This window comes from Ruditapes philippinarum, unplaced genomic scaffold (assembly GCF_026571515.1).
Source record: "Ruditapes philippinarum isolate M1 unplaced genomic scaffold, ASM2657151v2 ctg2297_1_1_1_1, whole genome shotgun sequence".
NCBI lineage: Eukaryota > Metazoa > Mollusca > Bivalvia > Venerida > Veneridae > Ruditapes > Ruditapes philippinarum.
In genome coordinates, this window is record NW_026860714.1 from 57,965 (window position 1) to 120,880 (window position 62,916).

The 62,916-nt window shown below is 32.6% G+C and overlaps 4 protein-coding genes across 5 annotated transcripts in view; 1 reads left to right on the forward strand and 3 right to left on the reverse strand.

Moving 5' to 3' along the window:
* Positions 1-6,422, reverse strand: part of LOC132713151 (DNA damage-binding protein 2-like) — a gene marked incomplete at its 5' end in the record, with an annotated part of 13,690 nt that extends 7,268 nt beyond the window's left edge. The window contains 5 exons of the mRNA XM_060695623.1: positions 1,305-1,482; positions 2,439-2,538; positions 5,098-5,246; positions 5,902-6,093; positions 6,264-6,422. Of these exons, the coding sequence (XP_060551606.1) occupies positions 1,305-1,482; positions 2,439-2,538; positions 5,098-5,246; positions 5,902-6,093; positions 6,264-6,422 (778 nt within the window). The remainder of the gene's footprint in view (positions 1-1,304; positions 1,483-2,438; positions 2,539-5,097; positions 5,247-5,901; positions 6,094-6,263) is intronic.
* A 3,116-nt stretch (positions 6,423-9,538) lies between these two features.
* On the forward strand, positions 9,539-18,887 carry LOC132713143 (triosephosphate isomerase-like). The gene is made up of 6 exons (XM_060695617.1): positions 9,539-9,682; positions 10,788-10,911; positions 11,817-11,901; positions 13,642-13,774; positions 16,820-16,993; positions 18,284-18,887. Exons 1-6 carry the CDS (start codon positions 9,568-9,570, stop codon positions 18,400-18,402), a joined length of 750 nt encoding a protein of 249 aa, XP_060551600.1. The 5' UTR covers positions 9,539-9,567; the 3' UTR covers positions 18,403-18,887.
* A 13,091-nt stretch (positions 18,888-31,978) lies between these two features.
* Positions 31,979-42,616, reverse strand: LOC132713144 (uncharacterized). The gene is made up of 2 exons (XM_060695618.1): positions 40,923-42,616; positions 31,979-35,529 (listed from the first exon to the last, which is right to left on the reverse strand). The coding sequence occupies exons 1-2, from the start codon at positions 42,145-42,147 to the stop codon at positions 35,327-35,329; spliced, it is 1,428 nt and encodes a 475-aa protein (XP_060551601.1). The 5' UTR covers positions 42,148-42,616; the 3' UTR covers positions 31,979-35,326.
* A 7,357-nt stretch (positions 42,617-49,973) lies between these two features.
* On the reverse strand, positions 49,974-59,645 carry LOC132713145 (high affinity cationic amino acid transporter 1-like). Of its 2 annotated transcripts, XM_060695619.1 has the most exons (7): positions 59,562-59,640; positions 57,298-57,517; positions 56,575-56,768; positions 55,271-55,441; positions 53,533-54,710; positions 52,686-52,797; positions 49,974-50,657 (listed from the first exon to the last, which is right to left on the reverse strand). In XM_060695619.1, exons 3-7 carry the CDS (start codon positions 56,762-56,764, stop codon positions 50,530-50,532), a joined length of 1,779 nt encoding a protein of 592 aa, XP_060551602.1. In that variant the 5' UTR covers positions 56,765-56,768; positions 57,298-57,517; positions 59,562-59,640; the 3' UTR covers positions 49,974-50,529. The 2 variants fall into 2 exon arrangements, with proteins under 2 accessions (XP_060551602.1, XP_060551603.1); XM_060695620.1 differs by lacking the exon at positions 57,298-57,517 and having other exon boundaries at positions 49,976-50,657; positions 59,562-59,645.
* Between the last annotated feature and the right edge of the window lie 3,271 nt (positions 59,646-62,916).

A 62,916-nucleotide genomic window follows, 5' to 3' on the forward strand; every position in this document is an offset into this window, starting at 1 on the left:
AATACATTATATATATATTTATTATTATGGTTGTAGAAACCGGAAGTACAAACAAGAGCTGTCCGTAAGACAGCGTGCTCGACTTTTTTATTGCTTGCCAATAAAAAAAGTTTTTGCAGTAAAAGGCAATACAAGAATCTCTGTATTTTTAAAGTGAACTAGTTGTTTGATACCCTTGAATATTACAGCAATGTTTATATGACATAATTTATGGTAAAGTGAACAAGTGGATAGGAATGAATTTTTTTAGATTTTTTAAGTTTTTTAGTGCTTGCCTATAATACAAAACATTGACAGTTAAGGGCCATAATTCAAATAAAATCTTTGACAGAATTACCTTCTCCTGGACATGTTTGGGAATCATGATTGTAAACAAGTATTCCAACTTTCAAATTAATATCTCAAACAGTTCAGTCAAAAAGTGGACTGGTACTAAAAACTTAACCAAGATTCTAAGTCGATAAAAGGCCTTAATTTTTAAAACAAATCCTTGACAGAGTTACCTTCTCTTGCGTACAGATGGGGGTAATGATGTGAAATAGCATTAAAAGTTTCAAAGCAATATCTCAAAGGGTTAAGGCAATAAGTGGATTTTACCCATATTCAATGTATTTTCTAAGTCAAAAAGGGGCATAATTCTGTCAAAAAACCTTGACAGAGTTATGTCCTCTTGTCTGTTGATGAAGGTCGTGATGGTAAACAAGTATGGTCAGTTTCAAAGCAATACCTCCAATGGTTTTGAAATAAAGTGAGGTGGTACAAAAACTTAACCAAGCTCAATACACTTTCTAAGTCAAAAAAGGGCCATAATTCTGTCAAAAACCTTGACAGAGTTATGTACTCTTGTCTGTAGATGGAGGTTATGATGGTGAACAAGTATGGTAAGTTTCAAAGCCATACTTGTAATACTTCTGAAATAAAGTGGGGTGGTACGAAAAACTTAACCAAGGTGTGACGCCAACGCCGACGCCGGGGCGAGTAGGATAGCTCCCCTTTTCATAGAAAAGTCGAGCTAAAAACCAACCTGTTGACATTTAGTCGGATTTGTTTGAAGTTGAACATCAGTGGGCATATTTAAATTACAAATTGTTGTCAGACATATTTTCAAGCATAAGAGTACCGGAACATACATTAGATGTCAAATATATACATTCGTTTTACATTATCTCTGTTTCTGATTATATCTGAAACCACGTGGTAGAATACTTTCAATCTGTATTGTTTCCGAGGTTATTATAGATAATAGTTCTATGAGGTTCCGAATGAGGTTTATCATGATGTAGTATGTGAAAGAAGCTATTCACCAGAATTGACAGGTTTATCATGATGTAGTATCTGTAGAGAGCTCTTCCTGTCCTTCATGTACCTCACGTCCCACATCTGTACTGTCTGATCTGTTGAAGCTGTACACAGCAGCCATTCTTCTCGTGGAGAAAACTCTACATGTGTAATCTTGTTCTTGTGTAGACGGTATTCAAACACCTGTTTTCATAAATATAATAAAACATTTCATTTTATATAAATTAATAAAAGTTTCAGGCAATCTATGTTCCAGGGGAGACTAATGTTATTAACTAAACAAGAAATCTTTGTGAAATATATGGCAATAAATTATTCATATAAACAACAAAAAACAAATCTAAAGAATGTAGGCGAACTTTTATGGTGAAGATCAAACTGACCATAGTAACAAGACCTGGTCAACAGACAGTGTCCCGTCATTAAAGATTCACAAAACAATTTATCCCTGTTTCTTCAAAGATGCAGGGAAGGGCCCTGATTAAGACAATCATTCACCAAAAAAAAATTAGTTTTATCACCTTTTTATCTTATTAACATAGGTTCTAATTATGTTAAATTTATTTCTTTAATGTAGCTTGTTTTTGTTGAGGTAAAATGTAGCACATTACACATGTAATAAGTTAAAGCAGCATGCCTCCAGATTCAGGCTACTTTCCATAAAAAAATTGGAATGTATTTAACAGTAAAATACTGTAAAATGGACAAAGAAAATAATTTAATAATTGCAAACAGCATTTAAGATTCAAGTAAATTACCCCAAAAAAGTCAAAATATGCCAAAATATCCCTTACTGAGGGAGAGCGTTCCTCACTCAGTAGAAATAATCAAATATGGTGATAAAATACTACTAAATCAGTCAGTATGTAAATCTTGTATGTTTGTACTTTTCTTAAAATGTAAGAACTTTTTTTATTATATTTTGCCTCATATTTTGCCTCATATGGAGACATGCAGTTTTAAAGCAAACAATCTTTACTGGCCTTACTCTTTTCTGTAAATTTTACCTTGATAAGGTTACTTTCTGTAGCTTAAATTCTTTCTGGCTGGTACTTATTGAACAAATGACTGTACATCTTTCAAACATAACAAAATGGCTTGACAAAAATGTCACGATATTAGAGATAAAGATAACATACCTTTCTACCTTCAGTGGACATCATATGTAATATACCTCCATTTCTGCCAGCAACAACAAGGTATCTCTCTCGATTCACATCTAGACTACAGTACCAGTGACTAGAAAATTAATGTCATATAAATAATAACATCATTGCTTGCTTTGCAATACAATTCTAAAGCACAAGAGGATTTCTCTCCACTGAATAAAGTAAGTTTTTTGTAAATGTTTTGCTTTATATCAAATATTAAGTATAAAGACATCATTTGTATAAAAAGTATAACTAGTAAAGTTGTATAATGTAAAAGAACAGTGCAATCTATTATCACATTGTTTCTACAGACTTAGTGTTTTCCTTGCACTGAGTTTTTATGACTTTGTAAAAATTGGTGCAGCACAGAAGTGCATTTTTTTATATGATGTCATTTGCTTTATACACACAAAGTCAAAAAGTGGGCTAAATGTTACCGTTAAACTATAAAGGTATGTCAACATCTTTTTTTTTTTGGTATGTGATAAAAAGAGTATTATATTCACATATGTTCATTACTAAATTTATTGAACATTTTAAATACAACAGGGCCATGATGGACCTGAGGTCACTCACCTGTATATTTGTTTATTTGAACAATCTTTGTAGACACTTACTAGAAGATGTTTAATGCTTAATATCTAAACTCTAGCTATTTGGGTTTTTTAAAAGAAGATTTTTAAGTTTTTGCGATACACATATAAGGAAAATCAATGACCCCCGGGGCGGGCCAATTTTAACCCCAGGGCTTTTATTTGAACAAAGTTTGTAGACACTCACTAGAAGATGTTTCACGCTTAATATCTAAACTCTAGCTATTTGGGTTTTTTAAAAGAAGGTTTTTTAAGTTTTTGCTATACACATATAAGGAAAATCAATGACCCCTGGGGCGGGGCCAATTTTGACCCCAGGGCTTTTATTTGAACAAACTTGGTAGACACCCATTAGAACATGTTTCATGCTAAATATCTTAGCTCTAGCTCTTTGGGTTCTTTAAAAGAAGGTTTTTTAAGTTTTTACTATATGCATGAAGGGAAAATCAATGACCCCCTGGGGCAGGGCCAATTTTGACCCCAGGGCTTTTATTTGAACAAACTTGGTAGACACCTATTAGAACATGTTTGATGCTCAATATCTTAGCCATAGCTCTTTGAGTTCTTTAAAAGAAGATTTTTTAAGAAGATGTTTCATGCCAATTATCTAAGCTCTAGCTCTTTGGGTTCTTTAACCCTTTCGCTGTCAGAGGGTTATTGTTTTATTGTTCACCTATTTGCCAGAGGATTTTCTAAGAAATTACTAAATTATTAATTAATATAATTATTATTATTTGTTATTAGTATTATAATAATTATATACGTTTTAAATCTGTTAGTATAATAATAATTATTGTCGATGGTATAATTTTCTTTATATTTATTATTATTTTTATTATTATTATTATTTATTTATTATTATTACTATTATTATTATAGAAACGGCTAAAGCCGTCCATATGGCAAATACGCCGAAAATAACAGGGACGGCTTGAGCGGTCCCTATGGCAGTGAAAGGTTACCCCTTTCGCTGCCAGAGGGTTGTTGTTTTAATGATCACCTACATGCCAGAGGGTTTTCTAAGAAATTACTATATTATTAATTTATATAATTATTATTATTTGTTATTAGTATTATAATAATCAACATGTTTCCAAATCTGTGAGTAAAATAATAATTATTGTCGATGGTATTATTTTCTTTATATCTATTATTATTTTCATTATTATTAACTTATTATCATACTATTATTATTATAGAAACGGCTAAAGCCGTCCATATGGCAAATACGCCGAAAATAACCGGGACGGCATAAGCCGTCCCTTGCAGTGAAAGGGTTAAAAGAAGATTTTTTAAGTTTTTACTATATGCATACAGGGAAAATCAATGACCCCCTGGGGCGGGGCCAATTTTGACTCCAGGGCTTTTATTTGAACAAACTTGGTAGACACTTACTAGAAGATGTTTCATGCCAATTATCTAAGCTCTAGCTCTTAGGGTTTTTTAAAAGAAGATATTTAAAGTTTTTTCTTTCGATTGCCATGGCAACCAGAGTTCTGCATGGAATTAAATTCTTTGAACAATTTTTAAAGGTGACTACCAAAGGAACATTTCTGTGAAGTTTGGCTGAAATTGGCTTAGTGGTTTATGAGGAGATGTCATTTAAAGTAAAAGTTTACTGATGGACGGACGCCGGACGAAAAGCGATCACAAAAGCTCATCCTGTCACTTTGTGACAGGTGAGCTAAAAATAATATCATCCTCACCAGAGGCTAGCATAATAAATGATTTTATTCCTCATTATTCAATAAATTGAATATTAAACCTACACTAATTTATTATCTTATATTACTCTTTTATTGGTGGTTCAAATTAGCTACATGCTTTGTTTTTACAGTCAAGTTTCAATAAAGAATTAAAACTAAACCGTTCTTATGATTTAAAAGGAAGACTTGCGGAACATAAAAAACACAGATCACTGTCAAGTTTTATAAATTTTCTCCACATTTGCAGATCAGGTAGAGAAATATATAACATCATAGATTATTATGAGTAACCTACAATCACAGCATTTCATTTGTAAATAGTCATGTATTAGCAAGTAATATACTCACTCATAAGAATCCATCGTATCAGCCAATACAGTGCCTTGTTTTGTTTCAAAATCATGTAGAGTAACTGTCCCATTGATAGATGCACTCACCACCTTGTTCATATCCCATGGCCAGAATTTCATAGCTTGACATGAGCCTGCAGCTCCAATCTATGTACAGTACAAGAAAACATTAATAAACCTGAACACGTGTCGGAATGTAAACATTGTACAGTTTCTGTGAGTAACGTGAATAAAGTCTATAGTTTATTTCTTTAAATACTCATATTATTGTCGAAATCAATTAAATATCTGTTATACTGACAAGTTGACAACAGGGCTACACTAAAACAGTATAGGTTATTTCATTAGTGGCCAGATCAAGTGTATGATAACTGTATAATTTCTATGTATAACAATGTTAGTAAACTTTATTCAAATGTATTCAAATGAATAACCTGTAACTGCTTTAGCTCATCTAGTATATCAAACTCAAAGGCCTTTCTCAACAAAAATTTTGGAAAATAACCCAAGTACATTGGTAATGGGAATTCTCGATGGGTTAACGCAACACATCAGACTAGTAACCAATTGGACTGCTGGCAGAGTGGGTTCAAACCAAAGAAACATAACAATCATTACTTTAAGTACTGGTTGGTTTCAGAAACTGATTCTTGAATGTTTCAATAAGCTTATAGCTTCCACACAATCAAACTAAACTAAATTTTCGTACTAACTAATGAGTATTTCTTCATTTGAATCAACATAATTATTATCAAGAAATTGCAATGCAAATGTGTAAGAAATTATTTTTTAAGATACGTACACCCTGGACAAACTTGTCTTTGTGAACACTGTCTGTATCCCATAAAATAATATCACCACCTTTAGATCCAACAGCTAAAATGTTTGTTTTTGTTGGATGCCACTCCATTGCTGTCACCCTTCTATCAAAAGGGCTTGCAGTTCTGTAAAGCTCAAAGTCTTTAATAACATCTACTACTGGACTTTTTACTGCCTGAAATAAAATCTCAATATTTGTAGTAATATCAGTAATATTTGTACAGACTACGGTATATGCAGCCTTTTATTGCTTTTACTGGCAAGTAAAACGTATCAGTTAACAACAAAACCAGAAATAAAATTAAAACTATATGTACATGTATAACTAAATGGGAAAATGATTACCTCTTGCACTTGAACTCTACACTTTAACCCATAACTAAAGTTCTGTAGCACATGTATTAGATTTCTACTGGTATCTGCCTTTGGTTTGTAGTATTCCTTTTCTATTGGCTGTAATCTTTTCTGAAGTCCACATTGTGATAATTCTTTCAAAAACTTATCACAATCTAACAACTGTCTTGTCTTACAACTTTGAACTTCCGGTCCCTCACACGGAGTTCCTTTTTTATCCATTTCATCGCCTGAATCTTGGAAGCAACCATTTTTCATATCACATGTATTAAACTTCTCTTTTGAAACCAGTCTACTGTTTCTGACACTGTTTTTATTTCCCGAGGTAACATGTCTTTTTGTGCTGCTGTCAGTCTGCTTCTTTTCAGTACTTTTTATGTCATCTGCTGTTTTAGCAGAATTATTTGCTCTGGTTCTAGCTCGTTTAGCTAATAAACCTGTTTTCTCATTTTCAGCTGAATTTTCTACACAATTTCTGTTACGTAGCTGTCTTTTCCCCACCATTTTTCCTGTAAAAATAACAATTGTATGAAGAGTTGCAGCCAGAATTCCTAATTTTTTTATTCATGCCTGCATTATCTGTCAATATCAGAACACTCTTGCAAATATCATTTAAAAAAATACTTAAAGCAACATGCCTCAAGATTAACTACTATCTTTCATGAAAATTTTGAAAATGAATTTAAATGTAAAGTATTGTGAAATCAACAAAGAAATTAATTTAAACATTGCAAACGGCACTAACAATGCATGTATTTAAAATCACCAGAAAGAAGTAAAAATAACAGCATGCCCAGTCACTCACAAATGTGTGTTTTTCAAGCAGAAAATGCAACAAGAAGGCAAATTTTTCAAACGCCATGGGTGCAAGTAGGCACATTTAAATTTTAATGCTGATAAGAAATGAATGAATTGGCAAAAATATAAATATAAATCTTGTGTATTATTATAGACGTTGAAATAGGAATTTTTTTCCAAAATATACACAAATATTGTCCAAATATACTAAAAATTAATGTTTTATACAAAACTAGAAATGTGTCCATAGGACACGGGTGCCCCCACCGCGCCACTGTTCTGTCAATCTTATGACTCTATGTCAAATATTTTTTGAAAACTAAAAATCTTTTACCAAGTAAAGGGCAAGAACTTTACAAATACTGAATAAATCCACAAGCAAACCCCAAGGTGCATACAAGTGAAATACTTTTTGAGCTATGCATGAACAAGTTAAAAATTGCAAATTTATACTACCGTAAGTCAAGGGCAATAACTCTAACAAAACTGAAAAAAATCCACATGCAAAGTCCCAGGTGCATAGCTTCACAGTGATGTGAATCATTATTCCTGTAATTTAGTGATGTTGATCATTATTTCTATAAAGTTGCTTGATTTTAACTCAAGCACTCAAGGAACAAATAACAAAATAATGAAACGGTTTTTACAAAGTCAAGGGAGATAACTCTACAAATACTGGATAATCCACAAGCGAAACCCCAGGTGCAAAACTAAATATGCTGATCAACATTCCTGAAAGGTTTAATGACTATGTCAAATCCTTTTTGAGTTACATGCGACACAAGTTGAAAATTGTAAAAAAAAATTCTAAGTCAAGGGTAATAACTCTTAAAATACTAAATAAATCCAAACGAAAATACTGAGGTGCACAACTACACATGCTGATCAACATTCCTGTACAGTTTCATGACTCTAGGTCAAATACTTTTTGAGTTACATGCGACACAAGTTGAAAATTGCAAAATTTTACTAAGTCAAGGGCAATAACTCTAAAAATTCTAAAAATATCCAGACGAAAATACCCAGGTCACAACTACACATGCTGATCAAAATTCCTGTAAAGTTTCATGACTCTAGTTCAAATACTTTTTGAGTTACATGCGACACAAAAGAGAACAGACTGACGGACGTTCCAACATTTTGGCTAAGGGGCTATTTTCTTTGTTATTTTCTTTGTTTTCTTAAGGGCTACTAGCCCCTAAACCCTTTGATCACGGAATGAACCTATTGTTCTCTTTTGTTCTCTTTACAGTTATATAGCCCCTAACCCCAAAATGTTTGCTCGGACGGACGGACAAGGGTAAATCTAAATGCCCGCAAGTTTATTTTCTTACAACACTTGAACTGCCCATTTCAAGGGAATGAATGAAAGTTATAGCCACCTAAGTCATACTATGTTATAAATGTTAATTCATTTTCTCATTATAATCTGTATTTTATATAAACAAAAATCAGTCAATGCGAAAGTCAAAATTTTTTTCCAGCCACAAGGACTGGGATCCTTAGATTTATTTCCGGCCCTGATGATTTTTTTGCGGCCCGGACTCTGAAAGATATTTTTTGTAGGGGTGGGTGAGGGATTATTGCCATAATTAACAAAAATATTCAGCAAATATGAATTATCAGACTCAACTATAAGATACTATGAAGAAAAAAAATACAGAAACATAATAAATAAAACAGTTTTGCATATTTTAGGCCAAAAATTGTTTCAAACTGGCTGAAATTTTATTCGGACATGAGGACTGACTGTATCGAAATTTATCTCGGCCCTCCTGATTTTTAGTTGGCGAGGTCCGAGGACTGACAGACTTTCGCACAGACTGCAAAAATGAATATTGCTATATTTGGGTATATTTGGGCAATAATTGGGTATCTTATGCCGCCGTTGAGGCTTTGCCTTTTTCATATTAATATACAAAAATACAAACGATTTAAAAATATCCACGGTATAAAGAGTGGATCAAGAAGGGGGGACCATTAACATTACCCCAAGTGTCTGTGAGAGTCCTACTTTCATTTTCGACCCACTTACTGTATGTAAAAATTTTGGGTCCGAGTGAAACTCAAAAATGACAGAGATCAACAAGCGACTAAACAATAACTTACTCCAACAGGTTCAATACTGTAGTAAATAAATGCAAAGTTGTTTTCGTTTATAATCGTGTACAGTATAGGACAACAACCTGAAATAAATGCATGTGGGACCGTGTCTTGTTATGTAAACAGCATTTCGCGGGAATTTTGATGCATGGTGGGATATTTCATTTAGATATTAGTTTCGAATTAGCCCATATTTATTATATGTAAGCATCGTATTGATTTATATGATTATTCATACCACTATTGGTAGTCAATTTGGTACTAGTCAAACGAAATACTATTTTTACATCTGTTAGGTTATTGTGAATTCGAAACTTTTGGCCAATCTTTTCCGACCTTGACCTGTCAAAATTCTGTGGAGGTCGAACCGGCATAGCTCAGATCCAGCATCATCATGGCAAGTCAACGCAAATTTTTTGTAGGAGGTAATTGGAAAATGAATGGAACGAAGAGCAGCATAGACGGAATTGTAAAGTTTTTGAATGAAAGCTGTGTTGATGACAAAGTCGGTAAGATTGCTAGTTAAGAGTATTCGTACCAGTGATATTTCGTACTCATTTTTGGACCGATAATTTTTTTTAGATCTAATATATGTAGTGAAATTTAGATGTTTAATGAATGGCAATGGTATTCATTAATTAGTATAAATCAGAAAAAAATAGAATCTTTTTAGACAAGTAAGTACTATCATAATTATTTGAAGCCTTTGAACGGGGAAGTCGTTAAAAAAATCCTTTCATTTTTCCGTTTCAAAGGTGTCATTCGGTATTTCATGCACCGCTTCTGTTTTCACTTGGAATGCTCGACAATTATTATGTATCAGTAAAGTTGAGATTTGTTCTGTTATCAGAAAACCCTGCCTATTTTAATTGAGTTACATTGAGTAAATACAAATCAAGTTTTAGTTTCTTTAACGTCTTTATTTGATCTTTAAACTCATTTATATTATTATTGTGATTTACATGTCATTTAACATGACCCTTGATTTGAAATAAAAGTTATACTTTTCTTTGTAAATGGCGGTCAACTAGAATTGACACTGAAAATTTCATTGATAGGTATAGAATTCTATATATTTTTTAATTGTTTTTTATTTAATTTTCTTTTAAATATACACATGTAGTCTATAGCCGGGCAAGCCAAAACCCGGGCCCCTTTGCAGCCCAGACTTTGACTTCCCCCTATAATCATTCTTAATTATCTAAAACATGATTTAAATGATCAAAATTAAGAAATGATAAGATTAAAATGGATGTTTTGGTAAAAATATTCTCTATTATCTTTAAGAACAGAAATTGGTTGGGCTATAAACGATTCTCCTCAGTTCAGTGACTTTTCAGTCAAAATATATTGACGTGCCAAAGCTAGATTCTGAAATGTTTGTTGTGGGTCAGAATCTTTCTCCTATTTAATCAGGGTTGGACTGTAGTCTACAAAACCCTCTTTCAATCGTTATACATTTTACAAGCTTTTTGTAAAGTGACTGATACAAGGTTATTTGCTACCAGGATTTTCTCCTAATAATCTCTTAATTAATAGTTTCGTATGCCAGAATTTTGATGTTTTGCATTGTGTTAATTTTTTTTTTGAATTTTTTTTTTTGTGTGTGTACAGAGGTAGTTGTCGCGCCTCCAGCGATTTACCTGGACTACACCAGACAAGCTGTAAACAAGAAAATAGGAGTTGCAGCCCAGAATTGTTACAAGGTAGCATCAGGAGCCTTTACTGGAGATAACAGGTGCCTAGTTTATGATTGTTTACTGCAATTACAATCAGCAATTTTCTCACTTAATTGGAAAGAGGCCTTAGCCTCTTGATTTTGGGAAAAATTATCACTAAAATTGCTAATTTGGGAAGTAAAAAAGCAGGTTTAAAGTCCGGATTTTTGGGAAAGCTGCATGATTTAAAAGAAAACTTCAATTGGGAAGAGGCCTTTTATCAGAGAATGTTAAATAAGCAGGAAAATCACTGACGATTGATTTAATTAATTTATCAGTGTGAATAACGTTTAAGTTAGATTAACCTTGATATTAAACCAATGATGATCTGATACATGTATTTAATTTATTTAAGATAATCAAACTTCAGATAGTTTCATCAAAGTCTCTTAAGCTTCCTGGAACCAAAAGTACAAAGTAGCAGCTACATATAGGGACCACATCTATTCTGTCTGTTTGTCCATCCATCACAATACTTATGCAGACTACTTCTCAAAAACTACTGGTGCAATTTTGTTCAAACTTTACAGTAATGATCAGTACCAAAGTCTAGTTGTGCATATTATTGACATTTTTTATTATTTGTCAGAGTTATAGCCCTTCATTCAATAAAGGATAAAATTGTGATTTATATCAAAAGTATAAACAATTTCATATCTGGTAAGAAGAAAATGTTTTGACTTCTGGAATGTTTGATGATACTGGAGAATAATATGAATAAGGGCATGTGGAGTCTCATAACACATACAAAAGTCCTCACACAGCTTCATGCATTGAGAAAAACAAAAACTTGAGTCAGTTTTATCAGCAGTAACTTACAATGTGACAACTGAATGTTCACAAAGTAAAATGTCATTTATTTATTAGTTTGATTATTATAACCAAAATTATCTCTCATGTCATTTTTCAATCTTTCTTTTTTCAGTACAGCCATGATTAAAGATGTTGGATGTGAGTGGGTAATTCTTGGACACTCTGAGAGACGTAATGTGTTCGGTGAATCTGATGAGGTACATGAATATTCTATTAAGTATATTTGAGCCGCGTCACGACAAAACCAACATAGTGCGTTTGTGACCAGCATGGACCCAGACCAGCTTGCGCATCCGCGCAGTATGATCAGGATCCATGCTGTTCGCTTACCAACCCTATTACAAGTAGAGAAACTGATAGCAAACAGTAGGGCTGGGGCGAGTATCCGAGTACTCGGATAATCACGAATCAAAGTGAAAAATCGAGTTTGAATATTCGTAAGCCCAGAGATCGTAGATCGCGATTTAATCTTTTTATATACATTCACTGTTTCTCACACTCTTAAAATCGAGAAAAATACGATTTGAGTATAAATTATATGAAGTTTACCTAAAAACAATTTGCCGGTTAAAGACCATGTACCATGATGCTGAGCTAGGAAGTAATTGGTTTCAAAAAACAAAACAAAAATACTCATCCAAAGAATAAAATCATAAACCTAGTTTATATTTTATATGTTTAATGTTTAGTATATTGTTGTTGTTTTTTTTTTGTTGTTTTTTAAATAAACATGTTTTATAACTAATGTACATGTTTTTATGGGTGTCTTGATAACAAAAGATTTGTGGTTCGATTTGTGAATCGTATGTGCTGAATCGTGGTTCGGATCGGATCGTCACTTATCTGACGATCCACACCCCTAGCAAACAGCATGGACCTGATCAGGTCTGGATCCATGCTGGTCGCAAACGCACTATGTTGGTATTGTCATGACGCGGCTCATGTCTATTTGTTTCATGTTTTGACTTTGTTTGGTATATCATGTATATTTTTTTTGTCTTGAACATAATATTTTGCAAGATATTGCTGTTATGAGGTAAATGACATTAAATTATAACTTCTTACTTTAAAGTGAATTGGTCAACCATAGAAGGTCTGTTATACAATCAATTATAGCATTGATAGAATTTAGTAAATAAGACCATAAAATAATTATATTAGGATGTTATCAAATATTGTCAAGTATGAGATACATGATCCAATACTACGTACATTCATATAGCAGATTATAAAACATTCCAGAACAAAATATTGTTATTCACTATATAAAAGTTCATACCAAGTCAGTTTATGAACCTTTTTTTTCAAGCAATATTTTGCAATAATATCCAAATGACACTTTTCTATCATTTTTATCAATATTTGAAATACTTGTGGAAAATTTGCCCATTGTAGACTAATCAACTTTAAAAGATATTGTAGTAGATCTATGACAAAGTATAGTTTATACCCCCAAGTGAGATGCTTGGTTAATATTATGATTGACATGCACATACTATAACAAACAAACTAGCACAGGTAGATGTAGATGATAAAATGTGTGCCAGTTATTTTGCCTCTAACTCTCTATGCATTAACACAATGTAAAACTCTGTAACAGTAACTGTATAGATGTAAGGGATGTCTGCGGGAATTGATTTACCTTCAAGATTGATAAATATTTAATTATCTTAAACTGAGAAATGATAATTTTTGTTTCTGGTGAAAAAACAACAACAATGGATGAGGATATATCTTGATTGAAGACCTGTAAACCTCCTACTAATAATCTTCCAAGGATTTTCTAAAAACATTTTTTTTTTGTATACACTGTTGTTTCATTTTTAAGTTTAAGTGAAAGATTATTTTCAAGTTCATTGCACTTAATATTACTTAAAAGTACATGCTACAAAAAAACTACAAAAACGCCTAAAGCTTATTTATTTGTACATTTCTAGTTAGTAGGTGAGAAAGTAAAGCATGCCCTTGAAGCTGGTTTGCAGGTTATACCATGTATTGGTGAAAAATTAGAAGAGAGAGAGGCAGGAAAAACTGAAGAAGTTGTTTACAGACAAATGAAAGCGATTATAGGTATAAATTAATACATAATAGTAATTTTCTTCAGAAATAGATATGCTGTTTCTGAGAACAAAAAAAGGAATAAACAACACTATATCTGTTGTATTCATTTAGTGTTAATATAATTGATTATTTTGATGCAGTTTTGGGCATTTTTAGACAAACATTGCCAATTTAAAATGTAACGCCACACCACATTGCTCATGTTAAACCATCTGCACATTTTTAATCTTCACATGTCTTACATCATGAATAGGGGAGTCTGTGGCTGAGTGGTTCAAGGTTGTTGACTTCAAACCACTTGCCCTTCATCTCTGGGTTCGGGGGCGTCCATGGCCGAGTGGTTAGGGTCGTTGACTTCAAACTACTTGCCCCTCACCGCTGTGGGTTCGAATCCCGACAGGGACTTAGGATTCTTTCATGTGAGGAAGCTATCCAGCTAGCTTACGGACCGTCGGTGGTTCTACTCGGGTGCCCGTTCGTGCCTGAAATAATGCACGGAAGGGCACCTGAGGTCTTCCTCCACCAGTAAAGCTGGAACGTCGCGATATGACCTATACTGTGTCGATGTGACGTAAAACCAAACAAACAAAACAAAATCTCTGGGTTCGAATCCTGACAGGGACTTTGGGTTCTTACATGTGAGCAAGCTATCCAGCTAGCTTGCCGAATGACATTGGTTCTACTCAGGTGCTCGTTTGTGCCTGAAATAATGCACAGATGGACACCTGAGGTCTTCCTCCACCAGTAAAGCTGGAACATTGCCATATGACTGTACATATGCCTATACTGTGTTGAATGCACAGATGGACACCTGAGGTCTTCCTCCACCAGTAAAGCTGGAACATTGCCATATGACTGTACATATGCCTATACTGTGTTGAGTGTGATGTGATGTAAAAGCCAATCAAAGAAACATCAATGACTACATAAGTAAAAATGTAATGTTGTTTACTTTTATGCAAAAATGAAGAAAATTCTTTCTTACTATTTTATTGGACTTAAACAGTAAACAGGAAATGATTATTTTGCACTTGTATTAACATCTGTAAACTTCAAAAATTAGCCATACTATATTGTCATATTATCCAGGAATAATTGTAAGGTAACTGTCTATTGGTGAAGGGATGAAACTCTGGTGTAGTGCCGCTTAAATTTAGGAAAAATGAGCATTTCTGTGATCTGAATGGGCACGGTTAATGACTTTAATAGGTGATTGTTCTCTTGGGTTTCAAATCATACCACAGATGTTATCTTTAAACCAGCAGGTTACATGTGAGGCACTTGTGAAAGGTTGAAGGTTGTTATGAAGTACATGTACCTTACATTTACCTGAAATATTTTAACAAGTTTCATCTTTGACCTTCTTCACCATTATTTAAAATTCACAATATGATCTTGAAAGTGTTGGTTGGCGTGATTAAAAAAGAGTTTAAAAATAGGGCTTAGGGACCAACAAATAGTTTATGCCTAAGCTTTATGTCTATGATTTAATGCAAATGCTGAATAACAACAACACTTTTGTTACTTGTTTGTAAAAAATGTTCAGAAATGATTCCATGTTTCAAAGTTCATTTAGATGCTCTATTAAGAATTATGCAATAGTTTTGGTTTAGGTATCTAACATTATTTAGCAATGTAGGTGTAACAGTTTAGATAATGTAATTAGCGAACAAATATGATTACTCTGACTAAAAATAAAGAAATATAATATTTTAGTGTTTTGCTCATAAATATGTGTATGATGTTATATCAAAATGGTTTGACACAAAAGAACACTGGAGTCTTGTTTACTTGTTGGGTTTTTTGTTTGTTTCTTTCTTTTTTATTGCAAAAAGACCCAACCAAAACAATGTCATTAGGTTTTAAGTCAAAAGTCTAAAAAACACCAGGTTAAATGTCAATGTTTAAGGTCAAGGACTACAAAACAAATTTTTCCCGGCATATTATGGGTGAAGCTCTACAAAAATAGTGCTACCATGTTTAAGGGATACATCTTAATAATGTTAGATCAGGGTGTATAGATATATTGTGAAAAGAATAAAGTTTGAGGCAATGTCACAATGATGACTGTCATAGTGATTAGTCTACAAAAATAATTTAATAAGGTTGAAGGTCAAGGTCTATAAAGACATTTTCACTGGGTTAAAATTCTACAAAAGCAATGCCACAAGGTGTAAGGTCAAGGAGTACAAATTAATTTTCACCAAGTTAAAGGTCAAGGTTTAAGAAAACAATGTTGCAAGGGCTAGGTCTACAAAAAACAATGACACAAGGGCTAGGTCTTCAAATATAAGGTTAAAGGTCAAGGTGTTCAAAGACATTGATACAAGGTTGAAGGTCAAGTTTAAAAACAATGGTACAAGGTTGAAGGTCAAGGTCTTCAAATACATGGCCATCAGGTTGAATGTCAACCTTTACAACAAATTATTCACATCTTACTACAAACAAAGTTAATTGTTAGAAGTACACCATGCTTGTTGTAATGTTGTACATGTAATATAACTACAGCTAAAATGTATTATGATGTGCTCAATTACCAAAAGGTAGGTGAAGGATACGGTGTGATAATCTTAAACTTGCATTGACAAAGTTCCCTTATGCATTTCCTTATTATATATATCATATAACCTTTTCAGTAACATGTCTGTGAAACATGAAAATCTTATTTCCATGTTCTTTCACATGTGTTATGAGGTGTGGGCAAGCATGTTCTCTTACAGTAATAGTTTACTAATTTGTCTATTTATCTAAGATTATTTGGTAAAAGTACAGAAGGTCTATAATTCGACTAAGGTGCTTGCTTGTGCCTTAAAAATAATGCACAGAGGGGCACTTGAGATTTTCTTCAACAAGACAGCTGGTAAGACACCAAACAAGAAAATAATATATGGCAAAGTAATTATCAAATGAAGATCATGAAGTAATTCACATGTTAACTTGATTCAGTTTTGACTGATATGGTTAAGCTATACTTGTACTGATAATGATAATAGTTGTCTATGACCATTATACATATATATAGTACATGTTAATGTGTTGGGTTTATATTTTCAGGTAATGTAACAGATTGGAGCAGGGTAGTTATAGCTTATGAACCAGTGTGGGCAATAGGTACTGGTAAAACAGCCACCCCGGAACAAGCCCAAGAGGTGCATGACAAACTTAGAAAATGGCTGTCAGCTAATGTAACAGCCGATGTAGCTAATAGTGTTAGAATTATATACGGAGGTAGGTTTATTCCAGAGATATAAAAACTCTTTATTTTTGTAATTTATTTCCTTTAGTAATACAGTTAAGTTTAAAGTAGGTCAAGTTAATTGTACAAAATAACGGGAGAAAACGTATTCTATACACAGTTCAGAAAGGTTCTGAGTGATTTTTGTTCTCTTTTTTTTTCTTTATAAACTTTTGGAAAGGATTTTGGTGCCATGTGAATGTGGAAGAAATCTCAAGTGTGATGGCAAAATTAGGATATCTTTAAAAATAACACATCATGCTTTGGTTTTATTATTGGGTCCTGGCTTGAAATAAATTTACTGTGGCTGTAAAAAAATTTTTTTAGCTTGATATTTGAAGGAAACAGGGAGCTCTCGTTCTTGATAAATTTCAGAATTTGTACAACACTTAAAGATTTTGCATGCAACCTCTTGTCTTTTGAATGAGCTAAGATATTCATATGAAAACAAATGTTTTGTAATTTTTGGGTAATTGATAAAGATATATAATAGTTAACCCTTACAAAAATTGTTGCGATCATTTGCTTTACAATTTCAACTCAGCAACCATTGAAGATACTTGTATTAAGTTTACAATTGTGTTTGAAGGCACTAACTAAGACTCTGTAACGCTAGCATATATATTTTCTGAATTATTGTAACTTGTATGCAAAAAAAAAAAAGAATTTTTGTTCAAAATGAAGGATTGGGCATCTTAAATTTGTAGAATGTACAATTATATTCTACATTCTGTCATTCTACATTCGGGTAAGGTGAGCAACAGTTTCAAATTCGAAATTCCTTTCACAAAAAACTACATTTTGTTTCGAAAATAAATAAGCCGAAATGTAAATGAACGAAAAAAATTCTGTTTTCGAAACTTCCAAAAAAGACTAGAACGTGATCTCGACTACAAAATAAGTAACAGAATGGCGAGCAAAGGCAAAATAACCTATATATAGGTAATTAAACAACCTATCAAAATCAATAACAGAAATTTGAATTAATCCAATCAGAAATCTAAAAAATAAACCGTTGACCAACGAGATAAGCTGATATAACCAGAGGTCAACTCGAATCAAATAAAAACTTTTATCATTCACAAGAATTAATCGATTTTAACAGGTGTATTAAAATACTATTAAATTTGTAGAATGTACAATTATATTCTACATTCTGTCATTGTAATAACTTACTGAAGTATAGGCACATCTTATTATATGATATTTCACTTGACTATTTACATCTTCAGGGCATAATATTATGCACTTTAATGATTAAACTATTTTATTTGTTTTTTCAGGATCTGTGAGTGCTGGTAATTGTAAAGACCTTGGAACAAAGCCTGACATTGATGGTTTCTTAGTGGGCGGAGCCTCATTGAAACCAGACTTTATTACAATTGTTAAAGCTAGGTCATGAATGAACATTGCAATGAAATTGTAGACATTTTAAAATTTTAGTTTACACACATAGTAGAAAAGAAGGCAATCAACACCTTACACCTATACATCAGATTCTAGGAAGTTTTGTAAACCAGTCTTGACATGCATGTATGCCATTGGTTTATTTTAAATTTGTTATTCTGACGGCCAATCAGATTCTGTTGTTTTAGACTGGTTTACAATTAACACTTTTGACAGTAGTCAGTGTGATATGTAAAAGATCTTGTTGTAAAAATTTCACAAATATAAAAAATAAACGCCAACATGATAATATTTAAGATATAACAGTAAGGTGTTTTTGTTTAATTTTTGGATTTGTGTTTTATGCTAGAAGAACATTTATCTGGGACTTCTCTAGAATAGTGTGGTCATTTAGACAAAATCAGCAGTGATATCAATATGCTGAATCTCAGTCATCTCCCTGTGCTTCTGTTTTTATTTCAATAAAAACATATTTATTCATACCTTAGTTGTAGTTTTTCCCTCGCCAGGGACTTTGGGTTCTTTCATGTGAGGAAGCTATCCAGCAAGCTTACGGACCTCCTTAAAGAGGCACAAATTAATTCGTTTCTGAGGCATAATGTGCCTTTAAACAACATTTCGGAAAATACTTCATAAATAAATATATGACCAAACTTCACAGGAATGATCCTTAGGTGTCCCTCTACAAAAGAGATATAAATGGTTCCACTCTAATGCATTAATAAGTCAGGGGAGCTAAAGATATACTTTGAAAATAAAATCTTTTAAGAAACTACAATCACCAGAAATTTAAAATTTTGCATGCAGCATCACTTTGTGGTCTTTTACAAAAATTAAATTAATTATGCACCAAATGTCAAGATTGCCTGTACCTTTGGGCTACTTAGTTTATACAATCTTAATAGAAAATCTTTGTATGGAATTATAATGTCCAGAATTTGGCATATGCTTTGTGGTCCTTTACAAAAAAGGCATAAATCATGCCCTGGGCCAAAAAATTTCCAGTATTGGTGTCTTTTAGTCACTTAGTATGTTTAAATGGACATGCATTGTGAAACACATAAAGTCTTGCGTTAATGACAATGCCCTGAGACTTGATATATGTCAGGCTGTATTTCCTACGGGCATCGGCAAATGTTTTAAAAAATCACGCAGTTAAGTTCAACAGAAGCCACTTACTGGCAGGTGCCACGCTCGACTTTTTCTTATTTCTAAAATCAAACGCATCACAGGAAGAATATCATAGTAAAGAGAATGAACTGCAGCAAAGATTCAATACAAAATAATCATTTAGTTTTGATCGCAATGTTATGTTACACCAGTACAGATACACAGCTATGTTTTCCAAGCTGAGCCTATGATTTCGGCAGTTTTTAACTTGACTCCCTTTAAAACTAGAATGGACTGTCACAATTGTTCCTCATTCAAGATACGTTGGTTCTATGAGACATTTAAGTCAACACACTTAAATGTCATGACCAAAAAGGAAATAAGAATCTGTGTTCGAAATAATCGGATATAAATTTCAAGTGTTCAAATAATGATATACATGTACATACGACCGATAAAAGAATGGAGACATAAATACTGAAGTATACTTTTATTATATTTTTCTTTAAATTTCATAGTACTGAGTATATAATAATTGTATAAAGATATCAGGTTAACAAATGCTTAAGGCGCCCTATGTCAAATTTAAATTAAAGTAAATAACAATTACAGCTTATCAAGACCAGCTTGAAATGCATTTTTTTTTTCAATATAAACAAATATTTCAATAAAACAAACACAATGTAAATATAACAATGATATACAAAAGATACACCTCCCGTATTTTTTACTCAAATACAATTTATGTACAATTATGACCGTATAGTGCACTGTAAATAATGACCTTTGAAATTCAAAGACTTCTGCAATAATTTAATTTTGCGATAAAAATATACGTAACTTTGCTTAGTCCAAAATCACATTTATATAAGCTTAATAAGAAAATTTCAACGTAATTTTTTTTCAGTTTATTATTATTGCTAATACAAATCAAGTTTTATTTTCCTAAACATCTCATTATTATTGTGATTTATATGCTATTTTACATGACCCTTGATTGTTCTATTCTATTCAATATACGTAATATGAAAAAGTAAATTGTAACATATATACAGGTAGTACGTATACAAGTAAAGATATTATTTGAACTCGTGTGAATATATATGTCACAGTGAAGCATGCACTTTGTATGATCCACATCTCTCTCACTAGAGCATCTGTCTAAAATGTATCTGCAAACAACATTTGCACATAACTCTGTACGTTACTTTGTACAAACCGAAGGGTAATGTTATATAGGTTATTCAGACATGTGCTTTAAACAAATAGCCATAACATCTACATAGCCTACTACTACACTTAGAATTGTTACACATGTGATTCAATAAGGAAGTATATATACTATATAAAATGTGTCCTACAAACCTATTTAACAAATTAATACGCTCGTATAATACACATTACACATTACATATATATTTTGTTTTTTATTTTTGAATTGCAATTTCAAATATAAAACAGAATTTTGCTTGCAGGATTGTTTATACATGTATATAAAAACAGTAGACAAGTCACGTGACACGTAGATTGCACGAATATAAAGTACTATCATTTATAGTAGAATGTAGAATATAATTGATAATGCATCGTAATATATTGTATAATGAAGATGTGCTATGTATAAGTCATTTTTTCTCTATTCTATTCTAATATGAAGAAATGATATGTATTATTTGCTTAGTGAAGAATGAAATATTTTATAATTAGGAAATAGATATTAATTCTGAGTGCATTGTTGTAGAATAATGCACGGTTTGAGTTCAAATACGTAGCAATATAATCACGAAGGCCTTAGGCCTAAGTGATTAACTACAAAGCATTTGAACGAAAATCCATTTTTCTTTTCTTTTTTTTTTCAGAAATGACATCATGTAAAAATCAGGGAAAAATGGAATAATATGCAATTTAACACATCATAAAATTTATAAAGCTGCATTAATTAAGTGCTACAATATTGTGACCGTTTTGTACTTCTTCATATTTTCAAAGATTGTAAAAGTTGTCATAAATTAATGTTATGAAATCATTTTCCAATTCAGTGAGATTTTTTCCGAATAAAGCACGATATACTCGTATTTCCTGACCTAATCAGCGTATAATCTTGTTCTAGTAAGATAATTATAGGAGTATCTTAATCTGGAACTTGTTTATGACTCTGGTGGTAGTGCCACGTGCCCTATGTGATCCGTTCTAGTAAAATTCACGTGAGCCAAAATCTAGTAATAGATAAAATATATTCTTGTACAAGTATATATCAAAGGCCCATTATGCCATAGAAAAATAGAAATGCCCCAATTTTGATTTCTTAAAAACTTTCTATATGTGGTATCCTGTTAAAGTTTCCAAAAAATACTCATTTACCATTATACATAATCTATCTTTTGCTTTATTTTGCAAATGGTATATTAGTGAATTAGTATTTTCTATGGAAGTCAAAATACTACTTTGTATACATTGTGCTACCTGTACGACACATCACTGCATGTTCAGCGCTACTTGTTTCAGTTGTTGGGTATCTACATTCTCTTAATCCATTTTTAAAATATTTATCAAACACATGTTTTGGCATTTCTAAAGAATACACAAAAAAATATAGATTTTTGAGGCATAGTGTGTCTATACCAATTATAATTTAATTTTTACCATTTGATAAAGTGAAACACAATGCACGTATTCTCTAAGGGTAAAAGTACAGTAACTTTCTAGGTCATGGACAGTATTTATTTTCCCTTGTCATTTAATTACCAACCTCTATATTTGCAACCTCTTTGTGACAAAGCATTTTCTGTGTGAGTACATGGTCAATTAATCACTGCTGTAATTCATTACTGACCAGTACAGGTTGAAAACATAATAATTACCTAGCAATTTACTTAACAATTTTCTGTATAACTTTGTCTAAACACGGGAGACAAGTGTGAACACATATATTTTACAAACGATGTATCAGCACAACTTGCATGACTTGCAGTATAAATGGCATGTACGTTTAGGGAAAGGTATACTTTCATCAACAAATACGCAAGTGTGATAGTTATTATCAAATTAGGCAAGAGCTGCCGTGAAGGTAAATAAATTTACATAGCTATATCATATGAACAGAACTAATTTAGCATAACAAGTTAAATGTCGAAAACTGGTGAGAGGGAAGAAAAATTGGCCATGTTATAGATGTGTTACATCATTTATACAAGGTGTTTAAGCTTAAAGTATGTATATAACTCCCACGTTTTGTCTTAAAACATCTTTCATTCATCTTGAATAACACAATACCCTGTTTCACAATTAATGAGCTCCAAGTTGATATGCATTTTCCAGCACCTTTCTTCAACGTGTGTATGACGTGTCCGTTCATATTCTCTCTCTGGTAACGTAATTTAATCTCAGTTTACGGTTACAACAACTCGGGAGTCAACTGATGTTTGTTGGTTTTTTGTTGTTTTATTTTCTTTTTGTTATTTGTTTTTTAGAAGTTTCGTTAATTTTTTCGTCGTTGTTGAGGGTAGACAGAATTTTTTCAGTCAGGCAATGTTGTTGATATTGGTCCGACGTTGCTGCGGCATATTTATTGCTTGTTTAAATAAATGGTTATCAACCACCATGTTGTCGATCCAGTATATACATGTATATTGTGCCATATATGTCCGTTGGTAAAGACAACTTTTTAGAACGTATAACAGGAAATGTTCATATGTTAATAAGCACTCTAAAATAAAGTTTTTAAATTCATATGGAAAGGGTTCTTTCATCAAATATCTGTTTGGCTGTAATAACGACAGAGGGCGCTGGTGTTTCTGTTTCCGTTCTAATGAGGTCGTTGCTACAGTATCGCACTATGCATGATGAACGATTTTGTTGTGTCGACATAAATTGCACAGCATGTCCACGAGACCCAGCTCGTAAATGTGTCCAGTAGGCATTGTTTCCACCAAGTGGCTCACTCTCAATACCACCTGAAAAATAGTAGCACAATATATGATTAACTAGTGAGCTCTGCTCGGGTTTACGCTCGTTCTTAAAATAAATGCACGCAGGGGCACCACCGTCAAGGCCGGAAAGTCGCCGTAATACCGACAACCCAAAAAAAAACTGTATCAACATAAAATATGTTTTTTATAGCCCGTGTAAATTAGAATCGCATACGCCCCCATCAAAAGAAATTTCAGAGTGTAAAATGGCTGATGAATAGTTTATTCACCGAAATTTTAATGTTTGTGGTTAGAAAATCACATACTATAAATGTACCTTTAATGTAAATTAAATGTTTACATTTTACCTACTTATTAACGCACGACTTTGTGGTTTATACTTGTGTTTTAATTAAATGTCCTAATCTGAACTATATATCCTACTTATTAACGCACGAAATTGTGGTTGTGGTTTATGTCTAGTATAAAATAGTTCTTTATGTTACACAAGGTTGTTTGAATAAGATTCACGAATATTTAAGTACAAATTGACACATATTAAAATTATATTTGAACGAGGGACACATCGCTTGTAAATGAAAACACTATAGTAAATGAGCAACATCAATTATTTTGAGCTACGAAAGGTTCATCTTGGTTTGTAAGCAGATTAAATATGGAGTTCTAAATTCCATACTAACCAGCAACAGTTATATGAGCTATATGAGCCGCGTCACGACAAAACCAACGTAATGCGTTTGCGACCTGCATGGATCCATACCAGCCTGCGCATCCGCGCAGTCTGATCAGGATCCATGCTGTTCGTTATCAGTTTCTCTACTTGATATAGGGTTTATAAGCGAACAGCATGGATCCTGATCAGACTGCGCGGATGCGCAGGCTGGTCTGGATCCATGCTGGTCGCAAACCCATTATGTGGGTTTTGTCGTGACGCGGCTCATATATATTACCGTCAATTGTTTACAAAGTTATAGTTTGAATTTTGAAAAGATTACTTCCAAAATACCTTGTTGTATATTTACTTAATTAAGATCGAATGGCGTAAGAAATTATTGCCATATAAATGGTTAAAATTATGCTTAAAATATAGCAGCATAATCATAATTATGTTGTTCTGGAACATTTTATTCTGTAGTACAATATTCGTCGTGTATATTAAACAACAAAGTCATTCTTGTTAAATTTCTTGGAAGAATATGGAAATATCAAAATTAGTTTAAACAATATTTTATTTCAAACATACGCAATATAATTACAATCAAATGCAAAAAAAAGGATTGAGAAGAAAGCTACAAGCTTTTAAGAAACTCTCTCCTCATAAATGTTAATATCAAGATTGGTATGTTATCATGATGTTTGAAAGTATTTTCATTGCACTTGCGTGAGACAATAAAAAGTGATTGATAAATTACGCTCAAATCATACATAAAATCGCCAAAAAATGTGTGTCAGGAAACAAATGTTAGAGCATTAGTAACAAGATACGTTTAATTATCATTCATTATCAATCATAATATGAGCCGTGCCATGACAAAACCAACATAATGGGTTTGCGACCAGCATGGATCCAGACCAGCCTGCGCAACCGCGCAGTCTGATCAGGATCAATGCTGTTCGCTTACCAACCCTATTACAAGTAGAGAAACTTATAGCGAACAGCATGGATCCTGATCAGACTGCGTGGATGCGCAGGCTGGTCTGGATCCATGCTGGTCGCAAACCCATTTTGTTGGTTTTGTCATGACGCGGCTCAATTATTATGTTTACTTCAACATTTTATGTTTACTGAAAGATTACGACAACTCTTGCTGGAAATGAAACACAAATTGTAATCAAGTAGGTCGTCTTGCAGTAACCGAAGTACACAATGCGCCCTTAATATATCTAATGTAAATAAGGCATGCTTTCATAAATATAATAATAATAAAATTAATTAGCATCAAAAGGTGACAAAGTCTCGCTTTAACATGTGCAAATTTAATGCGAATCTCGGTGTTGGACATATTTATTAGAGCATTAATTCATGCCGAGATAACTAAAATTAGATACTCGAGAAAATAACTTGAAATACAGTTTATTTTCTGAACTATTTGAATTTGTATGCAAAAAATCAGGATTTTATTCAAAGTGAAGGACAGGGAGTCTTAAATTTGTAGGATATACAATTATATTCTACAATTTCTTGTAGCCTTATCTTATTATATGATATTAATATAAAACTATTTACATTTTTAATGCATAATGTCATGTATTTTTATAAAAGTTTGATTAAACTATCATATTTGGTGTTTTTTTCACGATCTGTGAGTGCTGGTTATTGTAAAGACCTTGGGACGAAGCCTGACATTGATGGTTTCTTAGTGGGCGGAGCCTCATTGAAACCAGACTTTATTACAATTGTTAAAGCTAGGTCATGAATTAACATTGCAATTGAATTGTAGACATTTTTAAATTTTAGTTTACACACATAGTAGAAGAGAAGGCAATCAACACCTTACACCTATACATCAAATTCTAGGAAGTTTTGTAAACCAGTCTTGACAAGCATGTGTGCCATTGGTTTATTTTGAATTTGTTATTCTGACAGCCAATCAGATTCTGTTGTTTTAGACTGGTTTACAATTTACACTTTTGACAGTAGACATTGTGATATATAAAAGATCTTGTTGTGAAAATATCACAAATATAAAAAAACATCACCATGATAATATTTAAGATTTAACAGTAAGGTGTTTTTGTTTAATTTTTCGATTTGTGTTTTATGCTAGAAGAACATTTATCTGGGACTTCTCTAGAATACTGGTCATTTAGACGAAATCAGCAGTGATATCAATATGCTGAATCTGTCATCGCCCTGTGCTTCTGTTTTTATTTCAATAAAAACATATTTATTCATACCTTAGTTGTTGTTTTGTTCTCGCCAGGGACTTTGGGTTCTTTCATGTGAGGAAGCTATCCAGCAAGCTTACGGACCTCCCTAAAGAGGCACAAATTAATTCGTTTCTGAGGCATAATGTGCCTTTAAACAACATTTCAGAAAATACTTCATAAATATCATACTATATCGACCAAACTTCCCAGGCATGATCCTTAAAGGAATAGGAATGGATGGATTGATGTCTGTCTAATATAATTATTCATCATTAAAAAAGAGGTACCATGACAGTTTTTTTGTTGACATCAACCCTTTAAGTGAGAAATTCGTATTTTAAGACACTATTTTTTACTTGAGAAATAAGTTCATGGGCGCCGCCATTTTGGCGTTCTGTCATTCTCGCGAGACAGACGAGACCGAGATTGTGACGTGTTATACCCACTTCCGGTAAAGGTGTACACGCTGGTACAACTGAAATATATCTTGACGAAGAACTAAATTAATCTTATTGCGTACATTATTTATTATTTATGAAAACATCATATGGAACTGAATTGCTTTAATTAATTAATTGAAGACGCCGCGGCATTAATTATCATTAATTTTGTCCGATTTTTCAAGCTTGCTGATGATCCCACCACATGATTTAAGCAATGACTGCTTAGTTTTCAAAGATAAACCATCAATTTAATTTGGGTACTTTGAGAACTTTCTTCAAATTGACGATATATCCTTTTATTTGGTACTTAATTTTCGCTAGACAAGCTGTCTGAATAGGGTACATCGCCGGTCATGTATCTTTTTCTCAGCGGTAAATATCAACTAAATCCAATATGCAGATATTTCCTGAGGACGCGATTTTCCGACATTGACGTTAAAAAATAAAATGGCTCAGGAAAATCGGCAGCTAGACTAATATCGTATGAAAACAAAAACTGTCCGTTCGGTTAATTAGGCACCCAGTCAAAACTGGTACCAACAGCAACAGGTTGCCCATTGGGCATAATTCCCCTATTATTACGCATATTCTCGGGTTTATCCAGTTCCCTATAGCTTTTTTCCACGTTATCTACTTACCACACAGATACGCATTTCTACTACCGTAAATTTAATCCAATAAAACAAAAAACATAAATCTACTTAATATTCAAAATGATTATTGGTAACTGAAAAATGTGTTGCTATTGTATGAAATGCTGTAATTTACAGTATAACTTGACTACCCTAAGGTCATTCAGTTCACTGATGAAGCGTAAAAAAATATGTCTATTTCGTCATTAGAATATTTGACAACTGAAGGGTGATTAACCAATCAGGGCAACATTGTGCATGATCAAAAGTTCTGTCGGCACAGAGGCATACAAGGAGCAATAAAAACCGTTAGTACACAGTGTGACAGGAACATTTGGTGCAAATTAGGAACAATTAAAATGGATAATACACAGTATTAGTCATAAGTAGTAAGAACCAGCAATTGTGTGAATAAATTATGCAAATGAGATTTTTGAGCAGCCAATAAAAATGTTTTGCATGCAGTTAATATTAGGCTACGATTACGATGTAAATAAATACCACGAAGAATCATACGTTGACAGACATGTAAACAATTTACTTTTCGAAAGAGTTGCTTCCCAGCAAACACAAAACGTCATACTGACGTCAGATTTAAGTCAGGTTCTGACGTCGGATGACGGTCGGAAAAACGGTTGGATTTGAAAGTTTTTTTGACGTAATAATCTGACGTCAGGTAGACGTCAGAATCTAACCATTATTTAACCTTTTTCTGACCAAAATCTGACCATTATCTAACCATTTTCCGACCTCAATCTGACCATTTTCTGACCTCAATCTGACCATTTTCCGACCTAAATCTAACCAGTTTCTAACCATTTTCCGACCTCAATCTGACCATTTTCCGACCTAAATATTAACCCTTTTCTGCCCTAAATCTGATCATTTTCTTACCTTCGTCTTATCATTCCCCTAATCCTTTTTCTTTCACAACGTCATAAATATTTTCTGGCTAATCCTGATTTGATCTAATTTAATGTAACTCATTCTATTAAGTAACTTTCCCTCAAATGAAATGTTTAACAGAAAACTAAAAGCAAAAATATGTTTCATGCTTTTTTAATTACAGATAAAAGTTGCAATTTTAAGCTGATACATACAATTTTAGTAAATTCTGCAAGGTTAAATAATTTTCATAAATTAAACAAAATAAAACATAAAATAAGTTAATTACAAAACAAAAAGTATTACAAAAACAATGACATAAATGAAACTAAGAAAACATGTACAAATATTAAAGAACAAAACAATGTATCCAAGTTTGCCTCATCAAATAAAACAATGAAATATTATAATTTTAAGAAAAGTTAAAAGATTCTGATAATAATGTTTCAAGAAATTTATGACAGATTTTCAGTCTACTTTAACTATATTTCTACAGCATTTCTAAAACATTTAGTGCCATTTTGCATATTTTGACCTCCTTTGATAATTGTCAGTAATGTATAATTGCTGCCTTTTAGTTACTACACAAAGTTATACTTTTAGATATCCATGAGAATAAGCACGAATTTTGAGGTGTGATGCTTTAAGATATGACCTTCTTTCAGCACCCCTCGTCTATCCGGAGGATATATAGCGTTTGTAGCTCCCAATAGCGTGTGTGACATTATTTTCACTGAAAAAAAGAAGTTTATGAAACATGTAAAAATAACAAGCAAAAATGTTTTCATGGTTATCTTAACTTAATGAACAATTTTGCCAACTTTTTATAAGAGAGCTTTAACAAAAATTAAAAGTAAACATAAATACTGGACATTTAAAAAGCCGCTTTTAAACTCCAGTTAAGTATGGATTAAAGTATGTAATAGAATTTACAAAAATCTTACTTTCATATGTTTCTTTTTACATATTCACGTGTTTCCGTCCCTCCGACCTTTGAGAGCATGTCCAACACTTTAACTACCTGAAAAGAAAATTATATTCTTACTTATGTATATATTCTACGTTTGAAATAGAACAGTTACGCAAGTCTTAAATATTTCATAGTTTTAAATTAAAGATTTAATGCCGAAATGTCTGGAACCAAAACGTTTTGCGTTATTTGGGACCGGAACGTTTTGGGTTATTTGGGACCGAAACGTCTTGGTCCGAAATCTCGAAATCGTACAAATTCATTCTCAATTCTCAGATTTTAACTGACAAAAACATCACAGTTTAAGAACTAAGCATTCTCTTTGGTAGTACTGAAAGGCATATTATAAACTCTTCACAAGCAGAGTTAAAACATGTCAATTTTGAAAAGATTTATTATTACACATTATCGCGAATTTGTGTGACATTTTACTTCAGCTGTTCAAATAATGATAATTAAATTTAAGAGTGCTTTCAATCATGCAATTATTTATCAAATACAAAGTAGAACTAAATCTAAATAAATTGAACTGACCTTTTTGTTCAAGAAAATCTATAATATTCACTTATCAATGCATCCCGATTCCTGACCGACAGCCAAAACGTAACGCCTACGAATTTGAATTTCCATCCACGTGACTTTAGATTCGAATTAAAGGTTAATTATATTTTCTTTCCCTTTTCTGTCACTATGATTAAATGTTAAAGCACTATTAAAAACTCGTAATTTTGATACATATAATGTACCAAAAATGATAATATTACAACGTTAAATGATTGGAACTTGTAAACAGATCTGTGGCTATAAATAGATTTCATAACAACAACACATGTAACTTGCGTATATACAGCGCCACCTATATATGTTTTATGTTTTAGGTTGCAGCGCCGCGATCTTGGTCTGTATTTATATAAGAACACTTCATTTGTAATCCAAATAACATTTGAAAAAAAGTTTAAATGATTACAACAGCGAATAAGGATTATTATTTTTTTTTTACCTACCGTCAGGACACCGACCATAACCTGACGTTAGTACGACGTCAAAAAGAAACGTCTATTAGACATCGGTATTTTAACGTCAGATTTACGTCGTATTTTGGTCGCCGACGTCGTGACCAAAATCTAACATAAATCCGACGTTATTTTAACGTCATGTGTTTGCTGGGTTATATTTTTGAAATGTGTACATCACTACTAACATATGTTCACACCTTTTAATTTGAAAGTCAGAATCAAACTGCAAACATTTAATTACATGTACTATTTAGAGCACGTTTTAGTAGGATTTTAATAATAATGATAATTATCGCCGTTCAATAATTAACAGCCAACTATTCGTTGGTGCGTTTGTTTATTTAATTGCATTATTTGATTGTGAAACTTTGTTAAATAATAACATGTGTATTTATTAATTACATTAAGATGAGACTTTAATGAACATAGCATTGTTTGGAGTAACGGGCATCACTGGCCTGAAGTGGTGCGACCGGTAGACGTTGATTTTTTATTTGTTTCTTTATTTTTTTATTTTTTTTATATTGTTACGTATTTTGAACAATAAAAAAATCGCCTCTACACCTCCTGTGAAAATTAAATTGTCTGGTCAATACTTTATTAATATGTAAATGTTTCGCTACGATTCAGCTAGATTTATCATAAATCTAAAGATGTGGGGAAATGACATCACGCGCACCTGTTTTTATACGGCCAATACACAAACATGGCCGCGCCTACTGATTTGTAGAAATCGGCGATTTAGCAATTTAAATTTCGTTATCATTCGTTTAATATTATTATTTGGCGGCAGAAAATTTGCAGATTTATTATTTATAGTATTCGTTTTCTGAAATCAAGCTTTTATTCTAACCTTGTTTTTCCCTTTAAGTGTCCCTCTACTAAAGAGATATAAATGGTTCCACTCTAATGCATTAATAAGTCAGGGGAGCTAAAGATATACTTTGAAAATAAAATCTTTTAAGAAACTACAATCACCAGAAATTTGAAATTTTGCATGCAGCATCACTTTGTGGTCTTTTACAAAAATTAAATTAATTATGCACCAAATGTCAAGATTGCCTGTACCTTTGGGCTACTTAGTTTATACAATCTTAATAGAAAAACTTTGTATGGAATTATAATGTCCAGAATTTGGCATATGCTTTGTGGTCCTTTACAAAAAAGGTATAAATCATGCCCTGGGCGAAAAAATGTCCAGTCTTGGTGTCTTTTAGTTACTTAGTATATTTAAATGGACATGCATTGTGAAACACATAAAGTCTTGCGTTAATGACAATGCCCTGAGACTTGATATATGTCAGGCTGTATTTCCTACGGGCATCGGCAAATGTTTTAAAAAATCACGCAGTTAAGTTCAACAGGAGCCACTTACTGGCAGGTGCCACGCTCGACTTTTTTCTTATTTCTAAAATCAAACGCATCACAGGAAGAATATCATAATAAAGAGAATGAACTGCAGCAAAGATTCAATACAAAATAATCATTTAGTTTTGATCGCAATGTTATGTTACACCAGTACAGATACACAGCTATGTTGTCCAAGCTGAGCCTATGATTTTGGCAGTTTTTAACTTGACTCCCTTTAAAACTAGAAATGGACTGTCACAATTGTTCCTCATTCAAGAAACGTTGGTTCTATGAGACATTTAAGTCAACACACTTAAATGCCATGACCAAAAAGGAAATAAGAATCTGTGTTCGAAATAATCGGATATAAATTTCAAGTGTTCAAATAATGATATACATGTACATACGACCGATAAAAGAATGGAGACATAAATACTGAAGTATACTTTTATTATATTTTTCTTTAAATTTCATAGAACTGAGTATATTATAACTGTATAAAGATATCAGGTTAACAAATGTTTAAGGCGCCCTATGTCAAATTTAAATTAAAGTAAATAACAATTACAACTTATCAAGACCAGCTTGAAATGCATTTTTTTTTCAATATAAACAAATATTTCAATAAAACGAACACAATGTAAATATAACAATGATATACAAAAGATACACCTCCCGTATTTTTTACTCAAATACAATTTATGTACAATTATGACCGTATAGTGCACTGTAAATAATGACCTTTGAAATTCAAAGACTTCTGCAATAATTTAATTTTGCGATAAAAATATACGTAACTTTGCTTAGTCCAAAATCACATTTATATAAGCTTAATAAGAAAATTTCAACGTAATTTTTTTTCAGTTTATTATTATTGCTAATACAAATCAAGTTTTATTTTCCTAAACATCTCATTATTATTGTGATTTATATGCTATTTTACATGACCCTTGATTGTTCTATTCTATTCAATATACGTAATATGAAAAAGTAAATTGTAACATATATACAGGTAGTATGTATACAAGTAAAGATATTATTTGAACTCGTGTGAATATATATGTCACAGTGAAGCACGCACTTTGTATGATCCACATCTCTCTCACTAGAGCATCTGTCTAAAATGTATCTGCAAACAACATTTGCACATAACTCTGTACGTTACTTTGTACAAAACGAAGGGTAATGTTATATAGGTTATTCAGACATGTGCTTTAAACAAATAGCGCATAACATCTACATAGCCTACTAATACACTTAGAATTGTTACACATGTGATTCAATAAGGAAGTATATATACTATATAAAATGTGTCCTACAAACCTAATTAACAAATTAATACGCTCGTATAATACACATTACACATTACATAATAGTTTGTTTTTTATTTTTGAATTGCAATTTCAAATATAAAACAGAATTTTGCTTGCAGGATTGTTTATACGTAGATTGCACGAATATAAAGTTCTCTCATTTATAGTAGAATGTAGAATATATAATTGATAATGCATCGAAAATTTTATATTGTGATGAAATGCATCATAATATATTGTATAATGAAGATGTGCTATGTACAAGTCATTTTTTTCTCTATTCTATTCTAATATGAAGAAATGATATGTATTATTTGCTTAGTGAAGAATGAAATATTTTATAATTAGGATATAGATATTAATTCTGAGTGCATTGTTGTAGAATAATGCACGGTTTGAGTTCAAATACGTAGCAATATAATCACGAAGGCCTTAGGCCTAAGTGATTAACTACAAAGCATTTGAACGAAAATCCATTTTTCTTTTCTTTTTTTTTTCAGAAATGACATCATGTAAAAATCAGGGGAAAATGGAATAATATGCAATTTAACACATCATAAAATTTATAAAGCTGCATTAATTAAGTGCTACAATATTGTGACCGTTTTGTACTTCTTCATATTTTCAAAGATTGTAAAAGTTGTCATAAATTAATGTTATGAAATCATTTTCCAATTCAGTGAGATTTTTTCCGAATAAAGCACGATATACTCGTATTTCCTGACCTAATCAGCGTATAATCTTGTTCTAGTAAGATAATTATAGGAGTATCTTAATCTGGAACTTGTTTATGACTCTGGTGGTAGTGTCCACGTGCCCTATGTGATCCGTTCTAGTAAAATTCACGTGAGCCAAAATCTAGTAATAGATAAATATATTCTTGTACAAGTATTTATCAAAGGCCCATTATGCCATAGAAAATTAGAAATGCCCCAATTTTGATTTCTCAAAAACTTTCTATATGTGGTATCCTGTTAAAGTTTCCAAAAAATACTCATTTACCATTATACATAATCTATCTTTTGCTTATTTTGCTGTTTGCAAATGGTATATTTAGTGAATTAGTATTTTCTATGGAAGTCAAAATACTACTTTGTATACATTTTGCTACCTGTACGACACATCACTGCATGTTCAGCGCTACTTGTTTCAGTTGTTGGGTATCTAACATTCTCTTAATCCATTTTTAAAATATTATCAAACGCATGTTTGGCATTTCTAAAGAATTACAAAAAAAATATAGATTTTTGAGGCATAGTGTGTCTATACCAATTATAATTTAATTTTTACCATTTGATAAAGTGAAACACAATGCACGTATTCTCTAAGGGTAAAAGTACAGTAACTTCTAGGTCATGACAGTATTATTTTCCCTTGTCATTTAATTACCAACCTCTATATTTGCAACCTCTTTGTGACAAAGCATTTTCTGTGTGAGTACATGGTCAATTAATCACTGCTGTAATTCATTACTGACCAGTACAGGTGAAAACATAATAATTACCTAGCAATTTACTTAACAATCTTCTGTATAACTTTGTCTAAACACGGGAGACAAGTGTGAACACATATATTTTACAAACGATGTATCAGCACAACATGGCCATGACTTGCAGTATAAATGGCATGTACGTTTAGGGAAAGGTATACTTTCATCAACAAATACGTAAGTGTGATAGTTATTATCAAATTAGGCAAGAGCTGCCGTGAAGGTAAATAAATTTACACAGCTATATCATATGAACAGAACTAACTTAGCATAACAAGTTAAATGTCGAAAACTGGTGAAGAGGGAAGAAAAACTGGCCATGTTATAGATGTGTTACATCATTTATACAAGGTGTCTAAGCTTAAAGTATGTATATAACTCCCACTTTTTGTCTTAAAACATCTTTCATTCATCTTGAATAACACAATACCCTGTTTCACAATGAGCTCCAAGTTGATATGCATTTTCCAGCACCTTTCTTCAACGTGTGTATGACGTGTCCGTTCATATTCTCTCTGGTAACGTACGTACGCCCACTATTTAATCAAAGGATTTTAATCTCAGTTTACGGTTACAACAACTCGGGAGTCAACTGATGTTTGTTGGTTTTTTGTTGTTTTATTTTCTTTTTGTTATTTGTTTTTTAGAAGTTTCGTTAATTTTTCGTCGTTGTTGCGGGCAACAGCATCTTTCAGTCAGCATTGTTGTTGATATTGGTCCGACGTTACTGCGGCATATTTATGCTTGTTTAAATAAATGGTTATCAACCACTATGTTGTTGATCCAGTATATACATGTATATATGTCCGTTGGTAAAGACAACTTATAGAACGTATAACGGGAAATGTTCATATGTTAATAAGCACTCTAAAATAAAGTTTTAAATTCATATGGAAAAGGGTTCTTAATCATCAGAATATCTGTTTGGCTGTAATAACGACAGAGGGCGCTGGTGTTTCTGTTTCCGTTCTAATGAGGTCGTTGCTACAGTATCGCACTATGCACGATGAACGGTTTTGTTGTCGACATAAATTACACAGCATGTCTACGAGACCAGCTCGTAAATGTGTCCAGTAGGCATTGTTTCCACCAAGTGGCTCACTCTCAATACCACCTGAAAATAGGAACACAATATGATTAACTAGAGAGCTCTGCTCGGGTTCCCGCACGTGCTTAAAATAATGCACGTAGGGGCACCACCGTCAAAGCAAGAAAGTCGCCGTAATACAGACAACCCAAAAAACCTGTATCAACTGAAATATGTTTGTTATAGCCCGTGTAAATTAGAATCACATACGCCCCCATCAAAAGAAAGTTCAGAGTGTAAAATGGCTGATGAATAGTTTAGATCTATTCACCGACACTTTAATGTTGTGGTTAGAAAATCACATACTATAAATGTACGTAAAATGTAAATTAAATGTTTACATTTTACCTACTTATTAACGCACGACTTTGTGGTTTATACTTGTGTTTTAATTAAATGTCCTAATCTGAACTATATATCCTACTTATTAACGCACGAAATTGTGGTTGTGGTTTATGTCTAGTATAAAATAGTTCTTTATGTTACACAAAGTTGTTTGAATAAGAAACACGAATATTTAAGTACAAATTGACACATATTAAAATTATATTTGAACGAGGGACACATCGCTTGTAAAGGAAAACACTTTAGTAAAAGAGCAACATCAATTTATTATTTTGAGCTATAAATCCTAGAAGTTCGTTTGTAAGCAGATTAAATATGGTATTTTACAAAGTTATAATTTGAATTCTGAAAAAGAATAATTCCAAAATACCTTGTTGTATATTTCCTTAATTAAGAGCGAATGGTGTATGTAAGAAATTATTGTTATTTAAATGGTTAAAATTCTGCTTAAAATATATCAGCATAATCATAATTATGTTGTTCTGGAACATTTTATTCTGTAGTACAATATTCGTCGTGTATATTAAACAACAATGTCAGTCTTGTTAAAACTCTTTCTTGAAAGAATCAACTGGAAGAATATGGAAATATCAAAATTAGTTTAAACAATATTTCATTTCAATCAAACATATATACGCAATATAATTACAATCAAATGCAAAACAGGAATGAGTAGAAACTAGTACAAGCTTTTTTAGAATCTCTCTCCTTGTAATATCTTACTACCAAGATTGGTATGTTATCATTTTTGAAAGTATTTTTATTGCACGTGCGTGAGACAATAAAAAGTGATTGATAAATTACGCTCAAATCATGCATAAAGTCGCCAAAAAAGGTGTGTCAGGAAACAAATGTAAGAACAATAATAACAAGGTACGTTCAATTATCATTCATTATCAATGATAATATTATGTTTACTTCAACATTTTATGTTTACTGAAAGATTACAACAACTCTTGATGGAAATGAAACACAAATTGTTATCAAGTAGGTCGTCTTGAAGTAACCGAAATTACACAATACACACTTGATATATCTAATGTAAATAATGCATGTCTCCATAAATATAATAATTAAAGTAATTAACATCAAAAGGTGACAAGAGTCTCGCTTTATCATGTGCAAATTTAATGCGAATCTCGGAGGATATTTTAGGTGTTGGACAGATTTATTAGAGCATTAATTCATGCCGGGGATAATTGTTTATACTCGATTTAAAAAAAACAATGAACATTTTGAATACTTAATTAGCACAGGGTCATTCAAATAGAAAGACCATGCTAGATTTAAACATACAAGTCATTCATCATTGATACAAATGAATGTCGCTAGGAGGCCATCAATTAATTAGGAAAACCAGCGAATTTAATATTTTACATAGAAACCTTAAGTACTAGTACATGTATATGTAATTTATGTTCGAATAATCAACTTGGTGATGAATTTCATTATCTTTTAATTGCTCTTTTTTCACGAGTTAAGAAAGAAGTTATTATAAAAAAAAACTTTGCAGTAAGGCTTTTGCTTTTTGTATAAATCTCTTTTTCTATTATCTTTCGTACAATAACGTTTGCCTCGTGAAATAATCTTATCTTACAAATTGGAACAGTTTATATCTTATACCAACTAAATTTATGATTGTTAAATATGTTTATTGTCATTACGACATTGATTTGCGATGTTGTTCAAATGTTGTAATAATGCTCACCTTGTCCTTTATTCATAATTAAACTTAGAAATTAAGAAACAATTGTTAGGTATGTATTAAAAATGTCATAATATTATATCATATAAGTAAATTAAAACATTTAACTTCGTAACAGTATAGGCCTGTACAACTGAAATGTTAACGCTACCTTTTAATGATAAAAAGATATAATTAAACAACACATCTAGACAACAGATAATTTAAAAATCAAACAAATCGTATTTGACAATAAATGTGTAGGCTGCGAAAATCAAACTCAGCTTAAACGTCCATTTTGAATGCAATGACGTCAATCCTTTCTTCAAACGTTCATTAATAACGTATTTATGTTTCAATTCTTATTCAAGTAAAACGTGTAAAAACTTATTATGTTTTTATACGTCAGACAATGTTAAAATGTTTGTTTAAATGCATTTACCTCATTTTTTATTTAATTTGTTTCGCTATAAAGGTACATGCACTTCAAATGACTTCATTTCCTATTCAAAATGTCCTATTTACTTGACTTGATAATAAGTAGTTAAACATTCATTTAAACATATTTACATCAGTTCAGATCCCCCATTTTAATTTTTTATTTAAACTTCTCCTTATATTCTTTATTCATATGTATCTATATGGCTTTATTAACGTTCGTTTAAAACGTATTTACGCAGTCCTTTTTTAAATCATTTTATATCTTGCAAATTTATTTATTTTAAACGTCACATAACTTCATTTATTATATACCAATAAAAAAGATTTCGTCTAAACTGAAAAATAAGCCTATCGGTTTCAATTAACCAAAAAAAAAATCTATAAAAAAATCAGGCATGCTTTTCTTTAGTTTTCTTTTTAATGATTTCAAAACGATACCCAAACATATATACGAGTAATATCTCTTAAATTACTTCTAAAGTTAGATCAAGATGAAGTAAAGTATACTAGTCCAATGAAAATATATTTGTTGTTCTTGTTGATTTTTTTGATTTTTTTCTTTAAACTGATATAAATATTTAACCAATATCTTCAACATTTTTTAAAACAAGATGACATACTTTTGTTATTGTTTTGTATTTGTTTAAAAGATATGACAAAGTTTTATAACGTAAAGATTTAGATGGCCTTGTCACTGTCAATAACAAAATCTGTAATACCTTAAAACGTATTTACATGTATTCCATTTCTTGTTTACTTCATTTTCTTGTTTTAATAAAAACGTTTGATATTTATGAAATTTACTTTATTTATTGATGATATTTATGTTGACATTAGGAGCTGCATCAATATAAATCATGAATTTACATTGATCATGTCTTGTAAGTTATATGTATAAAATGAATTACATACAAATAACAATGGCAATGAATCAGCACATGAAAGAAGATAAACGACAGATGGTGAGCAACCAATTAAAAACTAATTTGAGCCGTGTCATGACAAAACCAACATAGTGCGTTTGCGACCAGCATGGATCCAGACCAGCCTGCGCATCCGCGAAGTCTGATCAGGATCCATGCTGTTCGCTATCAGTTTCTCTACTTGATATAGGGTTTGTAAGCGAACAGCATGGATCCTGATCAGACTTCGCGGATGCGCAGGCTGGTCTGGATCCATGCTGGTCGCAAACCCATTATGTTGGTTTTGTCGTGACACGGCTCATTTAGTATCTGTTATGTAAATTTACAAAAAGAGAAAACAACATCGGCACTACATACATAACAACATCAAATGACTGGAAAAAATCACAACAACACCATTATTAAAGCGACACTTCATAAAGACATGGCTAAATTGACAGACAATATTGAATGTTTAGCAGTAAAAAGCCGGTTTAATCGGTGTTTTTGGTACATATGGGATTTGATAAGTTTTCTGCCTTATTTGAAACATACCTTAAAATAACAAATGCTCAACTGTATCTTTGAAAAAAATATGTCCGTTATATACTCTAAAGATACTTGGATGCCAATAACCATGGTTACACACTTTATTTTAAATTATCATGATTTTAACACTTGTCGATGGACGGTTTCATTAAGTTATCTTATGTAAGAAGGGATTATATTGGGGAAAAAACGTGCGTTTTTTCTAAAGTGTCACATTAGTTCTAAAATTGCAATATGTTGTTCTATGCATGCATGCATAGGGAGGGGTGTAAAAAAAACTGGAAGTAAAGCCAGAATAGACTGGCTGTTATGAAGAACAGACTTCAAGTATTTCAACCTGGAGCCCGTATATGGCCGACTCACAAGTGAAATCTAATTTGTAAAAAGACTTCCGTCGCTGTTGCAGAAATTTCGTGACAAAACTATTTTACGAATCGACATGTCGATCATTTTCTTTTTGTTTGTAAAGTATTTTAATTTTAACGGGTAGATTTGTTACATTATTCATTCAACAGTTTAGGTATTCCGTACGAAACTGCTATACATTCTTTTCAAATCGATATCATTTTTGACCAGGAATATAAATAATAATGCCCCTTTCTAATCAAAATAAATATCATGTGCTTAATTATAATGATTATCTATTTTTGCAACTAGATTTGAATTACTAATTTGTACAATTAGGAACACCTGTAACAAAGCTTATTTGGACATACCTAGCTCGAGCTACTTTCAAATTATTATTATTGCTGAACATTGTTGTTATCTCAGACATATGCACACCCTCTAAAAATGCAACATAATCATTATGTCAATTGTAGACTTCTTGAAAATAGATATTTTCTTCATATTTTTTATATCTAGTGAAATGTCGCTTTAATTAAATCAGAGAAAAAGATCACAACATTTTAAACTTTTACTTTTGTTATTCGTCATCTTAAATAAGATATGTTTAAACAATGCATTCGAATGCATTTCCGCTTATTTCTCTTCCTGCATAGTTTACATATCATGTCCATTAGTTGTCCGCGAATTATGTCTGAAAAACAGAAACATATTCCAAATGTTTCACTTATTTATTAAAGGATGAGTAATTATTATAAAAGTGCGTACCATGATATGATAAAAATTATACCTGCGAGCATCAAACATTGTACCTGTAGGCCAATCTGCGCCCCCCCCCCCCCTTTATATTACACCTCCCAACCCTTTAATGACACCGTCAATTCCAAAATCTGTAAATAAATCTCTCAAGTCGGTGATTGGGTCCTATTAATTTAATTTTAATTTTGATTAAAGGAGACAATATTTTCTCTGTTTCGAACAGAATGCAAAAATCAAAGATATAACCATTTGGCATTCATATTCAAAGTCCAGGCCATGACCTTAGTTACAAATAAAGGTTATTTTTTGTCTCAGGTAAAATGCATTCTAATACGACCATCACTAAAGCTTGATTTGTCCATGCATTGCTATTTCAATGTATTGTTAATACGTACCTCTCTTGTTTTCTATTGTTGTTACGGTCTCAGTAGTTACATCACCAAATATTGACATCCCCGGAACTGGCTCCGAGTTTGACCTCTGTCGGCTTTGAAACGTCCCGAGGGCTCTGTCGTTTACTTCTATTGGCGTATGCGTAACACGTGCATTATTATCGTAAATTGACAGAGCATTGAGGATCTTTTGTCTCAAACTGTGTTCCGAGTCTGTCACGTGTTCTGGAGCGATCGCACGTGCTGTGATTGTTGTTGTACTTGGACTTCTAGTCGTTAATGCAACGTTAAGCTCATTTAGGTTAAGGCCGGTTTGAGCTCCTAATAAACTCAGTGAATCAATCGCAATTTTGTGTGAGAGTTGTGTGAACTTATCTGTCACAGAGCTTATTTTATCAACGAGAGCTTTCAGCGAGTCTATGTCATGGACACTTGACACGTCCTGACTAAGAAATCCACTTTTCTCAACTATATCTTTTACAAAGATCTTCAAGACTTCACGTTGTATATCAATATCTGTTATATTTTCAATATAGTTCACCTGTTTTTCTAAAATCTGATCTTGATTTAGACCAGAACTAGAACCCAAACTATTTATCTTAATGAGATGTTTCCGAATTAAAATCAAATCGTTGTCATCACGAATTACCGATCGACGTTCTTCCAGTAAAGTAAGCAATGAGTTTTTCTCAGCCATTTTCAGCTGATCTACTCTCGGAGCATTTGTTCCCGTCACTGATGGCGGAGAATTTAACGTGTTTCTATTTCCATGCCAATCTCGTGAAGGTTTTCTTAAGTCAAACTGTCTCAATGTGGGTGACATTTGACGAAAATTTAAAGGAGGACGAAACACGAGTGGACGAGCAACTTGTTGTGATAAAATCGGCCGACTATTTTGACGGTTTTGTAATTCTTGATGATTTCGTAAAAATGTCTGAAACGACCTTGTACCAGGACGTGGATGTTGAAATATACGTCTGTCCACAAAGCGTGGCATCCATCGTGGCCGAATACCTAAATTATTTGTATGTGAAGAAGCTATGTTTGAAGTTATCCTACCACCGGTCCGCTCTCTTAACCTCGATACATCGCGATACTTCTGACCGTCTGTTGTCGATATATCGCGATACTCCCGAACGTCTCCTGATGATACACTCGAGTGAACTCCGGTAACAATATTCGTCTCAGATAACACTAACAAAATTACCGAAAGATAAAACAGTTTCATTTTAATTCAATTAAAAAAAACCACAAAACACTATTTTTTACGAAAAGTGGATAAAATCCAGCAAAATTACACGTTTTGTAAAATCCATCTAACTTAAAACTGAATAAACACCAGCCTCACAAAATTAAGGATTAAGTTTAAGTCTGAATAAGAAACGTTTTCCTATTTATTACCGTTCCACAAGAATACATATTACAACGCAAATTTCCACGTTAATTGTGATAAATGCATGCAAAAATGCAAAATCATACGTTTACGTTAGTACAAGCTCGAAAATCGAGGTCAACGTATGGTCGCGGCGTAACGTTAATATACGTTAAGCGTTGAATTGATGGATGGCCAAACATACACGTTACTCACCGCTAGCAATTAATCGTTCACCGAAGCATGTTTTGACTCTATAAATAAATAATTTATCTGTTAACGATTAGTTAGTGCATTAACGACGTTATAACATGACGTCACATTGCGTTAAAACATTCGCATGATGATATAAACAGCCGCTTACAGTCTATTAACTTGCAAACTGTATCTAAAATACTCTTTCTTTCAAGGTCTGAATATTAAAAACAAAAAAATAAGTCATTATTGAGTGTTTATTACATTACCTTTCATAATAAAAATACTCATAATGTAAACTTGAGAAAATAAAATAAATTACGATGCTGCACTATCAAGTTTTGTTTCGTTTTAATTATCACTAAATATGGCACCAATTATCACTTCCAATATAATCTGCATCACAACGTTATAAGGTATACATGTATAAATAAATTAACAATTGTTGCAATATAAAAATAATTATATCATCTCTCTAATCAAGTTAACTTGTCAATATTGACTTTAATAAAATTCTATAGAAATTTTTCAATGGTTATAATTGATAACAATAATAAAATACGCAGGTGCGTATCACATACCAAACCAAAGCAAAGACAAATACAGAAAACTGAACAATTAGATGTAAATAACTTAACGTATAAACTAAACTTTAACATAACGTGTCAATATCCTCTCTACGACAGAATTATGTTACTTAAAGTCGTAAATACTTTTGAAAATAATCATTAAGGCTGTCATATAATACACATTATTTCCGACATTTCCGGTCATATAACTATAGCATGTTTATATCACTTGTTTTCTCATATATAAATCATTTTATCAAATAAAGACCAGCATAATTTCAGAAAGTTCGTGAAAAATATACATAAATAATAAAACGTGAAACAAGAGCACTATATGCGGCGCCAACGCCCGTCTGTTAAGGACAGCGAGTAAAAATGTAATTCATTAGTCTTATTGGGTTATATAACTGTTATGTACTTCACTTCCCAATAAGTGGCATACTATTGTGATTATACATGTTTAAGAAATTGTATAAAAAAAGTTTAATATTTCTTTTTCCAGGTTAAGAAGAGGAATCACTCTAGACACACCGAGTTATGCCCCAATCTTTCAGTCCCATCATGCAGCATGTATACCAAATATAAGTACAATATATAGCTTTGAAAGTTTTCAAAATTTTCTATCAATAAAAAGAATTGAAAAGGGTCATATCTCTAAACTAGCTTTTTTAATGATACCCTTAGTCTACAACATTGCGTTGTCGTATTCAAGTTTCATACAATGTCATTATCGTCGACCCCTTAATAACGCTACGGTACAGGTAAACATTATTAAGAAGATCTAATTAAACATTAGTCAGATTGGGTTTCATGTTGTTATCTTTAATAGTTAAGTAATAATTCTCCTTTATAAGAAATTTTCACAAAAATAAAATAATAATAATAATACATGTACGATCGAAGTAATAAAAGTGGCAAAACTCTCAAAATATAGCTTTGAAAATAATGCATCTTGTCTTTCAACTGTGTCATGCTTATACCTTTCATTAAAGTGTTGGAGAAATTGACTTAACTGCGAAGATAAACTACGACGGCAACAATAAAACAGCGATCATGACAGTTCGTATTTTCTTTGATTCAAAAAAGCTTAAATAATTATAATAATTACTGATATTTGGCACATAATGGTCAAATTATCATAAAATAATCTCCCTTTGATCATCAAGACCAAAATTACTATCCAGCATCCGTTTAGCATATAATGGACGCGTTAAACAATTGGAAGACCTCGACTATCCTTGCGATTGGCGCGTTTGGTCCATCACTTACGCCATTTCATATCCATTGAGCAGACGAAAAACAATCAACATTTTTCCAGCAAAATGTTTTTGGATAAAAGTGAGGTTTCCATAAAATTGTTTGAACATACACCACAGGTAGTATTCATCAACTTCCGCCCTTCCATTCCCGCTCCTGTGTTACCTTTGTAATTATTATACCACTGGGTGCATTTAATAGAATCATAAAATGAATTCCTCTTCCCCCATCATATTGTGTCCTCTATATCGACTGGTTTGTTTAACGTCACTACAGTGATTTGTCAGGTATTTCTGGAAACATACTGATGCAAATTGGACAATTCATATCGTTCTATAAAAAAGATTAGCTCCGACATGGATAATAAAAGAAACGCATAAGGGGTTTGAAACTCCTACGGAAAATCCTAATAAGGTGTTTCAAACTTCTATGAATGACTTTACAACGAATGACTTTATAACTCCTACCTAAGAGATAAAAAAGCCTAATGAGGAGTTTATAACTCCTACGATATAAACTCCTAATTAGGCTTTTTTTATCTCCTACAATGTACTTAGGAGTTATATAGAGAGGGGGTGAGACATTTATATTTGCCCTTGTCCTCATGCGTGTGTGAGCTTGCGTGCGTACGATCCATGTTGTGTCAAATACATTGTATAGATCTAAATTAAGTGCTTGAGCTAGAGTCAACAAAGGAATGCTGATCAACATGTGAAGTTGTTCATCTGGGGTTTCATGTCTGTATTAATTCAGTTTTGAGTTATTGCTCCTGACTTCGTAAATATTTGCAATTCTCAATTTGTGTCACGTGTAGCTCAAGAAGTATTTTACCTAAAGTTATAAAACTTTACAGGAATGTTGGTCAGCATGTCTAGTTGTGCACCTGTGGATTTGCTTGTGCATTTATTCAGTTTTGTTAGTTATTGTTATTTACCAAGTCAATACTGTTCCAAAATGTCTGCCATGTATATCTCTAAACGCTAGAAGTGCTTGAGATAGAGTCAAGAAACTTTATATAAATGTTTATCAGCATAAAAAGTTGTGCACCTGGGGGTTTGCGTAAGGGTTTATTCAGTTCTATTAGAGTTATTGCCCTTGATTTAGTAAAAAATGCAAATGCAACTTGACTGTGTCTTGCGTAATCAAAATGTATTTGACATCCAGTCATGAAACTTCATAGGACTGATGGTCAGCATGTGTAGTTGTGTATCTGGAGTTTTGCTCGTTTTTATTGTTTTTGGCATATTTTAGGATATCAAATTGAGATTTCAAATTCTTGCAGATCAATATTGAGAAAAATCAAGATTTTAACATTTCCTTTTTTCTGCACCAACCACTTAGGAACAGGGGGAGTCATGTAGAATTTCCTGTCATACTGTCCTGTTTTACGTCAATAGACTGTCAAAACAGTGGAATATGTGGTCATCCGTGTCCTATGGACTTTTATCTATTCATTTTTTATAAAACATTATGAATTTATGGAAGGGATTATCCGCCACTCTAATTAATATGAATACACTGTAATTAATATGAAGACATTCTTATTATTTTGAAGACATTCTTATTAATATGAATTGGCACCAGCACGCTTCCTTAGGTATTACTAAAATTATTTAATGAAAAAATGGGGATTCATTGCCATCAAATAACATTCTATGTAATTAGCATTTCTGTGATGTTTATACTTTTCTGAATTTGCTTCATTGGTGTTTTGAAGAGGTAATTGTTTCATTTTTTTCTCACAGGTTAAAATTATGTATGGCCATTGTCATGTGCCAATCGCAAATTTACGGTCATTTCCGTCAAACTTTTGGTGGACGTCCCTATGGCTCACGTTATTCTATTCGGATATATTTAATTTTTACTGTAAAAGTTAAACTTTCACCGTCACTTATTTAACTATAATGTCGAGGTCACACGTGTCATATCGGTGAAAGAGAAAAACAAAATTTCACAGAAGCATGGAAAACATAATGCACTTAAAAAAGTTTTTGTGCACCAAATAAAAATTATGTCAAGAACAGTCATACAGATTTTTTAATTACATAAATTCTATGGAATCAACGAACGCAAAAGTTTTCTATATTACTGTAAATGATATATACTGTGAGTAACATTTATGTATAATTAAACCTTCTATTTCATTTGTTAGTATAAAATAAAACATATTTATAGTTGAAGTTGATAAGTACATGTATATATTAATAAGTTGTACAAAATTTAATGCAGAGCTATTAAATTTGCCACTCACTCCTAGCCAAGAGTTTGTTTTGAAACATTTAGTGTAGAAAAAACCCATCTAAGATGCTTACCTTATCTACCATTAAAAGGCAATTTGTGTTCAGGTGAGCTAAAATCAAAATTTAAGTACTTGTAGGAAAACTCATCTTTTGTTTCAAACTATAAAGCCTCTACCCAAGTAAAAGACATAATAAAAAAAACTATTAAAAAAGAATATCAAAAAAATATATAATATAATTGAATTCTTACAGAAAAAAATAAATAAAAAATATGAATAAAAAATACATACATGTTTTTAATAAAATTTGTAAAATTGCAATATCTAATGAGATAATAAATATATGAGTACAATGTATGTAATAATATACAACTGTGGTACTGTAAATATTTGTTAAATATAAAAATAAAATGAGCCGCGTCGCGACAAAACTAACATAGTGCGTTCGCGACAAGCATGGATCCAGACCAGCCTGTTCACTTCATGCTGTTCACTATCAGTTTCTCTACTTGTAATAGGGTTGGTTGTGCACAGCATGGATCCTGATCAGACTGCGCGGATGCACTATGTTGGTTTTGTCGTGACACGGCTCAAATATGCCTTTAAAAATATCATCCTCCTCAACATCTTCATCATCAACATCAACAAAAATATCATCATCAACATTAACAATGTCATCATCATCATCATCATTTAGATTTAAGATGATTATAACAGCAAAACAAGTTACAGGACTTGTTAAAGAACATGGTTTTCTGCCAATAATAATAGGTTAATCTCTGCAGCTATGCCAGAAGCTTTGTGCACTGAAGAATATTCCTCTATTACATATTACATACTATATTCCATAAAAATTATTAAAACCCTAAAATATGCATCAGGGCATTTAATGACAATTTTCCTGTAAAAAGATTATTGAACTTACAAAGGAAATGTAGGAAGACTTGCACACATTGAGTATTTCTTATAAAACATTCAATAATATACTAATACATGAATAATATAACAAAGAATTAAAAGAAAAATCATCACAAATACAAGAAAAAACAATGAAGAAGATAACAAACACACAAACTTACCCCCTTTGGGGTTAGACCTGCTTATCTCTTGAAAAATTTTGTCAACTGTCATTGAAAACTCCACAGTATAAAGGACTAATAATCTATTCCAAAAAATAGACAGTAATGACAGAGTATTCTCCCTTAATAAACAATAAGGATGTTGAATGAAAGCCAGGAGCATAACAATACACATCTGGGATCCTTTCCGTCACAACAGTTCTGTGAAAGTTTAGCTGAAACCCCTTGACCCCTGAGACATGAAGGAGTTGCACACAGAAGAGTATTTCTCAGAATATTACTAATTGTGAAAAAAAACTGTTATATTTAGGTAAAAAACATCAAAAAACAAAACCCCACCCAAAGGTACCACATGGCGATAATTATATGAAAGTTTGGTTGAAGTCCTTGAGAAAATATAGAAGTTGCTCACAGAAGAATAATTATCTTTATACACGCCCGTTTAACTCACAACGAATGAAAAATGTCCATCGGTAAAAATGTTGTGAGCAACTTCCGTTCCTCGTTGTGAGCACCCATCTTTGACGTGTGACACGATAAACAAGGTGAGTTTTTCATAATTTTTGAAGATTACAGACTTTTATGTAAAAATATCGAAATGCAGTTACCTAGCGATGTGTTTTCCGAGTATGCACATGTAAAGATATTGCCTGTTGGTGGACAATTTGATGGAAATACCGTGCGACGCAGTCACTCGGGGAAGCTGGAAAACTGGAGACAACTTCTCTTTGGACCTAATTTAACATTGAAAATGTCGATTCTGGTGACGTTTTGTGCATTCTAACCTAAAACAAATGCCCACAAGTCTTCAGCGTAAATTATTATCTGAAAGTCTTCATAGAAACGAAGATATACCCTTTTTTTGCTTTAATCCTCGTTGTGAGCACCATAACCTCGTTGTGAGCAAGACAAGCGCAGTGCGTGTATGGTTTTAATAGGTAATTCAGATGGTGAAAATATAATTTTCAATCTACCACAGCAATTAAAACGTTTTTGCACAGCAGCATTTCTTTGCAAGACGTTGTGCATACCCCAAAGGGAGGCATATTAGTTTTGAACTGTCCGTCTGTCAGTTCGTCAATCTGTCCGAAAACTTTAACATTGGCCATAACTTCCTTATTAGTAAACGGATTTGATTCATATTTGAACACAACATCCCTTAGCACCTTCCTACGGACCTGTATTTTTCTTACCTTGACCCCTGAATGGCCTTTACCTTAAAGGTCAAATTGTCCAAAAACATTTAAGATTGGTCATAATGTCCTGGCATAATGTTTAGGCACAACACATCTTTGGACAAGGCCTTTCAACTATCCTATATTCTTTTGACCTTGACACCTGAATGACCTTCACCTTGAAGGTCAAATTGTCCAAAAACTTAAAATTGGTCATAACTTCCTTATTAGTATACGGATTCTACTCATATTTTGAAACAACACCCCTTTAGGCAAGACCTTCAAACTGATCTGTATTTTTTTTACCTTGTACCGTGAATGACCTTCTAGAACATCCAAAAACTTTAACATTGGTCATAACTTCTTTATAAGTAAGTGGAATTAATTCATATTTGGACACAATGCCCCTTTGGACAAGACCTTCCAACTGACCTATATTTATTTCACCTTGACCTTGAATTACCTTCACATTGAAGATCTAATTGTCCAAAAACAAATAATCTATCTGGTCCATAAATCAAAGGACAAAGCACCACTTCAGGGGCATTGTCAACTTACCGTGATAGTTCTTGTTTTACATAACTTGGTCAGTCTTCAGCTCAGGATAAACACATGTATGTGTGTATCACACAGATTGTGAAATTGTTGAAATATTCATAAACACCCCTTGATGTTCACTCGTGCCACACTAGAGTATACGAAATAAAATACCTGATTTACCTCCACTGATTAGTTATGACTTGTGAATATGAAGAATAATTTTCAAAAAAAGAAAAAGAAGAACTATTGCAAAGAAAAACTATTGAACAAAAACGTTTTGATTGCTTTTGGTAGATTGAAAATTGTATTCTTGCCATTTGAATTACATATTAAAACCAGACAAGCACTGCGCTTGTCTTGCTCACAACGAGGTAATGGTGCTCACAACGAGGATTAAAGCAAAAAAGAGTATATCTTCGTTTCTACGAAGACTTTCAGATAATAATTTACGCTGAAGACTTGAGGGCATTTGTTTTAGGTTAGAATGCACAAAACGTCACCAGAATCGACGTTTTCAATGTTAAATTAGGTCCAAAGAGAATTTGTCTCCAGTTTTCCAGCTACCCCGAGTGACTGCGTCGCATGGTATTTCTATCAAATTGTCCACCAACAGGCAATATCTTTACATGTGCATACTCGGAAAACACATCGCTAGCTAACTGCATTCCGATAATTTTACATAAATGTCTGTAATCTTCAAAAATTATGAAAAACTCACCTTGTTTATCGTGTCACTCGTCATAGATGGGTGCTCACAACGAGGAACGGAAGTTGCTCACAACATTTTTACCGATGGACATTTTTCACTCGTTGTGAGTTAAACGGGCGTGTATATATAACACATGTGAATAAAAATCAACCCATACAGCCATCATAATGAATGGTAAAAAAATAATAATATCAGAAAACCCCACTAAATTTCCCCGGCATCATGACAATACTTCTATGAATGTTTGATTGAAATTCCATAAGAAATAAGGAGATACACGCAAGCCCAGCCAACCATCAACATTAACAAATCTAATAACCAAATTCCCCTGGTAAACAATGATGATTTATATAATTTCTTTTATGCCATTTACTTCTGGGTGATTAAAAAAGGCAAATGATAACTATATCATAATCATCCACTAATAGTGAAAACCATTTTCCTCTTTTTGCGCTTATCATTTCTATTGTGCCTATCATAGATCTGACTCAGTGTCATCATTCCCTTCTCCCTGTAACAGCTTCATATTATCTTCATCTGTCATGTTGTTTTTGTCGCTCATTGTTACATCATATATCACAATCACAAGGTAGACTATCATACCTGAAACATAAAGTAGACCATTATATCTGAAACATAAGGTATACCATTATACCTGAAAAATAAGGTAGACCACTATATCTGAACATAAGATAGACCATTATATCTAAAAATAAAGTAGACCATTATACCTTAACTGAACATAAGGTAGACCATTATACATGAACATTAAGTAGATCATTATACCTGAACATAAGGTAGACCATTAAACCTAAACATTAGGTAGACCATTATACCTGAACATCAGGTAGACTATCATACCTGAACATAAGCTAGACCACTATACCTGAAACATAAGGTAGACCATTATACCTGAAACATAAGGTAGACCATTATACCTGAACATAAGGTAGACCACTATACCTGAACAAAAGGTAGACCATTATATCTAAACATCAGGTAGACCATTATACCTGAAACATAAGGTAGACCACTATACCTGAACATAAGGTAGACCATTATATCTAAACATAAGGTAGACCATTATACCTGAACATAAGGTAGACCACTATACCTGAAACATAAGGTAGACCACTATACCTGAAACATAAGGTAGACCACTATAACTGAACAAAAGGTAGACCATTATATCTGAAACATAAGGTAGACCATTATACCTGTACATAAGGTAGACCATTATATCTAAACATAAGGTAGACCATTATACCTGAACATAAGGAAGACCACTATACCTGAACAAAAGGTAGACCATTATATCTTAACATAAGGTAGACCATTATACCTGAAACATACGGTAGACCACTATACCTGAACATACGGTAGACCACTATACCTGAACATAAGGTAGACCATTTTTTCCAAACATTAGTCAGACCATTATATCTAAACATTAGGTAGACCACTATACCTGAACATAAGGTAGACCACTATACCTGAAACATAAGGTAGACCATTATACATGAACATAAGGTAGACCATAATACCTGAACATAAGGTAGACCATAATACCTGAAACATAAGGTAGACCACTATACCTGAACATAAGGTAGACCATTTTTTCCAAACATTAGGTAGACCATTATATCTAAACATAAGGTAGACCATTATACCTGAAACATAAGGTAGACCACTATACCTGAACATAAGGTAGACCACTATACCTGAACATAAGGTAGACCATTTTTTCCAAACATTAGGTAGACCATTATATCTAAACATTAGGTAGACCACTATACCTGAACATAAGGAAGACCATTATACCTGAAACATAAGGTAGACCATTATACATGAACATAAGGTAGACCATAATACCTGAACATAAGGTAGACCATTTTTTCCAAACATTAGGTAGACCATTATATCTAAACATTAGGTAGACCACTATACCTAAACATAAGGAAGACCACTATACCTAAAACATAAGGTAGACCACTATACCTGAACATAAGGAAGACCATTATACCTGAAACATAAGGTAGACCACTATACCTGAACATAAGGTAGACCACTATACCTGAACATAAGGTAGACCATTTTTTCCAAACATTAGGTAGACCATTATATCTAAACATTAGGTAGACCACTATACCTAAACATAAGGAAGACCACTATACCTGAAACATAAGGTAGACCATTATACATGAACATAAGGTAGACCATAATACCTGAACATAAGGTAGACCATAATACCTGAACATAAGGTAGACCACTATACCTAAACATAACGTAAACCACTATACCTGAACATAAGGTAGACCAGTATACCTGAACATAAGGTACACCATTTTATCTAAACATAAGGTAGACCATTATATCTAAAGTTAAGGTTAACCTTTATATTTGACCAATTAAACCATAATACCAGAAACATACCAGTAGACCATTTCAACCTTAATATAAGGTAGACCAGAAGGACAACACCTACATGTAATCTATATACCTCAGCCTTGGATATGTGGGATTACAAGAATCTGTAAAGTTTAGTGCAAGAGTTGACTCTTATCTGACCTTTAGACCAGACAGGTGGCAAAATATGTAAAATTTGTACAGTGTCTTATAACATATGCTTACCTATTGCAGCTAGGACAATAGATGCCACGATTGAGCCCTTGTCAATGGCAGACACTAGCATCAACAGGTTAAAAAACATTGATAACACAGGTAGTACTGGCATACATGGAACCTGTAAAATAAAATGTGCTGTCAATGAACATTATCAATCAATAGTAGGATGACCATCAAACATAATGGCAGCAAGTGACAGCATGTGGTAAATTGAAACATAAGAATATTGTTTATCATTTAACTTTTTTCTACTGTTATTCTTAACTTCATAAACAAATGTTACAATAATATAATGATTACACATTTTGTTGTCGAATTTTATCAAGCTCATCTAACACTTTTACTCAGGCTTTTTATTTTTGACAAGTGAAAATTAAATCTTATATTATAATAAAAAAATGTTACTATAAAATAATTATTAAACATTTGTTGCCATATAACCTTGTATTCATTTTTTTTTTTTTTTTTTTGAGAATCCAAAATCCATATCAAGTCCTTATTGCAATTGAAGAAATAAAGTTGTGTCAAAATGACAAAAAATGTTGATGTGAAAGGGAGGTCATTAAATGTGGTTGAGAACAATACTGATTCTATTGGACTCATACATAGCTGCAAAACCTATATCGGACTTGGCTAACGCCTTGTCCAATATTGGTTTGACAGCTGTATACTCATCCAATAGAATTCAGTACATTTTGGTTTGACAGCTGTATACTCATCCAATAGAATTAAGTATTGTACTCTACAATGTATAATAACCTCATAATATCACACAGGGGAAACAAGCAACATTGTGTGATAAAATCTATGTTCTTATTGATCCATAAGAAATATGTCAAGAAATAATACTCACTAGATAACCTCGGCGATCTCCCTGTTGCTCCAGACGCCAGATCATAATGGTTATTACAATAACGATTGTGCTTAGTAACACAACAAACAATGTCACTACAAAATTCCCGTGTACAATTGATGGTCCTTTTATCAAAATCAGACATGACAGTATAAACACTGACAAATAGATGACAAAAACTAGCATCTTCACTGAAATGGGATTTCTTTTACAGCAATAATCATAACAACTATTTTTACTGGTTTTAAAATATACAGTTGGTTTTTCATCCCCATCATTTACCCCTTCATATGATTGTGGTGTGTAGCGTAATATGATTAAATACGCTGCAAATAACGAGTACTGGATGAATGTAAAAGTCACCATAAATCCTATGAGATTAGACAAGTCAATACTTAAAACAAGTATTACCACAATCGGTCCAAATGTAAATATCGGACCGAGTGGCACTTTGGTGTACTTGTTCACATGCGACAGAAACTTAAACAATAATCCGTCTTCGGACATTGAAAACGTTAAACGTTGAATGGTAAACATCTCCAGGGAACACATGTTGGCAAGTGCCAAAATTGGTCCAATTTCCACGATATATTTTGCCCAGTTAATAGAATTATACTCGAATGCTCCGGGAAATGGCGCACTTATAGTGACCTCATTATAAGGAATCATAAGTGTGAATGACACAGCAACACTAACATAGAGCAATGTTACTATACATAGCACTAGCACTATTGAACGAGGAATGTCTTTCTTTGGATTGACAGTCTCTTCTGCTGAAATTCCTAATATTTCGTAACCTTGAAAGGCATAAAAACAAGATGAAGATGCCTTTAAAACACCATTTAATCCATTTGGAAAGAAACCACCAGGTATTTTTGACCAGTTGTCAAAATTTGCAAAGAAAAACCCACAAACTGTTATGAACACAAGTAAACTTGCTGCCACTGCAGTCAAAAGGGAATTTACAATTGAAGCAAAATTAACACCAAGTGAGCACATAAGCATTACAACTAATATAATAAGAACCGCGGGTAGATCTGGGTAGGCTGGATATGGTGATCCATGTGACGTCCAGTTAGCAATATGAGAAATGGTAAAATTTTCTATCCTATGATTGAATAAAGAGTCAATGTATCCACTCCATCCACGGGCAGCCATAGAAAATGCACTGGTAACTCCTAGAAATGATAAGAAAATAAATATACAAGTAATTGTTTTTCAAACAACAAAAACCTTTAATGCTCTTTAAACTACTAAGTTACATGTAGTAACTTTAAAAAATTGGACAAAAATATAAATACACCTGTAATTCACTTTTTTCAGGTTACAAAAACATTGTGCTCAATAGATGATAGTCTTGTATATGACTACATGTAACTTAACTTTTTGTGCAAACTTTTTAGGATTCTTTAGTTTGGTAACCATCCACACTTTCGTTTTTGAAACAAAATCATTTCTAGTTACATTTTGCATTTCTTTAAAAAATTTTGCTTGTAACAGGTGCAGATCCTTATTTCAAGTGATGTCCACGAGTTAATAAAGCAAGAGGGCAATAATTGCCCAAGATTACTAATCAGAAATAGTTACATTAAATTATTAAAATAAAGAGAGTGTGAACTTAAACAAAATTATTCTTTCCCAATAAATATTTATGTAATGATAATAATAAAAGTTTGCTTATCCTTTGATTTTCATTAGTTTATTCAGTAAAATTTGTAAAAAAAAAGTATTGGTATACCTATGATGGAAGTCCAGCCTATGATAAATGCGAAAGCTTCGCCTATAGTTTCATACATGTAGGTATATTGAGCCCCAGTCCGTGGATTCTTTGAGGCATATTCCGCAAAACATAAACCATTGAGCAATGTCACTATAAAACTTATCACAAATGCTAGGATAACAGATGGACCTATATCAGATAAAACATATAAATAAATTAAATAAATCTAATAAAGTAACTTTTTAACTTTTCATATTAACAAGAATCTATTTCTCCATAATCTTACTGTGTACACAAAAGACAACAAGAAGGCCATAATAGTCATTGTATTGCTCACCCCAATAGTAATGCTACTTTATCTATCTTATGCATAGATTTCCAATTTAATACAGGAAGCATGTAAAACATATTTCCAGCTGCAGTGACCTTTCAATTACAACATACAGGTAGAGGTCTATGACTAAGTAAAAGAAAATAAAGTTTAACAAACCAACAACCGTAACCTCTGATGGTGACTCAAGCACCCTAATTTGATCCAATTAATGAATATTCACTACTATGTAATAATAATATGTAATAATTATAACACATAATAATTTATCAAAGTAATAGTGCATATATGTTCCTGACAAGTTGGTTTTTAATGTTGTACATTTGTATGGTGTATATATATAAAAATCAAATCATCAAGAAAGGTTCACCAAAATATGATCAGGGATTTTTTGGGCTTATTTTATAGACAATATTCAGTCATATTCCCACCTGAAATAGCATAATATTTTCCAAATCCACAGGAAAAAATTCCAATTGAAAGTTTCAAAATAAATATATTGAATAACAAATTTTAAAATCTTTGAAAATAAGGGCTTTTCCACTGTTATGGTGTTTAAATGTTTGCAGATGCCATCCTGGACAGTTATTCTTTGCTGCAAAATTTAAGTCATAGTCATGCATTTTTCCCAATTAACAAAACAGCGTAGAAATTCCCAATTTCATGGGTATGGCTCATGTTCCCTATTCCTTGGAAAAAACCCTGATGAAACATACTAATATTTTTAACAATTCATTCACTGTTCATGTCATAAAAAGTAAACTTTAATGAATTGTTTTTTTTATTGACATCATTAAAGTACTGAGTTGCTGAGGCTGGAGTATTTATCAGTGTTAGACCTTGACCCATGGATGGAGTACCAAGTCACACAGGCTGACCTATTTATCAATGTTAAAAGCTAACCGTAAACATTTGGTAATGGTAAACTAATAAAGAAATGTTCAGCTATATTAATAGTTCCTCGTGATGATTTAGATCTTTAAATATATACCTGCATCTTTAGTTGCCTCGCCAATAAGGACATAAATTCCTACTCCAACAGTTTTACCAATTCCAATAAAGATGAGTCGTTTCAAAGATAAACATCTTTGAAGTCGAGTGCTTGTATCATTCATGTCTACATGTTTTTTATGGCACATTCTCTTCCATACACTGGACCAGAAACCTCTACACTGTACCATTGTTCTTCAATGGAAAAATGTCCTTTAGTTTATAACCAAAAAAGTAGGAATAAACATTATTAGCATCTTCAAAGTCAAAGTTTAGAATTGTTTTGAGATATATAATTCCTATGAAGCATTCAGTTGAAATTTGTGACTATCTAATTACCAACAGATCAACATGTACACATACAGATTTATGCAACAACTTCTAATTTATAGTCTACTTTTTGATTTATGCCTAAAATTGTAATGATACATGTAGTTTTATATATAACAATTGTATATTTTTATTTAAAACAATAAAATCCATCCATCCACTTAGTCAAACCCTTGATGGGGACCTAGACTTTGTCACTAGTAAGAATGATAAGGTTTAAATAAGGTTTAAACAGTGTTAAAAAAGAGACAAAAGCCTTGGTATCACCGTATATGCATTTCGTTGAGAAGGCAGATGATTATAGATCCTTAAGATATCATGCTCTCTACAGATCAGAGTTAAGTATAAGGCAGCACAAGTAAATGTGTTTGAAGGTAACTGCCGGTGTCCTTACCTAAAGCCGAGGGGAGTCGCTCTACAAATGAGGTAGGGACGAGGAGGGAAGTGTTCTAGTGTGCGTGAGCCCCTAGCTCAGCAATTGACGGCTTGAAAGGCAGGCCCTTTACTGGCAAAATGTCAGCCCTTTTCAGGGCTACCTCCTTTTCATATTGTCTCAGGTCACTGTACAATAAGGTTGTCATTGGCCGCCGTACAGTAACCTAATGCTTCTCACACTTTAAAGTAAACAAAAAAAATCGAGTATGAATTATGTGACGTTTATTTAAATACAATTCGCCAATTAAAGACAGGAAGTAAACAAACATATACAATGATGCTGAGCGATGAAGTCATTAGTTTCGAAAAAGGAATCATTTCATCTCTATTGAACACTATGTTTTTACATGAAAATTAATAAATTTTTTTAGTCGCTATGTATAGATTTATATATGAACGTGACATCACTAACATGTATCGAAGACGGTTTTATTTAATACATGAGTGTGACGTCACACATCCTGTCTGCAACAATGGCTGAAATGGAGTCCCGCCAATATAAAATTCCACCACCAATGTTTGAAACGTGATAAGACAAGTTTGTTGTACCACCGGTATAAGTCAGTTCGCCTAGCATGTTTTACAAACCGCTTTTCCCTCATTTTCAATTGAAATACCAAAGTATTTCTTCAAACACTGGAAGGAAATTCTTGCTGTGGAATTTTATATTGGCGCGACTCGTTTTCAACCTTTAATGAAATTAATGGTTAGTATTGTTTAAAGAAAAATAAACATGTTTTCAGAAGTAATGTTCATGTTTTTATGGGTGTCTTGACAACAAAAGATTCATTGTTCGATTTGTGAATCGCAAGTACTGGATCTCGATCGGATCAGATTGTCACTTACCCGACAATACACACCCCTACACTGATACATGCGAGGATTACCTGGATTTCTTACCAGTACACCTCTAGGTAGGTGGGAAACACTGAAAGTGTCTCTAAAAAATCCCAAGGTTATAACCCAGGATCGAACCCGGGACCTCGGGAGTGGTCTAACCAACTGAGCAATCGTTGAAAGAAATGTTGATGAAAACTATGGTAGTTGTATAGTGGGTCGTAGGACAGGGCGGACCGTGGGACAGGGCGGACCTTACCAGGGCATGTTTGTACGGGGCGGACCTTATTTTGGGACAGGGTGGACCTTGACTCGAGACGAGGCGGGCCATGTATATATTTTAAAATTAAATATTGCTATTTAATTTTCTACATATATTTTGGCATCATTATCATCCTAAACATGTCGTATCTATAAGCCTTTTTTATATTGAACAGATTTGTATTTAAAAGTTTAAACATTGATCTAATACTATTAAGATCTACTTATGTATGTATTAATCATGTGCACACATCATAAGGCGGACTGTGGATTAATCTAACTTTATATTTACTAATACTATTATAGATATTGACCCATACATTTAAAAAAAGTATAAAATAGGTAGTGTAAGCTAATGGGAATGGTTTTAGAAAATCTCATATATAGAACATATTTTCCTTTTGCGCTTATGTTAATATAAACTTGAAACAATCACTTTAATTGTAATATTTTGTATACCATTCATAACATTTTAGCTGTATAGAGGAATATAGATTATTTATATTACTTAATTACAATATGAAAACGAAGAAAAAATAATTAATATACAATGTATACATGTATATTAATTCACTAAATGATGTCTTTATCCGATTCCACGCATGCGCGCGACGGGACTTTAAGCTAAACGAAAGAAAGTGTCCGATCCTTGTAATATAAATCCGTGGTTAAAGTTTATTCCTAGGTATTAACAAAATTAAATTGGTCAGGTGCTGCGCAGACGTGCAACAAATTTAATTTTCTTTATAGATCTAACCAGGTTACAGTAGTGTTTTAAATTATTTTTTATAAAAAACTCGATTTACATGTACTAGACTGATTATATTACTAATTTGCCGATTTTTCAAAGTAAATGTTTTACGATTCATTTGAAATTCTGCAATCCTATTGGACAAAAAATAATTTCAAACACTAATTATATGTATATGTTTATAATGATATTAAAAGAAAAACAGAGAAAAATCAATATTTAAAAATTTTATTACACTAAATCACGGTCCGCCTCATCTCGAATCACGGTCCACCCTGTCCCAAAATAATTATGGTCCGCCCGGTCCGCCCAGTCCGTAATTCGTGTAGTGTATTGAGCTCATCTTAATTCTAATTTTTTTTTACTTTGCTTACCTTTGAAAGTTCTATTATACCACAAGTAGAAAAAATTGCCAACAAACAGCTGGAGAAAGATAGATCATCAATGGCGAAGTCGCTTAAAAGGGAAGTAACCGTGCATAAAACAACCTTAATAAGGCATGACAACCCTAAATTGGTGGTTTTATAGAGATTCGTCCCACTAACGATTCACCCTTAAACGAATTGCCCTTACTTTTGTGACGATCCGCCCCAATCAGTGACAGTTCGCCCCACTTTATGTTAAGCATAAATTTTATCCATTTTGTTTGAAATGTACATGTTTGTGTATATTTTGCATATATTTGTTTTATTTCCTTATAGAAGACTAGACATAATTGTAATAGCCGACGTTTTTCCCGCCAAAAGTCCTTGTCAATTTATCGTCTGCCTACCGATCTTGTGCGGAAACTTCCTTAATTAAATCGGATAACCCTAGTTACCCTCAATACAAGATGACTATTGGCTGGGAATGTAAGTATCGTCGTGCACTGACCCGTGCACACGGTTATGCCTATATAAGGTACGTTTTGGAATGTTTCGGGGAGGAATTACTACGACTCTATCGTAACCTCGAACATTCGATCTTCAAATAAATTTAAGAACTTCAATATATAACATCAGGCCCGTCGTCACGATTTTGTGATTGGTGCGGCCAATTTGGTATGTTTTAGCCAGAATCTAGGGGGGTACGGGGGCATGCTCCCCCGGAAAATTTTTTATTCTAGGATGCTCTCAGGGGCGTTTTCCCGTATATTTGGCACAGTTTACAGCCTGTCGCTAGTACAAGTTATAGTAATATGTCAACGATTTTTTACAGATTTTAGTGCGTCATATGTTTTAAGGGTGTAAGGTTTGCATAACGGACGGGCAGGTGTACTTAAAAGATGAATACATGTAATTGATATTTGGCAAATGAAAAATAAACAATAACTAATGTTGTTATAATTCTTTAGATGCATTTTTATCTGATAATTATAAATAAACAAATACAAGAAATATTACAGTACGTGGATTATTGTTTAACATAAATCACACAATGGTATAAGCTTAAATAGCAATCGATGCCATGATGGAAGAATAGTACATTACGAGTCAACAATAACCGCTTTTTGTTTAGCAGTAACTTGTATTTTGCTCACAATAATCTTGCAAAAATCAGAGTCTCATTTTATGTAAATTTTCCAAAAACACATCGCCGTCGTTCTCTGGTGGTAATGAACTCATCGGCAATTACACGCCAGTTGAGTGAATCTGTCCTGTACTTATGAATATGTAACACCATTAGATTGTTCAAACGTACTTGAGACATTGTCGATCTCAGGTATGTCTTTATTCTTCTGAGCGCCGAGAATGTCCTTTCACTGGTAACATTAGTAGCAGGCATTACTAACAAAATCTTTAACAACACAACGACCTTAGAGAACAGTGCTCATTCTAGCACTGACTGTACTGAAACAAATTTCAAAGAGCCAGGTAGAGTAACAGTACTATTTTTTTGTTTTTGTCAAAATGTGAATGTAGCAGCTGAAGCTGCACCTCTAAGAGGTCTCGTTTAATATCGTTGCCATAGAAATCACAGACAAAACCAAGTTTTCTAGTGTACTCGGTCTTCAAAGGTTGTGCGGCCTTAATGAGTAAATCCTCCACGTTCTGAAGTACGCGATATCCCGGTTGGTCAAATCTCTCTTTTACATTGGCCATTGCAAGATCGAGTGCTTCAAAGTACTTAGACCGGAACACGTCCTGCACTGTAATTATGTAATAGAGTAAATTGAATGAGTTTACTATTGAATTTATTTCCAAGAGCTGAATGAAAATATATTACACGAGCCTCTTGCGAGTATAATATTTTATTCAAAGAGTTCAATACATTCAGTATGAACTTACACGAATTTAATATTCTGTTTATTACATACCAAAATTAAGGACATTTTAAAGTGAAAAAAGAACCATTTTTCATTGACGCCCATAGAAAAACGATAACATTCAGTGTGTATAACGCAAATGACGTCAAAATATATGCACGGCCGTGCAATACCATTTTCACGGAGTCGCAAAAACGGCACTGATCAATATGACTGTGATAAAAATATGACTTTTGAACGGTTGCCGTGTACAATCAATAAAATGTTATCAAGTTCTCGGAGAATTCAGGCATACTAGTTTAAGATATTCATAATGCATATTGCAAAATTCAGGCACTGTTTTTTGTTTTGTTTTTTATATGTACTCACCAAATGTTCGTTTTGGTTGAATTGGTTCTGATAGAATTGTGTCACACATCATGGTATTTTAACTATCTTAAACTATTCATATTAAGATACTTGTATGTGAACAGATGTAATTAATTTAAAGAATTGTAAGCATATATATGTGTGTATTCAGGATTACTCCTATTATATCGTGAATTGTGATTCAGTGAACTGTCCGAAGCCACGTCGATGTCTTCGTAGGACCCTTACATATACCTGGTCAATTAACAGTGTCCAGTTGTTTCTTCGCGTCATGTTTGTATGTTACCGCGCATTGCATAAGGGGCAAGTTAAGTGTCTAATTGCTAATCAGCGATGCGTGTTTTTTTTTTTCTTTTTTTAAAACTCATTTTTGGCCAAAATATTGGTCCGGCCAGGGCCGGACTGGCCGGACCATCGACGACGGCCTTGAACATGGCAAGGTAAAAGTTATTAAATTCACAAATAAATTTAAAGTATATATAAAAACTCGCTACAGTACAGTTGTTCGATTTATTTTTTCCAAACATCTAATTCAAGAAAAAGTCCACTAACCGATTACGGGGCCATTTGAACCACATACATTCCCTATACATATACATGGAAGAGTACATCATACAAACCCCCCTCTATCTCATAATAAAAGGTAGATCTACATTTAATTTTAATTTTGAGATAAGATAAGATAACCTTTTTTTAACTGACAGTATTATTATATTTAATCACTTGATTAAATGACAATTAGTCTAAATATTTTTTACTGCAGCACATACATGTAAAATAGTACACGAATGATAAGTATAGAACAAAAACCAAATGGGTCGGGCAACAAGATCAATATCCCCTTCCCAGGATAATTGATAATTGTACCTATTTAATTATTACTTTTATAATTCATTGTTGATAACGATATTTTCTAGTCATTGGTCATTTTATGCAAGCATATATTATTTCTTATTTTCTTAAACCAGAGATTTATAAATAATATATCAACACTTTTTCAAAAATGATAAATACTGGTATTTCATTGCATACTACCTACAGTTGTGTATCTTCAGAAAAAGATACAAGAATGGTGGGAGACTAAATAGATTTAATAGAATGCCGTCCAGCTAACT

Bases quoted from the DNA above. Each gene is read 5' to 3' on its own strand.
- LOC132713144 (XM_060695618.1), bottom strand. From the start codon at position 42,147: ATGAAACTGTTTTATCTTTCGGTAATTTTGTTAGTGTTATCTGAGACG. The intron at 35,530-40,922 runs GTACGTATTAAC...TCCTATTTTCAG, and splicing joins AACAATAGAAAACAAGAGAG to GTGGTATTGAGAGTGAGCCA.
- LOC132713143 (XM_060695617.1), top strand. From the start codon at position 9,568: ATGGCAAGTCAACGCAAATTTTTTGTAGGAGGTAATTGGAAAATGAAT. The intron at 9,683-10,787 runs GTAAGATTGCTA...GTGTGTGTACAG, and splicing joins CTGTGTTGATGACAAAGTCG to AGGTAGTTGTCGCGCCTCCA. The intron at 11,902-13,641 runs GTACATGAATAT...GTACATTTCTAG, and splicing joins TGTTCGGTGAATCTGATGAG to TTAGTAGGTGAGAAAGTAAA.
- LOC132713145 (XM_060695619.1), bottom strand. From the start codon at position 56,764: ATGGTACAGTGTAGAGGTTTCTGGTCCAGTGTATGGAAGAGAATGTGC. The intron at 54,711-55,270 runs GTATACCAATAC...TATCATTTCTAG, and splicing joins AGGCTGGACTTCCATCATAG to GAGTTACCAGTGCATTTTCT. The intron at 50,658-52,685 runs GTAAGCATATGT...TTTATGTTTCAG, and splicing joins TATTGTCCTAGCTGCAATAG to GTATGATAGTCTACCTTGTG.